Below are 63,896 nucleotides of genomic sequence, written 5' to 3' on the forward strand. Positions count from 1 at the left end.
AAACCCGTATCATCTCCTCCTTAAAGTCCTGATACTGGTTAGTACACTCAGCCCTTGCCTCCCAGATTGCCGTGCCCCACTCACGAGCCCGTCCAGTAAGGAGAGATATGACGTAGGCGACACGAGCAGTGCTCCTGGAGTAAGTGTTGGGCTGGAGAGAAAACACAATATCACACTGGGTGAGGAACGAGCGGCATTCAGTGGGCTCCCCAGAGTAACACGGCGGGTTATTGATTCTGGGCTCCGGAGATTCGAAAGCCCTGGAAGTGGCCGGTGGATCGAGGCGGAGATGGTGAACCTGTTCTGTGAGGTTGGAGACTTGGGTGGCCAGGGTCTCAACAGCATGTCGAGCAGCAGACAATTCCTGCTCGTGTCTGCCTAGCATCGCTCCCTGGATCTCGACGGCTGAGTGGAGAGGATCCGAAGTCGCTGGGTCCATTCTTGGTCGGATTCCTCTGTCAGGTGCGTGAATGAGGACCCAAAAGCGAATTAACAAAACAGAGTTTCTTTAATGACGAAACACATGTAGGCTCAGATGGACAGGCAGATTCCGACAGGACAGGACAAGGTTGCAGCAAACACGACGATAGTCTGGTTCAGGCATGAGTAACACAAACAAGAATCCGACAAAGACAGGAGCAGAAACAGAGAGAGATATAGAGACCTAATCAGAGGGAAAAAGGGAACAGGTGGGAAAAGGGGTGAACGAGGTAGTTAGAGAAGACAAGGAACAGCTGGGGGAAAGAGGGGAAGAACAGGTAACCTAATACGACCAGCAGAGGGAGACAGGGTGAAGAGAAAGAACAGAAACAAGACACAACATGACAATACATGACACTATTGTCCTGCTAACAACCCATAATGGACTATTATAATACATGGTGAGTCTATTGTCCTGCTAACAACCCATAATGGCCTATTATAATACATGGTGAGTCTATTGTCCTGCTAACAACCTATAATGGACTTTTATAATACATGGTGAGTCTATTGTCCTGCTAACAACCCATAATGGACTTTTATAATATATGGTGAGTCTATTGTCCTGCTAACAACCCATAATGGACTTTTATTATACATGGTGAGTCTATTGTCCTGCTAACAACCCATAATGGACTATTATAATACATGGTGAGCCTATTGTCCTGCTAACAACCCATAATGGACTTTTATAATACATGGTGAGTCTATTGTCCTGCTAACAACCCATAATGGACTTTTATAATATATGGTGAGTCTATTGTCCTGCTAACAACCCATAATGGACTTTTATTATACATGGTGAGTCTATTGTCCTGCTAACAACCCATAATGGCCTATTATAATACATGGTGAGTCTATTGTCCTGCTAACAACCCATAATGGACTTTTATAATACATGGTGAGTCTATTGTCCTGCTAACAACCCATAATGGACTTTTATAATATATGGTGAGCCTATTGTCCTGCTAACAACCCATAATGGACTTTTATAATACATGGTGAGTCTATTGTCCTGCTAACAACCCATAATGGACTTTTATAATACATGGTGAGTCTATTGTCCTGCTAACAACCCATAATGGACTTTTATAATATATGGTGAGTCTATTGTCCTGCTAACAACCCATAATGGAATTTTATAATACATGGTGAGTCTATTGTCCTGCTAACAACCCATAATGGACTATTATAATACATGGTGAGTCTATTGTCCTGCTAATAGGCCATAATGGACTATTATAATACATGGTGAGCCTATTGTCCTGCTAACAACCCATAATGGACTTTTATTATACATGGTGAGTCTATTGTCCTGCTAACAACCCATAATGGACTTTTATAATATATGGTGAGTCTATTGTCCTGCTAACAACCCATAATGGACTTTTATAATACATGGTGAGTCTATTGTCCTGCTAACAACCCATAATGGACTTTTATAATACATGGTGAGTCTATTGTCCTGCTAACAACCCATAATGGACTTTTATAATATATGGTGAGTCTATTGTCCTGCTAACAACCCATAATGGACTATTATAATATATGGTGAGTCTATTGTCCTGCTAACAACCCATAATGGACTATTATAATACATGGTGAGCCTATTGTCCTGCTAACAACCCATAATGGACTATTATAAAACATGGTGTCCAGGTCAGGATAACCAAAACATTTCTTTATTAAAGAATATAGAAAGAATGTTGGTACTTGTTTTTTTTAAATCCAAAGCTATGAATGAATGAGTCACTCAGCTTTATGTAGGTGCCGAGGCTATATGACTGAGTCACTCAGCTTTATGTAGGTGCCGAGGCTATATGACTGAGTCACTCAGCTTTATGTAGGTGCCGAGGCTATATGACTGAGTCACTTAGCTTTATGTAGGTGCCGAGGCTATATGACTGAGTCACTCAGCTTTATGTAGGTGCCGAGGCTATATGACTGAGTCACTCAGCTTTATGTAGGTGCCGAGGCTATATGACTTAGTCACTCAGCTTTATGTAGGTGCAGAGGCTATATGACTGAGTCACTCAGCTTTATGTAGGTGCTGAGGCCATATGACTGTGCCATCAACTTGATTGTTTAGCAGACATCACTTGCTTATATTGAGTCAACACACATATCTTAAGAATATCATGGAATATAATTGAACATTATCGTTTTTCTTAGAATAACAACCTTAGTGTAACAACAGTTTAAGTAAGTAATACTGACGAGTGGAAACAACAAAACAAGTGTATTTTTCAGGGTGTGAGCGTGCAGGTCAGAGGAATAGCAATTCTTACACTATTGTTCTAAATTCAATCACCTTCTTCATCCTCATCATTCAGTTAATTGAAATTCAATTTTGAAGCCGGGCACAATTATCCGTTTCTACTAACTCCCCCTTGCGCTGGTCTGGAGCAATGAAGTAGTGACGCAGGGTATCGTACTAAACCACAAATTACCTCTAAGTACCACAGCATAATCTCAAAACTTTTAGTTGAGCAACCACTGTAGGTAACACTATTCTATACAGGTAACACTATTCTATACAGGTAATACTATTCCATACGGGTAATACTATTCTATACAGATAATACTATTCTATACAGGTAACACTATTCTATACAGATAATACTATTCTATACAGGTAATACTATTCTATACAGATAATACTATTCTATACAGGTAACACTATTCTATGCAGATAATACTATTCTACACAGATAATACTATTATATACAGATAATACTATTCTATAGAGGTAACACTATTCTATACAGATAATACTATTCTATACAGATAATACTATTCTATACAGATAATACTATTCTGTACAGGTAATACTTTTCTATAGAGGTAACACTATTCTATACAGATAATACTATTCTATACAGATAATACTATTCTATACAAATAATACTATTCTATACAGGTAATACTATTCTATACAGGTAACACTATTCTATACAGATAATACTATTCTATACAGATAATACTATTCTGTACAGGTAACACTATTCTATATAGGTAACACTATTCTATGCAGATAATACTATTCTATACAGATAATACTATTCTATACAGATAATACTATTCTATACAGGTAGTACTATTCTGTACAGGTAATACTTTTCTATAGAGGTAGTACTATTCTCTACAGGTAATGTCACGCTCTGATCTGTTTCACCTGTTCCTGTGATTGTCACCACCCTCTCCAGGTGTCGCTTATTTTGCCCAGTGTATTTATCCCTGTGTTTCCTGTCTCTCTGTGTCAGTTCGTCTTGTTTGTTTAGTCAACCAGCGTGTTTTTCCCGTACTCCTTTTCTATTCTCTTTTTATAGTCCTCCCGGTTCTGACCCCTGACTGACTCTGGACTTCTTTCCTGCCTGATCATCTTGCCTGCCCTGACCTTGATTCTGTCTGCCCTTGGGTACCTATTGGACTCTGAGCTGGTTTTGACCTTTTTGCCTGTCCACGACCATTCTCTTGCCTACCCCTTTGGATTAATAAACATTGTAAGACTCCAACCATCTGCCCCATGTGTCTGCATCTGGGTCTCACCTTGTGCTTTGATAGGTAATACTATTCTATACAGATAATACTATTCTATACAGCTAATACTATTCTATACAGGTAATACTATTCTATACAGATAATACTATTCTATACAGCTAATACTATTCTATACAGCTAATACTATTCTATACAGGCAATACTATTCTATACAGCTAATACTATTCTATACAGGTAATACTATTCTATACAGATAATACTATTATATACAGATAATACTATTCTATACAGCTAATACTATTCTATACAGGTAATACAATTCTATACAGATAATACTATTCTATACAGCTAATACTATTCTATACAGGTAATACTATTCTATACAGCTAATACTATTCTATACAGCTACTACTATTCTATACAGGCAATACTATTCTATACAGCTAATACTATTCTATACAGCTAATACTATTCTATACAGGTAACACTATTCTATACAGATAATACTATTCTATACAGGCAATACTATTCTATACAGCTAATACTATTCTATACAGATAATACTATTCTATACAGCTAATACTATTCTATACAGCTAATACTATTCTATACAGGCAATACTTTTCTATACAGATAATACTATTCTGTACAGGTAATACTATTGTGTACTAGAGACTGAAAGGCTCTACTTCTTTTTGAGGACCACTGAAATGACAGCTAGCACTTTGGGGACACTAAATCTGTACATGGACTGGTCAGTATCATTTAAAGAGAACTTGATGAACAAATACATTTTGGTTGGGAAAAATTAGTAATTGTCTTCACATCTTGGGAGTTGTCTATAAATTCAGGGAGTGTGAGGTATTTTCAGAATCCAGACATGCAAAAACGTAAGGTAAGGTAATGCTATGGTAGGCCAGGTGTATTAATAAACTCTATCAGTCAGTGTGGTGACTGTCCTTTATGGGTGTAGGGACCAGGGAGTGTGTCCGTGTTAGGTGATCTGAACTGCTGCTTGCTCCTAGCTCATTAGTTGCCAGGCCTTTGACCTTTAGCTGGGTACACCCAGCCCTCACACACACACACACACACACACACACACACACACACACACACACACACACACACACACACACACACACACACACACACACACACACACACACACACACTTTCTCTCTCTCTCCACTTCTTTTACTTCATTAATCAGCACTTAGAAAGCTCTCTCAGCTAGCCCAAGGTGATACCCACAAACACATGTATGCAGGTATGCAGTGCTATGATTCAGTATTGTTTCTCAGGACCTGCAGCAGACTGGTGTCATTTCACTACACTGTGTCTGTCCTCGCATTACACACTTTAATAAGTTGAAGCTGCTCAGAACTTTACATCAAGACAAAGCAGTGTTTGTGATGCTTGTCTGAGACAAACAGCTGCTGCCAACAATACTTCAACATTCAGCTGGATGCAGGTCATGCCCAACATGAACACACACACACACACACACACACACACACAGCTGTCAGAACGCCCTACTCGCGTCGATTTATCATCAAGATAAATGTGTGCTTTCCTGCTCCCACGTCAACCCCTCAGCCACTCAAGACAGAGCGATGGAAATGATAGCATGATGTTGTCTGTGGGTGAGTAATAACAGAAGAAGTGAACACAGCCAAGGATGAGAGACACAGGGCCTCTCTGTCCTCAGATCTATCCTCTCATCTCCCTGCAGAGTTGACGAGAGGAGAGACTGGAGGGTAAGCAGCCTAACAGACCCCACTGGTGGTGAAGTACTGTACCTCTATGACACAGCACTACTGTCTGTGATGACAGAGATAGAACAGGAGTTTTACTGAGTTTTATGTGTCAGCCTGTTGGTTTAGCTGTGGGCACAGAGCTGTCAGGACAGAGTACATAACGACACCTGATAGTCTTCTGATGAACTGCTTTCAGCTAGGAGGATTTATTCACATGAAGAACACTGTGGTGTTCACACACATGGCATGTATGGATGTAAGTAGGGTGACAGTCTATGAATCAGTCTTCTAAAGGACCTCAGCCTCCTCTACTGTTAGTCCTTCAGCCCTGACAAACCATAGTGCTCTGTGGAAGACAATGATCCATCTCTATTATGCTTACAGAACGTTAAAACAAAGTTCACCTTTTCTCTGGCTGTGTACAGCTGGAGCATAGTGGCCAGGCCCAGAGCGGGATAATAAAACATTTAAGTAAAAGGTCAGACGTCAGTTATTAGACTGCCCCGTTCTGTCTGCTAATAGTACGGCCTGCAGAGAGAGACATTGATCAGCATGCTGTGTGTGTGTGTGTGTGTGTGTGTGTTGCTAGTGCAGCCTGCAAAGGGAGGCATTGATCAGCCCCTGTCCCCTCTGACAGCCAGAAATACACACTGTTGTTTGTTCTCCTAATTGAGCAGGCACATACACACACACACACGCACACACACACACACACACACACACACACACACACACACACACACACACACACACACACACACACACACACACACACACACACACACACACACACACACACACACACACACACACACACACACACGGAAACAGAAACATGCACACACACACGCACATACACACCAACACACACCTCTGGAGAGCGCTGCCGGATGTAATCTCATGGCACAGTGTGTTTATCTGACCTCAGCCCCAGTCAATCAATGGCAGGACTCCAGCAGGGGGCTCTGTCTGTGTGTGTGAGTGAGTGTGTGTGTGTGTGTGTGTGATACTGCAGACGAACACAGGCACGTAGTTAGAGTATTACCTCTTAAGGAAGATAAGCTCATTTAGATTCTAACCCAATCAGAGATGGAGAAGGAGACATCATCACAGACATGCAGTAAGTGCTGTATATACTCAACCGTTAACTCAACTCTTTACAACTCCACAAAATGTTCTGACCTCTTGGTGTAGCAACTTTTATTTTTGCCTTTTGATTTGCAAGGTCATTTGTTGCAATCCCTATCCCACACATATACACACTCCACACACACACCTTCGTTACAATACGTTGTAGTCTTTGTGTTATTTAAAGTCGTGAAAGTCCTTGTATCTATAGGTTGAAGCTGTGTGATGTATTACAGTAGTTTCTCCGTGCCTCTGTTCCATACCACAGGGTCAAAAACAAATGTTTGATCAGCCTCCATGAAGTTCTGATCAAAAACAATAGCTGCTTGTGTTCCCCTCACACTCGCTTATGACAACCCAACACAAACACCCTCAGCCAACTTTGTACTTTCATACTGTCTCGTCACACGTTCTGCTCCTTATACAGGCTGAGTGATCCTAACATCAATCATCTTGTGATTATGCAGTGTATGCGAGCAACTGGCATGTTGATAAATGAAGCAATAGAATGACCCTGTAGTGTGTATAGAGGATCAAATGAGCCACCAGCAGATCAACTAGCCATCCCAAGGAAATAGAAACGATGCTATTGATCTTGAAGACATACTGTGTGATTGTGTTGTTTTCAAGGATACATTATGTATTTTATATGTGTATGTGAAAATAGGATGACTACAGTGCATGACTATTTAGACATGGACAATTCTATTCCAGACTTGATGGCCTCCCTTCACAATATGGTATCAGTATAAATGTGTCCCATGGAAAAGCTCTAGTCAGTACAACCTCTCTCTCTGATCCACAGCGCTCCCTAGATGAACCTGTCCGACTCTACATGAGGAAGAATGGACAAATAGACCAAATAGGTTATCAGGTCTTTTATTCTGGGAAGGAGGGAAGGGCAGGAAGGTCGTAAAAAGGGCTTTACACGTCCAGGCGGCCTGTACGACACACACACACACGCACGCGCACGCGCACGCGCACGCGCACGCGCGCACACACACACACACACACGCACTCGCACACGCACACACACGCACACGCACACGTACACACACACACACACACACGCGACATGGCTCTCAGGCTTATTACGATGGACACCTCTGTCCCCCAGACACTTTAATAACCATTCTTTATGTTATAATAACAAAGCCCATTTTGGCATGGAGAGTTTCCATTACCCCGCCAATGTCCCTCATGTGCTGGGCAGATTAAGAGGCTTGTGCAGCTTAATGGCAGACAGAGGCAGATTGGTCTCTCCTTGTTAAAGTGACTATTTTCCCGGACCGGGCGCCACTCAGGGGGAACTTATCTCAGAGTGGTGTAAAGTGCAGGGCGCAGGGGGGGCAGAGAGAGGCGTCGTGCAGGGAAATGACAGGGAGGATATGAAGAGGAGGGTTTCTTCACAGATCTCACAGTGAGAGGATAAATGACTATTTAGATAGACACTGTTCATTCAGATTATCTGATATTAGTGCTGCTCTCAAAGGCTAGATAAGGTTCTGTCAATATGAATGATTTATTAAATGCTGAGTCTGTTAGTTTTTTTGAAATGCAATATAATATGTCTGGAAAAGCTGAAAACACTCTGTGTATACTATACACATACAGTCAGTCAGGCAGGCAGGCAGGCAGGCAGGCACACACTCTCACACACACACACACACACACACACACACACACACACACACACACACACACACACACACACACACACACACACACACACACACACACACACACGCACACACACACAGTCGATATGTGGAGAAAAAATATCGTAGAGCACTGTTTGCTAAATAATGCAAAACATGAAAAGCTTTTTTTTTCCACACAGCACTCCATCAATAGACATATTGGCAAATGACTCTAATTTATCAGCTTTACCAGTGCTCAGCAATAATTCTCCTGTCTGCCAGTGATTAATAGGAGCTTTTAAGCATCCAGATTTTCCTTTATTACATTCAGACCACATTTCTCTTCCTAGGCCGAGCCCGGGCGTTGGTTTGTCAAATAATCTTTTGACCAGCATACATTGAGCAACGTAACTGAGAAGTCTGATTATTAAAGACCAATTATTTGAAAAATGCCAAATTGCTACTTAGTGAGAGAAGGCTCAAAGCATCATGCTCAATGGTAGTGCTCTATATTCCTGTCATGGAATACTGACAGACTAGAGTGGGACATACACACATAAACTAGGAATTACATTCTTTAAAAAATAACTGGAGAGCATTAAGATGTCTCAATGTTTATGACTGCCACAAAATGCAAGATCGTTTCTTGGATCACTGTCAACAGAACGCAATACAATGTAGGTTTACACCATGGCCACGATAGAGGACAGGCCATGCTCTTCTTTCAGGTGAATTATGTCTCTTGCAGGCCAACGCAGGAGGTAGGGGTCCGTCTGTGTGTGGCAGCTCTGACACTAAGCAACCTGACACTCAGGCAGTCTATTGTATTTTAGGAAACTAATTTCCTTCTTAACAAAAGGTTCTGAAATACATTTGGAAATTTGCTTTTGATGGAGCATTTATCAATCCTGCCGACAAACATGGAGTGGAGAGAAGAGGGAGATGGCTCCTGATACAAACAGAATATCACGGCAACGAAATCAGGACAAATGGAGAGACTGATGTCCAAATTGTATTCACACAACCTGTTAGAGAGACACGTGTGTCGATCATTGACAAGGTTATTCAGTAGTTGTATAAACACACACACACACACACACACACACACACACACACACACACACACACACACACACACACACACACACACACACACACACACACACAACAGGTGAAGGACACAGGACACAGTGCCCTAGATGTGAACCCAGCTCAGCTCAGTGTTGATGAGAAAAGCTGCTCTGGTGAGGAAGCCGTCCCAAATGATCCAGCACACGAGCAGGTGTGAACGAGACAATTAAGAGTTTTAATGAGGAGGAGGTGAGGATGGAGGGAGGAGAGGGGGAAGGGGAGCATGGAGAGAGGAGGGAGGAGACAGGAGCTGCATACCTTAGATGCCTTCCAATATACATCTACACATCTTCTCTAGTGAATCTGACTCTAGCTCAGCTCTGCTCTGTCTCTCACTACACTATGAGAAAAAAGGTGCTATCTAGAGACTAAACAGGATCTTCAGATGTCCCCATAGGAGACATCACTCTTTAACAGTCTGGGTCAGTTGATTGTGAAATCATGTTTCATTCTAAAATGAAACTATGGAGACAGTGACCTAGATATTCTACTCTGCAGCTCCTCTCTCTCTCTCTCTCTCTCTCTCCCTCTCTCGCTCTGTCTCTCTCTCTCTCTCTCTTGCTCTCTCGCGCGCGCTCTCTCGCTCTCTCTCTCTCTTTCTCTCTCTCTCTCTCTCTCTCTCTCTCTCTTTTTCTCTACTCTCTACTCTCACTCTCTCGATCCTCTCAGGTTTTGTGTTGTATTTTCATCTGTGACCGTGTCTCTACTCCCCATTATAGAGTGGTCCCAGTCCCCAGGCCAGAGGGATAATTAGATTTGGAAAAATTGAGAATAAATCTCCCCGCTCCCTAAAAACACACCCAGCACTCCAGATTATGCAAATCGACTCCTCATGGTTCCTTTGAATGGAGGCAGAATGGGAGAGTTAACCGTCACCAGGAGGCCTGTAGCACTAGGAGGGGAGCTAGCTACAGCTACTGAGATAAACATACAGAGAGTTCATCTAGAGGGCAGAATGGATGAGGAACCTATTGAACTACAGATGAAGGATCTTAATTTGATCACCATTTTGCTGATTAAAAATTTGCTGCATTGCAGGAAATGCAAACTTGTAGTGCATTCAAGGTTTAGAAAGGCTTCGAAAGTTTGTAATGTCCACTTTAAAATTGTAGACTTGATTTGGCTTAATGTAAAATGTATCAACACCTACAAAAAATATCCATGAATTAGTATCCACATAATAATTCACATTTACTGTTGCTGCAGGATTATTTTTGTGCTGTAGCAAACTGTCTCAAATTAAGATCTTACATCTGTAACAGTGTGATGTTAATGCTGTGCACTAATTAACTGTGATGTTTTAATTACATGATGTTGTAATTAGGAGGATGTCACGCCCTGACCGTAGATTGCTTTGTATGTTTCTATTTTTAGTTTGGTCAGGGTGTGATGTGGGTGGGTATTCTATGTTGTATGTCTAGGTGTTGTGTTTCTATGTTTAGGCCTGGTATGGTTCCCAATCAGAGGCAGCTGGTTATCGTTGTCTCTGATTGAGAACCATACTTAGGCAGCCTGTTTTCCCACTATGGGTTGTGGGTAGTTGTTTTCTGTCTTCGTGTGTCTGCACCAGACAGAACTGTTTTGTTTGTTCCACTTTGTTGTTTTTTTGTTCTAGTGTTCAGTTTCTTTATTAAATTGACCATGAACACGTACCATGCTGCACCTTGGTCCTCTTCACCTTCTTCCACCTACGAATATCGTTACAGAGGAAGATTATCTCTTGTTACCCCTTACTTTTTGATCTGGACTTTAGATGTTCCCAGATCTGTAAAGACTCCAGAGTACTCAGTATGCGTTTGGAGTTAGGAACTCACTCACCCACACATCCAACTTTCTCACCTGAAAAATACTTCTACGTTACCAAATGATTAAAGATGAATTTGGAATAATTAATTAGTATTCATTAGTTGACATGGTGTATAATACACTTGCTGTATGGTCCAGTCAAGTTATGTTGTGTTTCCAACACAGTTCACAGCAGAGAGAATAGCCCATCCTCAGGGAGAGATAGAACTCTTCCCTCTGTCTCCGTTTTCATTATCTCTGTCTCCGTTTTCATTATCTCTGTCTCCTTGTGTTAGAACCCACACACAGCTTTCATATCTAACAGCTTCAATGCCCTCTTTCTCTCGTCTCTCTCTCTCTCTTTAACACATTCTCTCTCCTCTTGATTCTTTCTCTCCTCTCTCCCTCATTACCTCACAATGTGCAAAGACTGTTAAATTAATTCTCCTCCAAGCGTCACTGTACTTTTCTGTGAACGGTCCCAGTGCTAAATGTTGTTTATCACACTCTAAGTGCTGAGGATAATGTGTGGTCCGGTCTTAAAACTCAACGCAATGATGCCACAGTGGTGGCAAATTGCTGTAGTTAAAACACATGCTGAAATTACCAGTGGCAATTTGTGTGTCGGAAATGCTCCATTCTCTTCAGTTTATTGTTAGCTTGTTGTTAGTGGTGTCACACTTTAGAGAGAGCTAGAGACGGAGGAGGGCGCCCTGATGTACTTATCTCCTCTTAGCTTCCTGTACATAACAAAACAATCATGTCTTTGTCTGTTTATGATGTCTGTGATGCTTCTGACTGAGATACAATGTGATCGTCTACACTTCTGGGAACAGTCCTGATTGTTGTGTGCTGTGCCCCGATGTGTACTCAGCTTATAGAATCACACAAGAGAGTCAAGCACTTGAGGGTGAAACTGCAAAACGCCAGAAAACAATGCAGATCCCACTGGTGTTATGAAATGACCCGTATCAGAATAATAGCAGTTTAACTATGCATGAACTCCAGAGAATACTGGGAGAGAGAAACAATGAATTATCTCACCATGTAATTATTATTCATATGTTTGACAAATAGGAGAGGAGCTTTAGAGATGCATCCAACCGAGAGAGAGAGAGAGAGAGAGAGAGAGAGAGTGAGAGAGAGAGAAAGGTAGAGAAAGGTAGAAAAAGAGAATGGGAGAAAAGAGAGGAGAGACTAACTCGAGCGGGAGGGAGAAACAGAATGACAGAAAATGAGAAAGAGAGTGTGCTGGAGAGAGGAGAAAGAGGAGGGAGAGAGGGACAAGGTTGGACGAGGGAGATTCTCTTGAGAGTGAGTGTTATTAATCTGAGTGTCAGCACCTCTACCCACGCTCCTCTGGGGCGGAAATCTAGGGTTATGAAAGCTGCTCTCCCAGATGAAATACCACACCTGTCTACACACAGAGATGAGAGGAATAAAAGTAACAGGAAAAGAAGTGAAGAGAGGGAAAGAAAGAGAGCGATGTGGGTAGGATGGAGATAGAGGCAGAAAAAGTGAGAGTCTGAATGTTAGACTCAGGCCCTTGCAGTGACGATGGCAAAAGACAAAAAATGCATGTCTTGATTCTTAAATTGCCTGTCATCAATTTACTTGTGAAATAGAGTAACCTGGAGCTGAGTCCTGGCAGTCTGGAGGGAAGACCGGCTGTATGAAGGTATATTAGAACTCCCATAAGTGGAGCTTCACCACCATGTCTCATCATTACAGGTTCCACTGCTGTATCCTCTATGAGACAATCTCACTGTCGTTTAGTCAATCAATTAAGGGGAAAGTACATGAGTGTAATAAGCTCTGAGCAGGGTATTATACCTACACTGGAGGTATCAGGTATGAGGATTTACTCATTTGTAATGCCTGGGTTAGAGAAAGATTATTGAAATATGTTTAACATATACCTGTTAGCAACTGCATGGTTGCCAATACTTTTGGATGCATTGCGAAGGCCAATTCAAACAGTTCCACTTGACGCAGACAAATCTGCACGTGTGTGCATGTGCGTGTGCACGTGTTTGTCTGTACGTGCCTAATTAACCAAATGCAGAGTCAGCAAATGTGTCCAGTGGACCAGTGATGTCTTAGAATGGCTCATAGAAAAACAGCAGCCAGCTAGCCAGCAGTGAGATGCTATTTATGCAAATGACAAATCAAATCAAATGTTATTGTTTGAGTACAAATAATAAGCAGACGTGGGTGTAGCGAAATGTTTACTTTTCTAGCTCCAAAACTGCAGTAATAGCTAACAATACAAAACAACACACGCAGATCCCAAAGAGTAAAAGAAAGGGATTAAGAAATATCGAAATGTTACACAGAGCAATGTCAGAGTCTGGAAAATAAATATATTGAAAACTGTTTTCTGCCCCTCCCAAAAGATAGAATTTGTAGATAATTGGCCCTCTTTCTGGGACTCACCCACAAACAGGACCAAGGCTGGCCTGCTGAGGAGTGACGGACTCCATCCTAGCTGGAGGGGTGCTCTCATCTTATCTACTAACATAGACAGGGCTCTAACTCCTCTAGCTCCACAATGAAATAGGGTGCAGGCCAGGCAGCAGGCTGTTAGCCAGCCTGCCAGCTTAGTGGAGTCTGCCACTAGCACAGTCAGTGTAGTCAGCTCAGCTATCCCCATTGAGACCATGTCTGTGCCTCGTCCTAGGTTGGGCAAAACTAAACATGGAGGTGTTCGCCTTAGCAATCTTAGCAATCACTGATCATAATATTGATGTGATTGGCCTGACTGAAACATGGCTTAAGCCTGATGAATTTACTGTGTTAAATGAGGCCTCACCTCCTGGTTACACTAGTGACCATATCCCCCGTGCATCCCACAAAGGCGGAGGTGTTGCTAACAATTCCGATAGCAAATTTCAATTTTTTGAGCTTCTCGTCATGAAATCTATGCAGCCTACCCAATCACTTTTTATAGCTACTGTTTACAGGCCCCCTATCGGACCTTGTAGTCATAGCAGATAATATTCTAATTTTTGGTGACTTTAACATTCACATGGAAAATTCCACAGACCCACTCCAAAAGGTTTTCGGAGCCATCATCGACTCAATGAGTTTTGTCCAACATGTCTCTGGACCTACTCACTGTCACAGTCATACTCTGGACCTAGTTATGTCCCATGGAATAAATGTTGTGGATCTTAATGTTTTTCCTCATAATCCTGGACTATCGGACCACCATTTTATTATGTTTGCAATTGCAACAAGTCATCTGCTCAGACCCCAAACAAGGGGCATCAAAAGTCGTGCTATAAATTCACAGACAACACAAAGATTCCTTGATGCCCTTCCAGACTCCCTCTGTCTACCCAAGGACGTCAGAGGACAAGAATCAGTTAACCACCTAACTGAGGAACTCAATTTAACCTTGAGCAATACCCTAGAAGCAGCTGCACCCCTAAAAACTAAAAACTTTTCTCATAAGAAACTAGCTCCCTGGTATACAGAAAATACCCGAGCTCTGAAGCAAGCTTCCAGAAAATTGGAATGGAAATGGCACCACACCAAACTGGAAGTATTCCGACTAGCTTGGAAAGACAGTCCCGTGCAGTATCGAAGAGCCCTCACTGCTGCTCCACCAAACTGGGAGTCTTCCGACTAGCTTGGAAAGACAGTACCGTGCAGTATCGAAGAGCCCTCACTGCTGCTCGATCATCCTATTTTACTGTCGCAATGCTAACTAAAAAGCAGCATTCCTCAAGTGAGGATGGCTTTCACTTCAGCAGTAATAAATTCATGAACTTCTTTGAGGAAAAGATCATGACAATTAGAAAGCAAATTACGGCCTTCTCTTTAAATCTGCGTATTCCTTCAAAGCCCAGTTGTCCTGAGTCTGCACAACTCTGCCAGGACAAAGGATCAAGAGAGACACTCAAGTGTTTTAGTACTATATCTCTTGACACAATGATTAAAATAATCATGGCCTCTAAACCATCAAGCTGCATACTGGACCCTATTCCAACTAAACTACTGAAAGAGCTGCTTCCTGTGCTTGGCCCTCCTATGTTGAACAAAATAAACAGCTCTCTATCCACCGGATGTGTGCCAAACTCACTAAAAGTGGCAGTAATAAAGCCTCTCTTGAAAAAGCCAAACCTTGACCCAGAAAATATAAAAACTATCGGCCTATATCGAATCTTCCAATCCTCTCAAAAATGTTAGAAAAAGCTGTTGCGCAGCAACTCACTGCCTTCCTGAAGACAAACAATGTATACGGAATGCTTCAGTCTGGTTTTAGACCCCATCATAGCACTGAGACTGCACTTGTGAAGGTGGTAAATGACCTTTTAATGGCATCAGACCGAGGCTCTGCATCTGTCCTCGTGCCCCTAGACCTTAGTGCTGCTTTTGATACCATCGATCACCACATTCTTTTGGAGAGATTGGAAACACATATTGGTCTACACGGGCAAGTTCTGGCCTGGTTTAGATCTTATCGGTTGGAAAGATATCAGTTTGTCTCTATGAATGGTTTGTCCTCTGACAAATCAACTGTACATTTCGGTGTTCCTCAAGGTTCCATTTTAGGACCACTATTGTTTTCACTATATATTTTACCTCTTGGGGATGTCATTCGAAAACATAATGTTCACTTTCACTGCTATGCGGATGACACACAGCTGTACATTTCAATGAAACATGGTGAAGCCCCAAAATTGCCCTCGCTAGAAGCATGTGTTTCAGACATAAGGAAGTGGATGGCTGCAAACGTTCTACTTTTAAATTCGGACAAAACAGAGATGCTTGTTCTAGGTCCCAAGAAACAAAGAGATCTTTTGTTGAATCTGACAATTAATCTTAATGGTTGTACAGTCGTCTCAAATAAAACTGTGAAGGACCTCGGCGTTACTCTGGACCCTGATCTCTCTTTTGACGAACATATCAAGACTGTTTCAAGGACAGATTTTTTCAATCTACGTAACATTGCAAAAATCAGAAACTTTCTGTCCAAAAATGATGCAGAAAAATTAATCCATGCTTTTGTTACTTCTAGGTTAGACTACTGCAATGCTCTACTTTCCGGCTACCCGGATAAAGCACTAAATAAACTTCCGTTAGTGCTAAATACGGCTGCTAGAATCCTGACTAGAACCAAAACATTTGATCATATTACTCCAGTGCTAGCCTCCCTACACTGGCTTCCTGTCAAGGCAAGGGCTGATTTCAAGGTTTGACTGCTAACCTACAAAGCATTACATGGGCTTGCTCCTACCTATCTCTCTGATTTGGTCCTGCCGTACATACCTACACGTACGCTACGGTCACAAGACGCAGGCCTCCTAATTGTCCCTAGAATTTCTAAGCAAACAGCTGGAGGCAGGGCTTTCTCCTATATTGCTCCATTTTTATGGAATGGTCTGCCTACCCATGTGAGAGATTTTTTTTTTTTTTTTTTTTTTTACCTTTATTTAACCAGGCAAGTCAGTTAAGAACAAATTCTTATTTTCAATGACGGCCTAGGAACAGTGGGTTAACTGCCTGTTCAGGGGCAGAACGACAGATTTGTACCTTGTCAGCTCGGGGGTTTGAACTCGCAACCTTCCGGTTACTAGTCCAACGCTCTAACCACTAGGCTACCCTGCCGATGCAGACTCGGTCTCAACCTTTAAGTCTTTACTGAAGACTAATCTCTTCAGTGGGTCATATGATTGAGTGTAGTCTGGCCCAGGCGTGTGAAGGTGAACGGAAAGGCTCTGGAGCAACGAACCGCCCTTGCTGTCTCTGCCTGGCCGGTTCCCCTCTCTCCCCTCTCTCCACTGGGATTCTCTGACTCTAACCCCCTTGCAAATTCCAAGATGGCGTAGCAGCAGGACGTGTTGTTGTGTCGTGTCCCTTGTATATATTGTTTGTTTTCGGGTTTTTTTCTTCGCATATCTTTTAAAACATTTTGCTGAACCTCAACTTCTTCTAAATACTCTCCTGCAACCCGCCTCACCCAACGTAGCTATTTTTCCTAAAGTATTTATATTTACTTCGGATCTGGAACCCCTCAACTGAAGCTAGCCAACTAACTACCAGCTATTCAGTCAGCAAAACATTGCTAGCGGTCTTCAGCTAACCGGTCATCAGCTAACCTTTAGCTCGGAAAGCTCTCGCCAGTTCGAACAACGCGACTCTAACCAGAGCAAAACGGACCTATTTTTTATTTTTTTATTTATCATCCCCGGATTCCCACCGCAAATGGAACATTTTGTGCTCCTGGACTACAATATCCGGACCCACGACCGGTCCATCGATGTCACCGCATGAAGAGGAATAAACAGACTCACCCCATCGCGACGTCCCCCAAAGGCTAACTCTCTAGCCCTTGCTATCTCCTTGCTTGCAAATTCGGCCTGCTAACTGCTAGCTTGTTTAGCCCGGTCCGCTAACTGCTACCGTGTTTAGCACCTACTAACTGTTAGCTTGTTAGCACAGGCCTGCTAACCGTCTGAATCGCCGCGTCCCAAACACTCACTGAACCCATATTTACTTTCTATCCCTTTTCGATTTTTTATTTGTTTGGTGCTGGGACTCTACTCAGCAAACTGGATGCAGTTTATCACAGTGCCATCCGTTTTGTCACTAAAGCACCTTATACCACCCACCACTGCGACTTGTATGCTCTAGTCGGCTGGCCCTCGCTACATATTCGTCGCCAGACCCACTGGCTCCAGGTCATCTACAAGTCCATGCTAGGTAAAGCTCCGCCTTATCTCAGTTCACTGGTTACGATGGCAACACCCATCCGTAGCACGCGCTCCAGCAGGTGTATCTCACTGATCATCCCTAAAGCCAACACCTCATTTGGCCGCCTTTCGTTCCAGTTCTCTGCTGCCTGTGACTGGAATGAATTGCAAAAATCGCTGAAGTTGGAGACTTTTATCTCCCTCACCAACTTCAAACATCTGCTATCTGAGCAGCTAACCGATCGCTGCAGCTGTACATAGTCTATTGGTAAATAGCCCACCCATTTTTCACCTACCTCATCCCCATACTGTTTTTATTTATTTATTTTTCTGCTCTTTTGCACACCAATATCTCTACCTGTACATAACCATCTGATCATTTATCACTCCAGTGTTAATCTGCATAATTGTAATTATTCGCCTACCTTCTCATGCCTTTTGCACACAATGTATATAGACTCCCCTTTTTTCTACTGTGTTATTGACTTGTTAATTGTTTACTCCATGTGTAACTCTGTGTTGTCTGTTCACACTGCTATGCCTTATCTTGGCCAGGTCGCAGTTGCAAATGAGAACTTGTTCTCAACTAGCCTACCTGGTTAAATTAAGGTGAAATAAAAAAAAATAAAAAAAAACAGGGGCTGAGTCACTGGCTTACTGGGGCTCTTTCATGCCGTCCCTAGGAGGGGTGCGTCACTTGAGTGGGTTGAGTCACTGATGTGACCTTCCTGTCTGGGTTGGCGCCCCCCCCTTGGGTTGTGCTGTGGCGGAGATCTTTGTGGGCTACACTGTCTCAGGATGGTAAGTTGGTGGTTGAAGATATCCCTCTAGTTGTTTGGGGACTGTGCTTTGGCAAAGTGGGTGGGGTTATATCCTTCCTGTTTGGCCCTGTCTGGGGGTATCATCGGATGGGGCCACAGTGTCTCCTGACTCCTCCTGTTTCAGCCTCCAGTATTTATGCTGCAGTAGTTTATGTGTCGGGGGGCTAGGGTCAGTTTGTTATATTTGGAGTACTTCTCCTGTCTTATCTGGTGTACAGTGTGAATTTAAGTATGCTCTCTCTAATTCTCTCTTTCTCTCTTTCTTTCTCTCTCTCGGAGGACCTGAGCCCTAGGACCATGCCTCAGGACTACCTGGCATGATGACTCCTTGCTGTCCCCAGTCCACCTGGCCATGCTGCTGCTCCAGTTTCAACTGTTCTGCCTGCGGCTATGGAATCCTGACCTGTTCACCGGACGTACTACCTGTCCCAGACCTGCTGTTTTCAACTCTCTAGAGACAGCAGGAGCAGTAGAGATACTCTTAATGATCGGCTATGAAAAGCCAACTGACATTTGCTCCTGAGTTGCTGACTTGCTGCACCCTCGACAACTACTGTGATTATTATGATTTATTTATGAACATTTGAACATCTTGGCCATGTTCTGTTATAATCTCCACCCGGCACAGCCAGAAGAGGACTGGCCACCCCTCATAGCCTGGTTCCTCTCTAGGTTTCTTCCTAGGTTTTGGCCTTTCTAGGGGGTTCTTCCTTGCCACCGTGCTTCTACACCTGCATTGCTTGCTGTTTGGGGTTTTAGGCTGGGTTTCTGTACAGCACTTTGAGATATCAGCTGATGTACAAAGGGCTATATAAATACATTGATTTGATTTTGATTTGATTTGATATATACAGTACCAGTCAAAAGTTTGGACACACCTTCACATTCCAGGGTTTTTCTTTATTTGTACTATTTTCTACATTGTAGAATAATAGTGAAGACATCAAAACTATGAAATAACACATATGGAATCATGTAGTAAGTAAAGTGTTAAACAAATCAAAATATATTTTATATTTGAGATTCTTCAACTTAGCCACCCTTTGACTTGATGACTACTTTGCACACTCTTGGCATTATGGACAGTACAGTATGTGAATAGAAAAGGTGTGTACAGCAGTAGTAATAAACTGAAAAACAATTTCAAAAGATTTTACTAAGTTTACTAAGATTTTACACAGATCTTCATTGTAAAGGGTTTAAACAATGTTCCCCATGCTTGTGAATAAACAATTAATGAACATGCACCTGTGGAATGGTTGTTCAGACACTAACAGCTTACCAATGGTAGGCAATTAAGGTCACAGTTATGAAAACTTAGGACACCAGAGAGGCCTTTCTACAGACTCTGAAAAACACAAAAATAAAGATTCCCAGGGTCCCTGCTCATCTGAACGTGCCTAGGCATGCTGTAAGGACGCATGAGGACTGCAGATGTGGCCAGGGCAATAAATTGTCCGTACTCCGTACTGTGAGACACCTACAGGGAGACAGGACGGATAGCTGACCGTCCTCGCAGTGGCAGACCACGTGTAACAACACCTGCACAGGATCGGTACATCCGAACATCACACCTGCGGGACAGGTACAGGATGGCAACAACGACTGCCCGAGTTACACCAGGAACGCACATTCCCTCCATCAGTGCTCAGACTGTCTACAATAGGCTGAGAGAGGCTGGACTGAGGGCTTGTAGGCCTGTTGTAAGGCAGGTCTTCACCAGACATCACCTGCAACAATGTCGCCTATGGGCACAATCCCACTGTCGCTGGACCAGACAGGACTGGCAAAAAGTGCTCTTCACTGACGAGTCGCGGTTTTGTCTCACCAGGGGTGATGGTCGGATTCACGTTTATCGTCAAAAGAATGAGTGTTACACCGAGGCCTGTACTCTGGAGCGGGATCGATTTGAAGATGGTGGGTTCGTCATTGTCTGGGGCGGTGTGTCACAGCATCATCTGAGCATCATCTGAGCTTGTTGTCATTGCAGGCAATCTCAACTCAGTGCGTTACAGGGAAGACGACAGAGGCGGGTTTTGGTAGATAAATGAGCATTACATTCTCTGGTGGACATTCCTGCAGTCAGCTTGCCAATTGCAAACTCCCTCAAAAAGACATCTGTGGCATTGTGTTGTGTGACAAAACTGCACATATTAGTGTCCTTTTATTGTCACCAGCACAATGTGCACCTGTGTAATGATCATGCTGTTTAATCAGCTTCTTGAAATGCCACACCTGTCAGGTGGATGGATTATCTTGACAAAGGAGAAATGCTCACTAACAGGGATGTAAACAAATTTGTGCACAAAATTTGAGAGAAATTTAACATGGGACCAACACTTCACATATTGCGTTTATATTTTGTTCAGTGTAAATAGGATAGGCTTTGACTAGAATTCAGTATACGCATATGAAATGAGTTAAACAGTATGTAAATAGTGTTAATGACTATGTACATTGGGCAGCAGTCTCTACGGTGCAGGGTAGAGTACCAGGTGGTAGCCGATAGTGACAGTGACTAAAGATAAGGGCAGGGTACAGGGCACAGGCCGGCTAGTGGTGACTATTTAACAATATGATGGCCTGGAGATAGAAGCAATTTTTCAGTCTCTCGTTCCCAGCTTTGATGCACCTGTACTGTCTCCGCCTTGAAGATGGTAGCGGACTGAACATGCCGTGGCCTGGGTGGCTGAGGTCCTTGAAGATTGTAGCGGACTGAATATGCCGTGGCTTGGGTGGCTGAGGTCCTTGAAGATTGTAGCGGACTGAATATGCCGTGGCCTGGGTGGCTGAGGTCCTTGATGATTGTAGCGGACTGAATATGCCGTGGCCTGGGTGGCTGAGGTCCTTGAAGATTGTAGTGGACTGAATATGCCATGGCTTGGGTGGCTGAGGTCCTTGATGATTGCTTGGCCTTCCTGTGACACCGGATGCTGTAGATGTCCTGGCGGTTTAGGTAGTGTGCCCCCGGTGATGCTTTGGGCTGACCGCACCACCCTCTGGAGAGCCGTGCGGTTGCGGACGGTGCAGTTGCCGTACCAGGTGGTGATTCAGCCCAACAGGATGCTCTTAATGGTGCATCTGTAGAAATTTGTGAGGGTCTTACGGGCCAAGACAAATTTCTTTAGCCTCCTGAGGTTGAAGAAGCGCTATGGCGCCTTCTTCACCACACTGTCTGTTTGGATGGATCATTTCAGGTTGTCAGTGATGTGCACACCGAGGAACTTGAAGCTTTTCCCCCTCTTCACTGCAGTTCAGTCGATGTGGATTTGGGTCAATTACCACATCCTTCGTGTCATTGACGTTGAGGGAGAGGTTATTTGCCTGGCACCACTCAGCAAGAGGCCTCACCTCCTCTCCACCTCTGACTGTTGTGTCGTCTGCAAAGAGTCACTGCCGCTAGTTGCCAAAAAGATAACAACGCTCTCTGTACAGTACAGAATTATCTATTAGGGCCAGAGAGAGTGAGAAAGAGAGGGGGGGGGGGGGGGGTAGCGAGTTAGAGAGACAGCCAGAGAGAGGATGAGACAGTTTATAATACTTTAAAGGTCTGTGTTATTTAAATTAGTTAATGAAGAGAGAGAGAGAGAGAGAGAGAGAGAGAGAGAGAGAGAGAGAGAGAGAGAGAGAGAGGAAAAGTGATGGGCCCAGTATTTTGTAAAACTGCTATTGACTCTGTCTCGCTCTCCCTCTCCTGTTTGGATAAGTAGCAGAGAGTAGGACAGAGTGGTCCAATCACAGTGACTCTTTACATGTCAGAGATAGCGCTGTGTGACTTCACAGAGAGAGATGCTCCACTTAACTGTCTGACATTGTTCTTCTTGCTCCTCAATGCCAACGCCCATTTTTACTATACACCCACTTAAGTATATGCCAAGGATATGTGTGTGTGTGCATGTGTGTGTGTGTGTCAGAATGAAGAGCAGATTTATTAGGGTTTAAGTTGTTTTGCCATAGCAGTCAGATGGAGACAGTATTCTCTTATTGTGTACACAGACTCAGTGAGGCAGAAACTGTTCATCAGAGAGCTGTAGCGACGGCGATGAAACAAGCTGAACAGAACTCCCCCTAACACAGAGGTCATACAGTACAGAAACTCAACCAAACTGACTCCTACAGAAGAGAAGTAAATAACACAGTCATCTGTGTCCGTACACATCCCACTGTCCCACTGCACAAGGCCACTACTTGGAAATGCATTGTCAAACAATGTAGAAAATTGTACAGAAACACAAATACAAAATCTACATTTCATGTTTTTTGGAGGTTGCTCACCAGTTCCCTTGGTGCATGGAGAAAGTAGCTCCCAGTTCCCTTGATGCAGGGAGAAAGTAGCTCCCAGTTCCCTTGGTGCATGGAGAAAGTAGCTCCCAGTTCCCTTGATGCAGGGAGAAAGTAGCTCCCAGTTCCCTTGGTGCAGGGAGAAAGTAGCTCCCAGTTCCCTTGGTGCATGGAGAAAGTAGCTCCCAGTTCCCTTGGTGCATGGAGAAAGTAGCTCCCAGTTCCCTTGATGCAGGGAGAAAGTAGCTCCCAGTTCCCTTGGTGCATGGAGAAAGTAGCTCCCAGTTCCCTTGATGCAGGGAGAAAGTAGCTCCCAGTCCCCTTGGTGCAGGGAGAAAGTAGCTCCCAATTCCCTTGGTGCATGGAGAAAGTAGCTCCCAGTTCCCTTGATGCGGGGAGAAAGTAGCTCCCAGTTCCCTTGGTGCATGGAGAAAGTAGCTCCCAGTTCCCTTGATGCAGGGAGAAAGTAGCTCCCAGTTCCCTTGGTGCAGGGAGAAAGTAGCTCCCAGTTCCCTTGGTGCATGGAGAAAGTAGCTCCCAGTTCCCTTGGTGCATGGAGAAAGTAGCTCCCAGTTCCCTTGGTGCAGGGAGAAAGTAGCTCCCAGTTCCCTTGGTGCATGGAGAAAGTAGCTCCCAGTTCCCTTGATGCAGGGAGAAAGTAGCTCCCAGTTCCCTTGGTGCAGGGCGAAAGTAGCTCCCAGTTCCCTTGGTGCATGGAGAAAGTAGCTCCCAGTTCCCTTGATGCAGGGAGAAAGTAGCTCCCAGTTCCCTTGGTGCATGGAGAAAGTAGCTCCCAGTTCCCTTGATGCAGGGAGAAAGTACCTCCCAGTTCCCTTGGTGCAGGGAGAAAGTAGCTCCCAGTTCCCTTGGTGCATGGAGAAAGTAGCTCCCAGTTCCCTTGGTGCATGGAGAAAGTAGCTCCCAGTTCCCTTGCTGCAGGGAGAAAGTAGCTCCCAGTTCCCTTGGTGCAGGGAGAAAGTAGCTCCCAGTTCCCTTGGTGCATGGAGAAAGTAGCTCCCAGTTCCCTTGGTGCATGGAGAAAGTAGCTCCCAGGACATTGGATCATTAGGGGATAAATTGTCAGGACAGATATATATTATCTTTAGAAGGAGACATTTATTAATGTGTGGTCTCCTCCCTGGCACTAAATGGTCATGTCACTGCCTGGCCTTGTGCTGGAGCCTGAATGATGCATGGACAGATCTGAGGCGGAGGTACAGAGGTGCGGAGATACGGAGAGAGAAAAACACTTTCCAACTAACTGCCTCCCGAGGTGCGAGGAGATCTGAAAGGCCGCCGCTCACAGCTGCGTGAATTGGACTGGAAACAAGTCTCCATATTCAGCCATTTATGATGTAGAGGAGCGGAGGGGAGGAAAATAGGGGGGAGGAAGAGAAGAGGACGAGGGGATGAAAAGAGGGGGAAGAGGGGAGGGGAGGAAAAGAGGACGAGAAGAGAGGAGGGGAGGAGAAGATGAGGGGGAGAGAGGAGGGGAGGAAAATAGGGGGAGAGAGGAGGGGAGGGAAAGAGGGGGGAGGAGTAGAAGAGGAGGAGGGGAGTGAGGAAAGGAGAAAAAGAGGGGGTATGAGGAGAGGAGAAGAGGAGGACGGGAAAGAGGAGGGGAGGAGGAGGGGAGGAAAAGAGGGGGGAGCAGGAGAGGAGAAGAGGAGGGGAGAGAGGAGGGGAGGAGAAGAGAAAAGGGGGAGAGAGGAGTTGAGGAAAAGAGAAGAGAAGAGGAGGGGAGGAGAAGAGGAGGGGGCGAGGAGAGACCTTGGGAGGCGAATGAAGGGCATCATCCAAGACAAACTCTGAGAGACAGAAACACTTCCATCTTCAGGCTGATACCTCTCTCCATCTCTCTCTGTGTCTATCTCTCTCTCTCTGGCATGTATTTGGCAGGCTCTCTGTATAAGGATGATGATGCTGGCAGGTAGCGACTGGGCTGAGAATAATCTCAGGGAAGGCAGCATTAACCTGTCTATTAGCATAAGCCATTACATGAATACCTGTAACATTACATAATCTATAGGAAATATATCAGCCTCCATACACCCAGACTACAAAATAATATAGGTCAAAACACAGGATTATGTAAGTGCTATGGGAAATAGGGCAGCCTCAGTTACAATCAACTGCTTCCAATGGCAAAAACTGACAGAAAATACCTCTACAGATAAAGCTCTATACAGTATACTTGACATATAAACTCAGTCAGTTATAGGAATAGGAAAATAAATAGTCTGTGACATTAAGTATTTAGCATTTTATTCAGATCCCTATTAGCTATTGCTGAAGCAGTGTCTACTCTTCCTTGGGGTTCTGGAACAGGTGATTGTAGGGAAGTGACGCGTATTAAACCTGCTATGGGAAATATAGTGTTATGATTGATCTCATCACACTCGAGCTCAGAGAAAACCCAATTGAAGAGAATGTTACTCCAGACTGCTATTCTTCAGTAATAATAGAAGAGAGCATTGATCTGTTAAGTACAGAAAAGTCTAGAAGAAAAATAAACACACAGCTATTTAGGCAAGGTGCTGGCTAGCGGAGTAGAAAACTTGAAAATAAAAGAGAGCTGCACACTCTAGGAGCTCAGATGCAAAAATGTAATTACCAACATTTCGACAGCCAAGCTGTCTTCATCAGGGTATAATCACAAACACTGTGGGATGACTCGTTTATATAGTGTCAAAAGACACAGGTGTCTGTAATCATGGCCAAGAGTGGCCTAATATCATTGGTTAATTATCAAATATTAAAATGGCATACAAAGAACAGCATACAAACAACAAATAGATAGCATATGATCATAAATTAATTTTAGACTACACAAGCTTACAAACAAGTACAATGGCAAAGTCACAATAATCACATGAATGGCTTCAGATCAAAGTCTACGTACAGAAAAGTCCCTGCATGCTCAGCAGTTAAAGATATACAGAGGACTTGTCTCCAGTTCACACAGGACACCTCACCGGGCCACAACAAAGAAGAGTTTCACAGTCCAGCAGCCCCATCTGCAGGCTAAGCACAACACAACGAATAATGAAATCATCATAACCTTCTGCTGGACTTTACAACACATTCAAGAGAAAAACAGACAGAACAAACCCCCGAAATATCTTGGAAAACCTGCTCAATAAAATGTTAGACACACATGATGCAATCTCAGATGCATAAAACTTTTTGTGATCCCCAAAAATAAAACCTGCCAAAATTGATCACCAACAGATGTTGTATTCCTAGCAGTGACACATCATCCCCTTTACAGCCTAGATTAGCTAGCCTATAAGTATTTCTGAGTTGTCGGAACAATGTGCCTGCCTGTCTGCTAGGGGAATCCATACTACTGCTACTGGAGGAACAGGAACAGGACAAGGGCACAGGAGTCGATCTGTGCTTTTCATCTGCAGCCTGCAGTCAGCTCTTCCATCCAACCAGTCTTCTCTTCCATCTCGATTAGGGGCCTGACAGCACCGTTTAGACCAGGGGGATGAAGGACTGCCGGGCATCACACACTACAGCCACACCCGCCTGTCACACACACACAGCCCTCCCCCTATCCCATCCCCAGTGCCTGTCACAGCCAGAGTCATTCCCATAATATAGATCTGAGGGACAATGGCACTTACTTCCACAATGACAATTACTGCAGCCTGGCCCTGGAAACCCACTTACAGAGGCAATGTCACATCTCTCACTTTTAATAGCTGATTCAGTGATGTAGTGTGGTGAGGCTGTAATGTTTATGTGTGGATGTGGCTGGACGGAGATTTCATGTGCTGCACGCAAAGGCTTGTAAATTAGTGTTTTATATGGATATGCGAAGGTACATTAACACGCACACACACGCACGTACACACACATGGATACAGTGACCACTGTGGGCAACATTCAGAAGGTTCTGACTCTCTGTGTATGTATTCCTAGTGGTACGGTGTGTGTTTACATTAGCATAACAGAAAATAGACCTGTTTGTTTACAGAAATGTACCTTTTCAGTTGTTTGTTTATTCATTCCCTTTAAATTGAGGAGAGCAAACACAGATGGAGCAGGGGCTGCATTTTGTGTGTTTACTGTGTGTGTGTGTGTGTGTGTGTGTGTGTGTGTGTGTGTGTGTGTGTGTGTGTGTGTGTGTGTGTGTGTGTGTGTGTGTGTGTGTGTTTACTCTGTAAATGTGTTTGCTCTCACCTTTCTCTCCTCAGGTGAACACAAATCACCCAGCCAGAGGGTTTACCTCACACAATATGAGTCTTTCCAGGTTAGTCTCTAAGAGCTTTCCACTTCTGGGTTGTGCAACATTTGCCCATTACTCTTTTCAAAATTCTTCAAGCTCTGTCAAATTGTTTGTTGATCATTACTAGACAACCATTTTCAGGTCTTGCCATAGATTTTTAAGTACATTTAAAAAACTGTAACTCGGTCGCTCGGAACATTCACTGTCTTCTTGGTAAGCAAGTCCAGTGTAGATTTGGCCTTGTGTTTTAGGTTATTGTCCTGCTGAAAGGTGAATTCACCTCCCAGTGTCTGGTGGAAAGCAGAATGAACCAGGTTTTCTTCTAGGACTTTGTCTGTTTCTTCTTATCCTGAAAAAGTTCTTAACGATTACAAGTATACCCATAACATGATGACGCCACCACTATGCTTGAAGATATGAAAAGTGGTACTCATTAATCTGTTGTATTGGATTCAGGACAATAAGTTCATTGCTTTGCCACATTCTTTGCAGTATCACTTCAGTGCCTTGTTGCAAACAGGACGCACGTTTGGAATACTTTTATTCTGTACAGGCTTCCTTCTTTTCACTCTGTCAATTAGGTTAATATTGTGGAGTAACTACAATGTTGTTGATCCGTCCTCAGTTTTCTCCAATAAAACCAATAAACTCTGTAACTGTTTGAAAGTCATAATTGGCCTCATGGTGAAATCCCTGAGCGGTTTCCTTCCTCTCCGGCCAACTAAGTTAGGAAGGACACCTGCCACTTTGTAGTGACTGGGTGTATTGATACATCATCCAAAGTGTAAATAATAACTTCACCATGCTCAAAGGGATATTCAATGTCTGTTTTTTTTATTTTTACCTATCTACCAGTAGATGCCCTTCTTTGAGGGGCTTTGGAAAACCTCTCTGGTCTTTGTGGTTGAATCTCTATTTGAAATTCACTGCTCGACTGATGCACCTTACATACTGTATGTGTGTAACTTATTGACTAACTTATTTTGTTTGTACCTCTAAGGCAATAGAGGTTTCAAAACCTTGTCTCTTCCCTATATTGCTCTGTCGGTCTCCTTTTAAGAAGGACTATACTGGTCTGAAAGAGAATTGATCTGCTTGTTACAAGAAACATAGAGATACATTCTATTACATGTGTGTATGGGGTACAGAGATGAGGTAGTCATTCAACAATCATGTTAAACACTATTATTGCACACAGAGTGAGTCCATGCAACTTATTATGTGACTTGTTAAGCACATTTTACTCATTAACTTATTTAGGCTTGCCATAACAAAGGAGATGAATACTTATTGACTCGAGACATTTTATCTTTTCCTTTCTTATTCATTTGTAAAAATGTTGAAAAACATAATTTCACTTTGACATTATGGGGTATTGTGTGTAGGCCAGTGGCAAATCATGTAAATGTTATCCATTTAAAATTCAGGCTGTAACAATATTTGGAAAAAGTCAAGGGGTTTGAAAACTTTCTGAAGGCACTTTTTTTGTACACTGAGTGTACAAAGCATTAGGAACACCTGCTCTTTCCATGAGATAGACCCACCAGGTGAATCCAGGTGAAAGCTATGATCGTTTATTGATGTCACTTGTTAAATCCACTTCAATAAGTGTAGATGAAGGGGAGGAGACAGGTTAAAGGATTTTAAGCCTTGAGACATGTATGTTTGCCGTTCAGAGGGGGAATGGGCAAGACAACATATTTTAGTGCCTTTGAACGGGGTATGGAAGAAGGTGACAGGTTTGAGTATGTCAAGATCTGCAACGCTGCTGGGTTTTTCACACTCAACAGTTTCCCGTGTGTATCAAGAATGGTCCACCACCCAAAGGACATCCAGCAAACTTAACACAACTGTGGGAAGCATTGGAGTCAACATGGGCCAGCATCCCTGTGGAACGCTTTCAACACCTTGTAGAGTCCATGCCCCGACGAATTGAGGTTGTTCTGAGGGCAAGTGGGTGTGTGGCTCAATATGTTCCTAATGTTTTGTACACTCAGTGTATATGTAAGGTGTATGGGTCAGTGCCACTGTAAGCTACCTGGTTCTGCAGGTGAAGAGTCAGGTGGACTCTGAGGGAGTAGGTCAACTCGGGCCAGAGCTGTATAAAGCTTCCTGTAGGCTACTATACTGTAGAGATGCAACAATCTACACTGGGGACCAATTTAGACTTAGGATGCCAGGTGTGTGCACTCACTGGGCAATCAGCCACGTTAAAGGGAAATGTCAAACATCTTCAGCTTTATATTCATCATCTCCACCACCACCCCAACATCAACATATGTGAAAATTGTGCTCTTGTGTCATTGGAAACACTTATTTTCCTCTATCTTTTATACTACCACATGTTCCCATATGTCGATGTTGGGGTGGTGCTGGAGATGATGAACATGAAATTGAACTTTTTTTGAAATTTCCCTTTAACTGTTCAGCAAAGTGCCAGGGAGAACCGCTAACCAGCAAGACTGCAGCCTCTGATGATTGCAGCTTTGCACCTCTGATCTGAACTATCTCATTAGAGCAGGAAATAACTTTGCCTCTACAGTTACAGTGAAGATATTCAGCAATACTTCCCTGTAGGAGCCTTAAAGGGAGAACTCGCTGATGTAGTCCATAGGCAGTAGATGCCAATGGTACCTCAGGGGCATTATGGCCACAAGCTGTGTCTATGACATTCAGGTGAACTAGTCATTAAGAATAACCTCCTTAATCTGTCACTAGAGGGCGATGTGCTCCAGGTTAACTGTAAACCAAGTGCTCTGGTTAACAGTGCTCTAGCACAGGCAATTTAGCTTATAACAATCTACGAAACACAACAATAAAATTACGGAGAGTCATTATTGCCAGTTTGGACCTGCAGTGAGTGAGCTGGCTGGTCTATCCTGATTTGGTTTAGACTGGACTGGAGACTGGGGTGACTGGGTCCAGCATAGAATTCACTACATAGGCCTGACAGTCTGGGACACTGTTTAACAGATGACTCCCTTCTCTGGAGAAACAGACATGGTACACGTTCACTTCCGGTACTTCCTTATTTTGTTTGATAAAAATCTGCAGTTGATGCCATTTCCTAAAGATGTTTATCACTTTCATTTTCCACCAGATGATTAGACAGTACTGGGAGCTCACTTCCTCATCCATGCTGTGTGTGTATAAAACAGTGTTTAGTGTACTTTACCTGCTCTCCTCCCAGTGGAAGAGTGGAGACCCACTTACCTGAGCTTGAGTTTGGGGTTTATAGGGGGGCAGTGTTTGGGCCTGGGCAGGCGGTTGAAGTGGAGAAAGTTGGGGTTGGCTCTGGGTCTAGGCCGTGATGGGCTCGCCTTGCGAGGAGGTATTCTGTTGACAGTGGGTTGAATGGCATTCCTCTTCAGATAAATTCTCTAGATCTCTTTTCTGATATGATCTAATTTTTTCTTCCTGTTTCACTTCTTTCCTCTCCTTCTCCTTCAGTCTCTCCTCCTACTTGAACACAGACATGCAAAATATTGGAGTTACACAGACAGGGAACACACCATAACTCTGACTTAAATACCAGACAGGGGAAAATCTCCCCAGCCTGACAAATAGACTCTCTATAATGGATTGATGCGAGTATTCCCAGGGTTACGATGTTTGTTTGTATAAGAGTTGGGAGAATCTTGGTGGAGTTGACGTGTCTTTGGCCTTTATGCCTTTGGTCCTGGGTTCAGGAGAGGTAGTCAATTATGTGCTGTTAGGCAGTGTTGGACTGTGTCCAAAAACAACTGCTAGCCCCTATACCCTTGTGCACTTGTTGAGACCTGGATGGATTTTGATAGACGTAAGCAAGCCTATTCAAGTACAAAGGGTACCAAATAACTACCATGTTGTTTACACCAATCAAGTATTTTCAGAAAGGAAGTGTTGTTTCTGAGCAGGGCCGGAGTGGGAGTCTGTTCTCTGCAGTGGATACGTTAGCATTACCCTCTTCATTGGCTCATTTCACCGGACCAGTTCTCTCACTTCACTATTGAGCTCTCTGATTTCCTCAAATAAGCTGTCTGTAAGTTCTTCATCCTTGCACTGACCCTGGCCTCTATTCTCTCCCTCCCCTCTCTCCTCCTCCCCCCTCCACGCTTCACCCCTGCAGAACTAAACACAAAATATTTTCTCTGGGTATATTGACTCCCACACAGGGCTAAAGAGACCACATTCTCTACAAGACAACGTTCTTAAAGAGACAATTTTCAAGGCCCTGAAAACAGATACTATTGATGTGACTTTGACTCAGTCTGTTCTCTGTTGTTGACATTCTCCACAGTGAGTGGTATCAGATCAGACATTCTGAGAGCACGCAGCAGCTTATCTCACTGTGTAGAACACCAGCAGTGACCATGATGGTGCTTGTGAACAAACCAAGCATATAGAATTGCACTTCCATTCATTTGAGACCATTATGTGTGTTCCATGAACCTCTTTTTGCTCCTCAACTTTGTCTTTCTCCTTCCTTTTACTTTCTTTCTCTCTCTCCTCCCCTCTTACCTCTTTCTCAAGGCGTGCTATCTCTTCTATCTCTTATGTGCTGTATCCGTCTGCACACGCTCATTAAGAGCCTTATAATGATTGGAGATGTAGTCCAGTAGCCATTCTACTCCCTTTCTGATGGACCTATTCAATGTCTTCCCTGAGCCAAGTACAGCTGAGCACAACTTCTACAAGAACAACACAAGGGCATGTTCCAGGGACACAAATTCTTCACAGTAGCATATTCATTACGCCAATTCTGTTGCAAAACGTTTCTTAAACGGAAGCAAACAGAACGAAGCAGTGAGGGACCTACAGTCTTAGTAAAGAAGGTGCTATCTTTAACCTAAAATAGTTATTTGTCTGTCTGCATATGATAACCTTTTGAAGAACCCTTTTTGGTTCTAGGAAGAACTCTTTTGGGCTCCATGTAGAATTATTTCCACAGAGGGTTCTACATGGAATCCAAAAGAGTTCTACCTGTACCAAAAAGGTTTCTCCTATGGGAACAGTCGAATAACCCTTTTGGAACCCTTTTTTTCCAAGAGTGTACCTGAATTTGTCCAATAGAAACTCTTATTTGGACTAACGATTACACCCCGTGCCTTTAGGCATAAGCAAGATATGCTATGTTATGAGACACTTACTATGAAGAAGCTACATTGGTGTCTGTTGACCGGTGTCTCCAGAGAGAGACGGTGTATCAGCTCCACCTCAGAGCCATGGACAGGTTCGGCTCATTGGCAAGCCTAGGACAGAGAGACGGGACAGACACACCTGTCACAACCCAAAACGGTGTATTTTGTTGTCATAACACCTACACATTAGGAATGAATCATACACCTGTTTTTTATCTGCTGGTTACTATAACTCAGTTCTATATCGTCTTACTGTTGGTTGAGATTTACTTCTCCACCCTGTGCTTTTATGAAACACATACAATAGGCCTTCGTTTGGTCAAAAATGTCAGCCAGGCTCAGTAGAACCACTGGAGCCTGAGAAACACAATAGGGCCAGACCAGTGACTTAGCTAGCAGGCTGCACCGTAGGCTCCATACATAATGTCATGTATAGAGCTAAAACAACTCTTCTACATCATTGCTGTTCTACACAATACAGCTCTATTTGTTCTATGACGCTGTTTGAGCAGCCCCTGGGACAGACTAGTCCACATCTGTTCTCCCTTCTCCCCCTGGCCACAGAGAGTTCTCAATGAGAGAGAAGGGGTGTGGCCAGACTGGCGGAAGCACATTTCCTGGGAAGTGTTGTTTCTCTGTTATAGCAGTTTACTGACTAACTGTTAACATATAGGAAAACTAACAGAACACACACACGTGACCTACAGCTAATAAGTATTTGGAGTGGAGGGCTCAATAGATTCCCTGAGGATACCGTTCAGAAGGATGGGATATACATTTGGATAACTTCATGAATACTTTTTGTGAAGTACGAATAATCCATTCTCCATGGCTTGGCTAAATTGACAGTTACATTCCTGGTCAAACGTAAATGGCAGGCTCTAAGCCTCACGGATTACTTACTACAACAAGGTAAATAGCAGAACTCACACCTGCCTGGCTCAGGATACTTGTTGTAAGTGTTAGAATATGTTTTCTTAAGTGTGTGTTATTGTTTTCTCATATGAAATTCAAGGTTCTTAAGACCAAAAATGGATTGAATTAAAAATAAAAAAAGGTCAGAGTTGCCTTTACAATAATATCCTGTATAAAAGAGGAAAGCATTTGTTCTCTTCCGCCCCAGCAGAACACTTGCATTATTGTGACAAATGTCAACAGGCAGTTCTCTCATAAACTCTGTGACAGGTGAACAGATGGAAAGTTGGAAAGCAGTCAGAGAACAGAAGAAACCGTCAAAACATTCAGACACAGACAAGCTGGACTGAGTGTGTTTTCAGGCTAAATCTCGCATTGCTCTAGAATCGGTTGAGTAATGTCTGAATCATAGAGTTACAATGACCAGAACGGACAAAGCCCCGGCTTAGTCCATGGGAGGTAAACTCAATGACTGTGGTCCATCAACCATGAAAGTTGACATGGATGGGAATGTGTTCTAGTATTTCTAATTCTATGGTTTGGTTTCAATATGATCTCCAGCCTAGAGAAGGTCAGAGGTCTGTAGTGTTAGAACATGCAGGAGGTCTCACACTTCAATACTGCACACACACACACACTAGTGGTGCGCAGGTCAGCTGTTTGTTCCCTCGCACCCATCCGCAACCGGCCGACTATATGTGATAAAGTGAACATCTGAGGTCCGCACCCGTCCCGAACCCGCTAATATAGAAAATAATACAAGTGAAAGGTTTTCTGTGCAGAATGTCCAAATGGCACCTGTTTGACCGGTTGTAAGGACATAGAAAGCTGTGAAAACGACTCAACATGTTTCTGATAGATTTCAGTTCAGCTTGGATGAATATTTTATGTGGTTGAAATCCTATCAGCTTTTATGATGCTGGTATAGACAGCACCTCCACAAATGGTATCTAACTGCACAGTGCATTCTCTCAAGATGCTGAAAGAAGGAAAGCATATTTCTCCACTCCTGTTCCCCAAGTCAAAATGTAGCCTACATTTGGTGTATCAAGAAATGCTTAATTCTGCAGGAGTTAATATTAAGGCTATGTGAGAGGTTATAGACCTACAGTCAGTGTCCAGATTTCAGTTCCCATTCAACCCATCTGAACAGTAGGCTACAGTTCCCTTGACATACCATAGGTCTATTTGAAGCCCCACTCGTGTGACTGTGGATTTTGCATAGCTCCTCACAATCATCACACTGCTATCATCCTCTCTCACTACTTCACCAGATATTTCCCAAACATTGCCTTTCTGGCCCTCCCTTCTCTTTATTTTCAACTCCATTTCGCAGCTTTTTCTCTTATTGTATTAAATTCCCACATTGTCCTTTTTGCCTCTGTGGATCGAAGTTATGTTTTCTGTCTGTTCCCAAAACCATTTGGTGATTGGCATGTCGGCTATTTGGCGTGGGTTGGCCTACAGTTAGCGCATAAGCCTACGTTTTAGGGCCTAATGCCATATAGCTTAAAATAACGAATGAAAAACCTCAATGTAGCCTAAATTGTACAAGAAAGATTTTTTAAAGTATTGTTTTAATTTTGTTCAACCCACCCGCCCTTCATCCACACAATATATAACCACTGGGACTGTGGGTTATGAGTCAACCCCTACAACACTAATACACACACACACACACACACACACACACACACACACACACACACACACAAACAACAGGTTATTTGTGGGCTTTCCTGTTTGTAATCCATCTGGTAATTGGATAGTGTGTCATTTACAACGCTCTATTTAATTCAAAATACACATTCTGTTCACTCCACCCTTCCTAACAGTTAAAGTCCTCCAAACGATCCAGACACTGCAGGGGAAATACTGTATATATATACTGAATATACTTCAGAATAAACTGATGAAACCTTGAAACTGTTGTAATACTTATTATGTTTTGCTGTCGAGCTAAACCAGATTTGTCTGCTGAACGCCACAGATACCACAGTGTGGATTACAGTCAGACTAACCGAATCTTAAGGGCAACGTTGACAAGCTCTCTGTGGGTGTGTGTGTTTGTACATGTATGTGTGTGTTTGTGTGTGTCTATTAGAAGTTAACTTCTCTGAGAGCAATCATCATATCATTATGTCAGGCAGAGGTACTGGTGAAGGGAAGTGCCTCACTGCAAAAACACAAACAAGATAACTTCTCATGGGAAGCAACGCTGAAGTAGATTCACTGGTGATGGACATAAACATTGTGCTAATGTATCTCTCCCTGCCATTCCCAGCCACAAACACTACTTGTAGCTCAGTGGACCAAAGTGCTTAGGGAATTTCTTAGGAATGTTGACCTTGTCTACGGATATATTATTGAAGAGCTTGTGATGCCAGATTCATTATAGAAGGTCTTGTGGTGCTATAAAGAAACAAAGTGAAGAGAGACTAATTTCCAGTTCAAAGTGAACACACCAAAGTACAGTATCAGTCAAATGTTTGTACACACCTACTCATTCAAAGGTTTTTCTTTATTTTTACTATTTTAACATTGTAGAATAATAGGGAAGACATCAAAACTATGAAATAACACATATGGAATTGTGTAGTAACCCAAAAAGTGCTAATGAAATCAAAATATATATTTTAGATACTTCAAAGTAGCCACCCTTTGCCTTGATGACAGCTTTGCACACTTTTGGCATTCTCTCAACCAGCTTCACCTGGAATGCTTTTCCAACAGTCTTGAAGGAGTTCCCACATATGCTGAGCACTTGTTGGCTGCTTTTCGTTCACTCTGCGGTCCAACTCATCACAAACCAGGTCATCTAATGCAGCACTCCATCACTCTCCTTCTTGGTCAAATAGCCCTTACACAGTCTGGAAGTGTGTTGGGTCATTATCCTGTTGATAAACAAATGATAGTCCCACTAAGCACAAACCAGATGGGATGGTGTATCGCTGAAGAATGCTGTGTTAGCCATGCTGGTTATGTGTGCCTTGAATTCTAAATTAATCACAGATAGTGTCAAGAGTAAAGCACCCCCACACCATCACACCTCCTCCTCCATTTTTCATGGTGGGAACTACACATGCAGAGATGATCCGTTCATCTACTCTGTGTCTCACAAAGACACGGTGGTTGGAGCCAAAATAGTAAAAATAAATAAATACCCATTAATTAGTAGGTGTGGCCAAGCTTTTGACTGGTACTGTACATATTTACCTCATAAGACCTCGAGTTCCTCATTGTAATCATGATGAATAAACTCAAATGTTGACTGAAACACCTTTGCTTAATACAGTGTTTACTCTTTAGGTAGACTTTATGTCATGTATTGTCATGTTGTGTCTTGTTTCTGTCCTTTCCCTTCACCCTGTCTCCCTCTGCTGGTCGTTATTAGGTTACCTTTTCTCCCCCTCTTTCCCCCAGCTGTTCCTTGTCTCCTCCTAACTACCTCGTCACCCCTTTTCCCACCTGTTCCCTTTTTCCCTCTGATTAGTCCTCTATATCTCTCTCTGTTTTTGTTTCTGTCTTTGTCGGATTCTTGTTTGTGTTATTCATGCCTGAACCAGACTATCGTCATGTTTGCTGCAACCTTGTCCTGTCCTGTCGGAATCTGCCGGTCCATCTGAGCCTACGTTTGTTTTGTTATTAAAGAAGCTCTGTTTACGTTAATTCGCTTTTGGGTCCTCATTCACGCATCTAACACTTTAGGTATACCAACAATAGTTGGAGACACCATATACATTGTCAACCAAGACCATATGTTCCTTATTACAGTGAAACAACATCAGACCCTGTCCTCCTGAGTGAGGTCCACCAAAAGGCTCTGTCCTTTGGAGATAACTTCACTACGGGATAACTTCACTAAGGGGCCTCAACTCACAGGCTTTTGTCATCCTTCTGCTTGATCTCCACCGAGAAGTCTCTGACCATGAAGGACCGCCTGGAGGAGCTGCGTCAGAGGGCCCAGGGTTTTCGGGAGGTGAGCAGAGAGACAGATGATACCCCATTCCCTGAGGAAGATGCTAACCCAGATGCCCCATTGGGGGTTAAGGTCGCCACCCCGCAGCAGGCTGTGGTGTTCGAGCAAGAACCAGTCCTGCACAACTTCCTGTCCGAGGCTCAGCATATCCGTGGTGACATCACTGAGCTGGAAACGGAGGTTAGTAAGCTCACATATTCCTCCTATGAGTGGCCGTAACTATATAGACATGTCGACCCGCAAAGCATGCACCTCGGTTGGACTGCAACTGTATGTCCAATTGTCCATGAGAATAATGTTGTGAATTAGGGAGGTGGAAGGATGCTCTCTATGCTCTCTATTCTTGTTATTCATTTAAAGTTTGACTGAATCCTCTTCTCCTTCTCCCCAGGTGAAGAAGTTCAGCCAGCAACAAAGGACCCTGGTGGCAACCATGCGTCGTTTCAGTGTGATGAAGAAGGACAGTGATGTGACGACTGACATCAAGCTGCAGGCAGAGAGCATCCACAGACAGCTGGACGACCTCTCCAAGAAGGCACAGAGTTTAGAAGACATGCAGGGACTGGCTACAGCCACTACACGCATTCAACCCTCCCAACACGCAGCGCTACTTAGACAATTCCAACAGGTCACTCTCCATTAGTTATTATAACCTTTTATTTCAATGGTGTTTTCTGATGTTTTTCTGACAACACTTGATGAACCTCAGCAAAAATATATATTGTTAGTCTTAGTTTTTAATATATGCTAGCTAAGCAAACAGTGAAAATAAATGTCTGTTTCAGGTCTAAAGTACTTGTTCATATTTTACCACTCCTAGGTGATGTGTCTGTACAACAACTCCATCCTCAGTAAACAGGAGCATTGTAAAAACTTCATCATCCGCCAGCTGGAGGTGTTTGGTCGTGACGTCACCGAGGAGGGAGTCGATGAAATGGTTGCCACAGGGAAGTGGGAGGTGTTTAACCAGAACCTCCTCAACGACGAACGCATCACACGCGTTCAGCTGTCCGAGATCGAGCAGAGACACAAGGTAAGCGTAAGTTTTGATGAGTAAGAAAATGCAAGAATATGTCATTGAAGGTAAAGTTAAGAATCTCAGTAGGCCATGTATGTCTGTGACCGACAAACACTAATGTCTCGTGTAATTTACACCAGTTTCACTGTCCGTTCAGACAAATCCTTGACTACTGTTTTGTCTTTATCCTTCGTGCAACTGCTATAGGAGCTACTGAATCTGGAGAGCAACATGAAGGAGCTGAGAGAACTGTTCATGGATATCTTTATGTTGGTGGAGGAGCAAGGAGGCTACATAGACAACATCCAGACCAGCGTAGAGAAGACACAGGACTACGTCACCATCACTAACGAGAAATTTAAAATGGCCACCCGGTACAAGAAGAAGAACCCTCTAAGGAGACTGTGCTGCTGTTGCTGCCCCTGGAGGTGCTGCACATAGAGAAGGGACAAGTCCCCTGAACACTGGAGATAGCCCTGGAGGTTTTTCAGATTGGGAAAGGAAGAGCTCTGGTGTGGAGTGTCTACAGGTATGGGAGGGAAATCTGTAGGGTGGCATGGCAGAACAGTGTTCAGAGAAGATTTAAGCCCATTACAGTGGTCAGAAATCATCCAGGAACAAGAGGATTGTAAGAGGCTGTGCAGTTGAAGCAGGGTGGGAGTCAGTGTCTCCACTCATGAGAGACAACTTTAACACAAGACATAATGCAGTTTGAAAATCAGCAAGACTGCTTACACACGTTTTCAAAACTGTCTCCTTTTTTCAAAACTCTACACACAATTCCCAAAACTGCACACACAAAATGCAAAATGCCTCACATCTTCTTCAAACTGTAACACTGCATTCAAAATGCCATAAACACATGTCAGAATGAAGCATTTGCATCAAATGGCAAACATTGCTTTCATAATGGTACATTTTTGGATATTCCATGTAAACACTGTTGTTCTAAATCTAAAGCTCTTTGGTCTTTCATAGGCTTATATCTACATTTCAATACAATGTTCTACAGTGAAAGTAATCAGATGAGAGGGGTAACAAGTACACTGTAAACACCAATGCAATGTTCTACAGTGAAAGTAATCTGCTGAGAGGGGTAACAAGTACACTGTAAACACCAATGCAATGTAGCATAAACATATGTAAACCAAAAGTATATTCTTTAGAATACAGTAAAGAACACAATTGTGTGTGTGGGGTCCCGGGGGGGGCAGTCCAGGAATTGTTGGGGGGGGGGGCAGTCACCAGTGCTAAGCTACGCTTCATCTCTTCTCCGGCCTGGGTCTGGCCACAATACTTTGTCCACATTACAAGATAAGTGTTCTCTTGCCAAACATCGAGGGAAGTATCTCCTAGCATGGCGTATCCAATCTTGGACAGAGGCAACCTCTATGTCCCCACATGCGTCCTCCATTGCCTGGAGAAGCGGCATGCGGGCATAGGGTTGGCATTCATACACTTTCCAGCGCCAGGCTGAGAAGAATTCCTCTATGGGATTTAGAAAAGGTGAATATGGGGGTAGGTACAAAACTACAAATTGTGGATGGGTGGCAAACCAGTTTTGGACCAGAACAGCCCGGTGAAAACTAACATTGTCCCATAAAACCACAAATCTAGCAGGCTCCTGATCTGGATCAGGGACAAGCATTGTGTAAATTGCATCCAGAAAAGTGAGCATATGGCCGGTGTTGTACGGACCCAGTGTGGCATTGTGATGGAGGACCCCGTTTTGAGTGATGGCAGCACACAGTTATATTACCCCCACTCTGTCCAGGGACATTGGTCATTGCCCTCTGTCCTATTACATTTCTTCCGCGGCGCCTGGTTTTGGTGAGGTAGAAGCCAACCTCATCCGCATAAATAAATTAATGGCGAATTACATGGGCATCCAGCTCCAATACTCTCTGTAACAGACAAAAGGATATACAGATGAGTAAATATGGTATGTCTGAAGTACAGGAAGTAGTGTTGCATACATACCTCTACAAAGTCATGTCACATATTCTTGACTGTCAGAGTTTCTCTCAAATGGCACCTTGTAAAGTTGTTTCATCGTCACTCGGTGCCGTTGGAGGATGCGTTGTATGGTCAACAGGCTTACAGCATTGATGTTGTTAAATATGGTGTCATTATTCAAGATATGCTCTCTTATCTCTCGAATCCTAATTGCTTTTGTTGGCCAAAACCATATTTATAATTGCAGTCTCTTGTACATCTGTAAACAAGTGTCCTCATCCTCCATGATGTCTTTGCCTTTCCACTCTGTACAGAATTCAAACACAGTGTGTGTTCAGCATAGGAACTGTAAACAATGTACAAAAAAAATGTAGTACAGCATGATAACCAACCTCATTCATTCAATACAGTGCAGTAAATGGATGGCTTAGAGTTACAAATGTTTATGCAATACTATGCAGTCATACGTATTTTACAGTACATTACTGTAATGCTAAAATAGTCATTAGATAGTTGCATACCTGTTCTCATTTCTGAAGGTTCGAATTATGGACGCCACTGTAAATCAACTCAAGTTGGGCTGGACTCTCAGTCCAGCCTCTCTCATGGTCAAACCGTGGTTGATCACATGATCAACAAGTGTTGCCCTAATCTCATCAGAGATGGCTCTCCTTCCTTCTCTTCTTTGCCCTCGTTCTCTTCTTCCTCTTCCTCTCCCTCCTACTCCTCTTGCTCTCTGCCATTGTTGGCATTAGGTAGAGAATTGTGTGTAGTGTTTTGAAAAAAGTGTTTTATGCAATTGACAACTGAGTCAAAGGCTGAGAAATAGCTTATGGTTTTGGATATTTGGTGTGTAGTTTTGCACTTTGAGTGAGAGGTTTCAAAAATCGTGTGACATGAAAAGATTTTGTGTTGGAAAAAACTGTAACTGCACAAAAGTATTGACAATGTGGAAACAGATTGAATTTTACTTTCATTAATCATTGCAAGTATTTATTTTAAGTGCTAGTTTTTGTATTTACTCAAACTTTGTGTGTATGTACAATACATATGAATGTATTAATCTGAGAGTTTCACTTCAAATCAGGCAGGCTCAATGGGAAATGTGTTTTATTTCAAGATTTCACTGTGAATTAAGCAATTTCATGTTGGGTATGCTTTTGTACTTCCTAATGTCAACTTTTATTTTGTTAAGGCCAGTTACCATTTCAGAAGATGACTTTCAGACATTGGCTGTTATTTAATATTCCAGAACATTTCAAACCAATCAACATCACAATTAAACCCTCTCTGACTGTGAACAGCGTAGGTGAAACAATGACACATTTTACTGTGTCACTGTGCTTTGTCATAGCAGCAGCGGTGTGGGAGTGTACTTCATTACAGACCCATATGTGTCACGGCACAATCAGTGGAAATGCCAAGTCACAGGATTATGGCCCAGTATTGTCTGTGTGTGTGTGTGTGTGTGTTAACAGTGGACCCAGGTGTCTGATGTCAGAGTCAAGACAGAGGACAGGGTGTGTCTGGACCTGATTGGTAACAGGTTGAACTGATATCATAGGACAGGATAAGTGTCTATGGACACGCCACAGGGCACAGCGATGATACTATGCCGTATACACAGGTAGGTCAGCTCTAACACAGCTGAACAGGAACTAGGATATAGCTAGGTAGCCAGACTGGGATTTGTATTTGTATTTATTATGGATCCTCATTAGCTGCTGACAAGGCAGCAGCTACTCTTCCTGGAGTTCAGCAAAAAATAAGGCAATTGAGATATGGCCTGGGGTAGCTGTTCCATATTCAACAATATACTCACTCAGACAGACTCCAAAGGTATCAACAAATTATAAGCTTCCTGACTGTTCAAATTCCAAAGAGAGGTTACCCACAGGTCTACATATGCCTGCTTATCCACTTTCCATCACAATCCCCTAATAACCATCTGGGGTACATTCAACTGTTTCAGTGTAGCAACCTGCCACTGAGTGGTCACTGAAAGAAGTGCAGTGGAAAGTTATATGTTGTGTTTCAAATAGTACTGTAAAAAATAAGCTTATCCCTGCCTGAAATACTCACAGAAGGACAGCTTTGCTAGCGATGTGGGGGTGCTATAGGACCTCAGTGATGGCACTACCCCCCCGCACCCCTCCAAACACAGCTCAGTCACAGACACACCATCTACAGGGGCCTGGTCACAGGTTTCCTGGGGGAAAGATAAGACAAACATTCAGTAATACTCTTTAAGATCACAACAGTGCATTAAAGATTCATGACTCATATAACTGTTACATGTCAAACTTGTTTTGAAGTTACTGTCTGTCTGTGTGTATCAGTGATCAGTCAGTCTGTGAAGCTGTAAGAGGTTCTCTTATAACGGTCTGAGGAACATCAAAGTGTGTCTGAGTACAACCAGCTGTGGTCAGTCCAGAGATCTGTCATTATTTTACTGTGTGGTTTTAGAAGCCCATCAACGTCAGACCGGGGGTAACAGGACCTGCAGCGTGTTGTGTGTTACAGCCTGTGCTAAATCACACAGGTCACACTGGTAGCAGGACAGGACGTACTAGCCCAGATCCCAAGAGCTGTGGTAGACTGAGGCAGACAACACATCAGTCTCTATTCACAGCTTTCAAAGGGATAGATCCCCCCAATATCAAAGACTGAACTTTTCATACCTATCAGACTTTAGTTATTGGGTGAAGTACCTCAACTGTAAGTATATGCCTATGGGAGAGTAAACTTGATGTTACTGTATGAGAGAGAAGTTCACCTACCTGTAGACCTCTGATTATAGTAGTCTTCCCTGCATTGTCCAGACTCAACACGACCACAGTCACCTTTCTGCTGAACACAGATCAATAACACTTTGAAAGAGAAGTTTATGGTGCACAGCTAGACAGCACAGGTAGACCTACGTGTCACCTCTCCTCACCTTACAGGTTCTCTGCACCAATTAGAACAGAGCATCCTGACTAAATATTTCACAACTAGGTATTGTAGTTAACCTGGGGGAAGTTGCAGTTAATGAGACAGATAGACTGTAATGGGGGTCATAATAAAAATATGAGGAGTCCATTGCTGTGGTGTTCCAGAGAGATGCTGAATGAGGTTGCTATTGTCTCTTCTCTCTGTCCTTTCTTTTCCCCGTATTTGTATCACCTCTAATCACAGTCCTCTTTCCCTGTCTCAGCTGTGTTAGGGTACAGAGGGAGAATTCAACAACAGGTGGCGCTGCTGTCAAATAATTGTGAAAAGTGGAGTGATGCAAGAAATGGCAACTACGGTAGTCAAAGAAGCATTTCTCTCTTGTTAATGTTTTGTGTTTTGTGTTTGAATGACGATCTACCTACTGAAATCACATCAGATGAATAGCTTTCAGTCAGGACAACTTTGATCACAAGCCGGTTCCATGTTGCTGCTTCGTAACAACTCTACTTGATTATTTAGTGTTGTGTGGCATGTGGATCATGTTGATTCATATACAACATTGTAGTAAACCCAGCCTGAAGAGTTGTCATGGCTTGGCTGAGAAACAACTCACCATGAACACAAGACATATTAACACCGACATCTGTTAATAAAACATGTCTCTGTGGAGGCCTTCTTCAGTGACCTGGTCGGGGTTTGGGGTGGTTTGAGGGTACAGGGAGCCCCCCTACAGGTTAATCCTGTCTTTAATGAGAGAGAAAGGCACACACACACCACTGGGCCTCTGCCTTCATCAGATCTGATAGACAACACTGACAGCAGCAGAATATGAGATTCACTCAGCCCTCCCACTGTGATGGTAGAGTCTATTGACTGTACTGTGTGACAGAAATGTAAAACATTTCAACTAAAGCCCGGCCATCACACCTTCATCACTAATTCATTGACTGTATTATTTAGCATAATGACATCAATACCAGACGCATATATTTCCATCAGCTATACCTCAGAGTCAGCGATACAGCAATTCGTCATACACCAAATTCACTTACCTTCTGCATGATATTTTGGTACTTTGTAAAATAGTTTACAAGCAATTGAAAGTCATTAAAATGATTGTATTGTCCTTGTATTTGAATCCAGGAACAATATCAGATCATCTGATCCAGTCCTCCTGATATACTGTACTCTACACTATCATCTATTTCAACACAAAGTGATTACTGGGCACTCTGGCTGTATAATGCTATTTCCTCTGCTAACTCTACAGGGCCAATCTGTAGTCATATGAATGGGGCAATGCTTTCAGCACACATTCTGTTAACACAATCAAAATGGAAACGTTGTAAATTGTGTTTACTATGTAGGTCAAGACTCTCGCTGTCGAAAAAGGTAATCCTCTCTCATATCGTTGTGTGTGTTATGTGTGTGTGTGTCCTTTCATGTATCTCTCTTTCTGTCCATCCACCTGTCCGTCTACACGTCTGCTCATCCGTCTGTGCTTTCTGTAATGTAAAATATTCCAAATGGTTCTATATAATCAGTCTGGAATGCTGAGAAATGTTATTTTACAGCCTCATTTTAGATGAAATAGATTGTGGATAGAATGGAGACTGAAATTAAAAGGCAGAAATGTACCTCTGTTAGGGCCAAATTATAGCAGTAAAACATTTTAATATTACATTCCCGTCAATCTATTTTCACATCATTTTCAAATATTATCAGTAGTTCAAATGGCTAGCGATCAAAGCTGTCATGTGATAATGGAGTAGAGTACTTCACCCTCTTCCTAAAGTCACCTCTGATCCAATAAACCTCCTGAAACTCTGCCATTCTCTCATTAGACTGAGAATGTTCTCTGAGAGGTTGGATACCTGGCCAATGTGTGTGTGTGTGTGTGTGTGTGTGTGTGTGTGTGTGTGTGTGTGTGTATCATCACTGAGGCGTGAACAATCGGAGTACCTGGACGGGATCAAAAGTTTTCCCAGCCACAGGAACCAAGCAAACACACACACACACACACACACACACACAAACACACACACATGCCCTGTGGTGTGATTGTCCCCGTGTGAATGTGTGATTTACAGTACTATATGACAGCCTCTCTGTGAACCGATGCAGGTTGGAGGAGTTCTACATCTGAATCTGCACAATTATTTATTTCCTATTTCTGCTTATTAGGGGAGCAACTCTCAGGGCTGGACAAGAGGAGAGGATATACGGTGTGACTACAGGATGTCTGTGTCTGAGACAGACATGGAGAAAAAGAGAGACAGGGTGAGAGTGAGAGAGCGATATGACTCACTAGTTTCATATTTGTGATTATTTCCCCAGTCTCAGAATGAAGAAGGGTTTCTCAGAGTGCAAATAGAGGGCAATTAGTTGTTTAAATAGTTTACAGTATAGTGAGAAATCCAAAGATGTTTGCAACAATGCTGTGAATGTATAATTTATTATAAATAAAAAATTATATAATTTTTACGTTTTATTGATCAACATTATAAATAAATCTATTCAACATGTATTTTATTTTCTCTGTTTGTGTCTATTTTATGTAAATGTCACACAGTGGTGATTTTTTTTTCTAAAGTCCTAATCAGATTTGAGCAATAGAGCTGGAGGCAGGATGAAGGACAAGGGGGGAAATCATTTTCCCCAATCTTCGAGCAAGTGAAATCTCAAGCGGCCAGACGCCACTTCACAAACAGTATAACGTTACACTGCATTGAACCAGTCTAAGCTATAGTTCTGCTGTACACAGTGCCTTCGGAAAGTATTCAGACCCCTTGACTTTTTCCACATTTTGTTATGTTACAGCCTTATTAAAAAATGTCCTCATCAATCTACACACAATACCCCTTAATGACTTAGAAAAAAGAGGATTTTAGACATTTTTGCACATTTATTAAAAATTAAAAACTGAAATATTATTTTTTTAAATAAATGTAAATTGTATTTGTCACATGCGCCGAAATCAACAAGCCCTTAACCAACAACGCAGTTTTAAGAAAAATACCTAAATAAAGTAAGAGATAAAAATAACCAACAATTAAAGAGCAGCAGTGAAATAACAGTAACGAGGCTATATACAGGGGGTACCGGTACAGAGTCAATGTGTGGGGGCACCAGTGTCGAGGTAATTGAGGTAGTATGTACAGTACATGTAGGTAGAGTTATTAAAGTGACTATGCATAGATAATAACAGAGAGTAGCAGCAGTGTAGAAGGGGGGTGAGGGGCAATGAAAATAGTCTGGGTAGCCATTTGATTAGATGTTCAGGAGTCTTACGGCTTGGGGGTAGAAGCTGTTTAGAAGCCTCTTGGACCTAGACTTGGCGCTCCGGTACCGCTTGCCATGCGGTAGCAGAGAGAACAGTCTATGACTAGGGTTGCTGGAGTCTTTGACAACTGTTTTAAGATGGCCATACCATGGATCATTTAGCAATTTGATTTTAATTTGGTATATACAAAAAAAGCATTTAAAAAACATTGAATTTGGCCTTTAGGCCTATAGCCCATAGAAATGCATTGAATAAGACATTCAGAAATGGCAAAACAGACAGTCAAAAAATAAATGATAAGAATAAGGTTTTGAAGGGCCTTTCCTAAGAATGCTCATAAAGGTCTGATTGGTGGAGTGCTGCAGAGATGGTTGTCCTTCTGGAAGGTTCTCCCATCTCCACAGAGGAACTCTAGAGCTTTGTCAGAATGACCATTGGGTTCCTGTCACCTCCCTGACCAAGGCCCTTCTCCTCCGATTGTTCAGTTTGGCTGGGTGCCAGCTCTAGGAAGAGTCTTGGTGGTTCCAAACTTCTTCCATTTAAGAATGATGGAGGTCCCTGTGTTCTTAGGGAACTTAAATGATGCAGAATTGTTTTAGTACCCTTCCCCAGATTTGTGCCTCGAATCAATCCTGTCAATGAGCTCTACGGACAATTCCTTCAACCTCATGGCTTGGTTTTTGTTCTGACATGCACTGTGAACTGTGGGACGTTATATAGACAGGCGTGTGCCTTTCCAAATCATGTCCAATGAATTGAATTTACCACAGGTGGACTCCAATCAAGTTGTATAAACATCCCAAGGACGATCAATGGAAACAGGATGCACCTGAGCTCAATATAGAGTCTCATAGCAAAGGGTCTGAATACTTATGTAAATAAGTAAATAATGTATTTTTTATACATTTGCAAAAAATTATAAAACCTGCTTTCGCTTAGTCATTTTGGGGTATTGTGAGTAGATTGCTGAGGATTTTTAATTTATTTAATCCATTCTAGAATAAGGCTGTAACGTCAGAAAACGTGGAAAAGGTCAAGTGATCTGAATACTTTCCAAAGGCACTGTATATTCAAATCCTTAAGAGTCTATTGACGGTGCGTTAATCTAAGTAACATAATACAAAAATCTCCATCAGGTGTCACAGGACTTGTTTGAAGGTAACCGGTATGGATTTTTTTTTTTAATGAATGGAAGTGTGAAGGTAGTTTTGTGTCAACAAAGAAAAAGGGGTTAAATATGTGTCCAAAGACTCAAATATTTCCTGAGCTTTCTTAGATCCCCTAGATCTTAGACACTTGAAAACCTTATTTCTTATCATTTATTTTTTGACTGTCTGTTTTGCCATTTATGAATGTGTTATTCAATGCATTTCTATGGGCTATAGTAGAAAAGGCCAAATTGAAAAAAACTTTTTTTTATACCAAAGGGGCTCCTAAAATTCAAATCAAATAACTAAATGATCAATGGTACGGCCATTTTAAAATGTTAGCTTAGTGGAACCCCCCTACCCCTCATAGACTTTTAGAAGTTAAATACGTACTATACCTGCCCAGAGCATCCAGTTTCACTAGTAGCTAGCTAATTTGTCATACTATAGCTTTTGTTTTGGCCGCGTTGGCTACAGTGTACTAGTTGGCTAGCTAACTGCTAGCACGTGTAACAGAGAGTGTCCACTGATCCACGTTGAACACGGTAGGAGTGATGAAGCCGTTCCTTTTCAATGGAGGGAAGTGAAGTAGACTGGGGGGGGGGGCGTTGGCTGATGCGAGCATGGATGAGGCAGCATAAACAGCGCGGACCTAAATTGGGGAGAGCTGATCTCTATGCAAATACTCTGCAATATCGTGGTGTGCTTGATCTATTAAAGTTCACTATGGCTACTGGATTGGTTGTTGACACCTAGCACTATCCAGTTTGCGAGCTAGCTTGCTAGTACCCACACAAGAGTGAGGCTAGTGTGGCTATCTATATAGTTAAAGATGCATTCCGGGATCTTAAGCACATATTATACGCATTGGATGACACAATTGTGCACAATCCGTTTAGGCTTCTGAGAACTACTTCCAAAACTATGGCTTGAAGTATACAATAGTTCTGGAGCATCACTTTAACACAAGCTGAGGACAGGTGACATCACTTTCACCAACCGGTGGAGACATTGGGTGCTTTCCTCTGCCCAGGCGTTGCTAATGCATGCTAGATCTTACAACACCTGGATATCTGTTTTATGTATCAGCTAACCACATCTTAAGTTATAGCAATCTGTTGCCCGACAGCATAGTAGATGATGTAACATGCAACCGTTGGTTGATGCATGCAACGTCTGAGCAGGGGAATGCGACCATTCATTGAACTTCATGCCTCTGGACTGGTTGTGAGTAAACATTTTCATTCATCACTATTAGAATGTATTATTCAATTAACTGATGTGTTAGTTCTCTTTATGGAGGGGTAACATATTAAGTGTTGTGGGGAAGACCAAACTCAACCAGTCTACATTTCTATTAAAGCCAAGTTATCTTTTTAATCACTATAGGCCTGCCTAGTACTGACTCTAGGGCATGGGTTCTTTGTCTCATCTAATATCTATGAAGATGGTCCTCTTTGTGCCAGTCAGTGTGTTGAGTGTTTAGTGGAGTAGAGAGAGATGTGCCTGGACTGAATTCTGAAAATGACTCCTGACACATCTCTGCCAACACCACATGCCCCTCACTCAGCCTCAGAATGGATATGGAAAAGACTAATCAGGAATTAATCCAGTTTCATCCATGTGGCAAAGATATTCTATTTACAACACATTTTATGGCCTTTTATCCAGTTAATGAGATTTCAAATAAATGTGAAGTGAACTGCATTTAGATTGCTATTCAGCCTGGGACTGAGCCTGATACATTCCTCCTCATGACAGAATATATATTACGGGCAAAGAGGCTTCATTGAATTGTAAGGTTCTTTGGGGAAGCAATAATAGACAGGTCCTGGTGAGGAGGCAGAGACAGACATTCCATTTCTAGGAAAATTAGTGAGAGAGTGAGAGCAGAGAGGAAATATAGCATGAGTGTGAGAGGTTCTGAAAGGAGGAGAGTAACAGAGACATGGGTCCTGTACATACTCTCACCAGTGGTGGAAAAAGTAGGGTACAGTAATTCACATAAAGACCACAAGATGTCCCCAAATAGTTTTCTCAACACTTCCCCTGTCACTGCTGTCACTGCTCTTGCTCAACAAAAAATGTCCTGGAGATATTTCAACAAAACAATTTTGTGATAAATGTATCACCATTATTTTAAATTTTGAAAAAGTTGTAGATATATTTCAATGAAGTTAGATCTATAATTGTTTTTTAAATATACAAGTAGGAAAGCCTTAAAATAAATAATCCACTTGTTTAGAGAGAAAAATATGGATTTAAAAATAAAGTAGCAATATACTGGATGAGTGTGTTCATCCACCTACTAGGGGGTAACTGGCCCCTGCAGGCTAGTTACCTCTTTATGGTTATGAATGTGTTTCTACCTGTTATTTAGATATTGACTAGCCCAGTTAGCACTAGTTTAAGCTAACTTTCTAGCTAGCAACTTCACTAGCAGTATATGCAAGCCAGCTAGCTAGTTAGCATAAGCTGGTAGGAGTACTAGCTAGAAACCTTTCTACCAGGTCGCCTGAGGTAAAATACATTAAAAAGATAATGTAACTTAGTTGCAGTTGTAAATGTTTCCACTAGTAACTGATAGCTTTACAGTTAATTTTACTTTATTGCCTTTTAGCTATTTTACACAGCATTTTATGCCATATTGCTGGATCGCTACGTTTTTAAGTGATAGCATCTCCTCCTGTTTCCAGTCACAGGTGTGAGCAGTGCAGGAGGTGGTTTTATGAGTTGTGCTTCAATTCTTCTGTGGATAGCTTTGTTTGTGAGCTATGTACAAATTACAATGGTGCAATAGAAGAGCATAAAAAGTTGCCACATCAATGCTACACTGAGTTAATTAGTTAAGTTATTGTTATTAAATGCTATATTCCAATGTTACTAGTTATATTCCATTCCAATATTGTATTCCAATTATTTTTTTTATTTGTATTAATTAAAAACAACTATTTCAAACCTTTTGCTCCTGAATGTCATTTTAAAGACTGCTGGGATTTAAAATCTTGTATTTTTAAAATCATATTTAGTGCAATTGTACATACTGTAATGGATTGTCTGGAAAAGGAACAACAATGAATGAACAAAGAAAATGTATGTGCTGGTGAATTAAAAATAGGGACTTTACATCAAATCTCCTCATAGTGCAGATATTAATGGTGACCTATGCTATACCCCCCCACTATATTTTATTAACATCATTTTAATTAGACAACTAGACTTAGCTTTTAAGTATTACTTACTAAAGAATTTGCAAATAAAACAGATTAAATTGATTTTGAACACAATTGTGTATAACCATATGCTATAATCTTAACTGGCACCCTAACATTTCATGAAATAACAAAAAAAAGTGTCAACTCACCCAGTAAAATACTGCTTGAGTACAATTCTAAAAGTATTTAGTTTAAAATGTACTTTAAGTATCAAAAGTAAATGTAATTGCTAAAATATACTTAAGTATCAGAAGTGAATGTAAAAAACTAAATCATTTCAAATTGCTTATATTAAGAAAAAAATGGATGGCAAAATGTTCTAGTTTAAAAAAAAGGGATGGATAGCCAGGGGCACGCTCCAACACTCAGACATCATTTACAAACATTTGTGTTTAGTGAGTCCGCCAGATCAGAGGCAGCAGGGATGACCAAGGATTTTCTCTTGATAAGTGCATGAATTGGACCATTTTCCTGTCCTGCTAACCCTTCAAAATGTAGTCATTTTGGTTGTCAGGGAGTGAAAAGTACATTCATTTCTTTAGAAATGTAATGAAGTAAAAGTAAAAGTTGTCCAAAATATAAATAGTAAAGTAAATTAAAGATACCCCAAAAAACTTCTTAAGTACTACTTTGAATTATTTTTACTTAAGTACTTTACACCACTGACTCTCATAAACAGTGAGACCCGTTGTCTCTGCTGTGGTGTCGAATAGAAAACACACACACACACACACACAAACCGGTCTCTGCCAGTATGAAATATAGTGAAATGTGAGGTGAGATAACGCTTCCTGCACGGGGAGGACTAAAGGAATACCAATATGTTTTAAAAGAGGCCTGGGTAAGGCCAAAATGTCACAAATGTTCAAAATTCAATTCATTATTTCTCAATTATGCTTTTTAGATATAAATGTCAGATATATGAAAACAATCCTTCCTCCAAAGGACCCTTCTATGGTTTAAATTTTGTGAAAATCAAAAAAATCCTGATCTTGTTTTGTTCAACCCTAACCCTAACCCTAACCCTAACCCTAACCCTTGCTAACATTAATTTATTAATATTGAAAAATATGAACATGAATATAGAAAATATAACATTTTTGATTTGGCTTTTTTTTATATACAATACCAGTCAAAAGTTTGCACACACCTACTCATTCAAGGGTGTTTATTTATTTAACTAGGGTTATCTTTGGTCTCTTTGTTGCCTCTCTGATTAATGCCCTCCTTGCCTGGTCCGTGGGTTCTGGTGGGCGGTCCTCTCTTGCCACATTCTTTAAATCTTTTAATAACGGATTTAATGATGCTCCGTGGGATGTTCAAAGTTTCTGATATTTTTTTTTATAACCCAACCCTGATCTGTACTTCTTCACAAATGTGTCCCTGACCTGTATGGAGAGCTCATTGGTCTTCATGGTGCCGCTTGCTTGGTGGTGCCGCTTGCTTAGTGGTGTTGCAGACTCTGGGGCCTAGCATATATACTGAGATCATGTGACACTTAGATTGCACACAATTGGACTTTATTTAACTAATTATGTGACTTCTGAAGGTAATTGGTTGCACAGATCTTATTTAGGAGCTACACAGCAAAGGGGGTGAATGCACGCACCACTTTTCCGTTTAAATGTGAAAAAAAAAAATTAAACAAGTTATTTCTTTCATTTCACTTCACCAGTTTGGACTATTTTGTGTATGTCCATTACATGAAATCCAAATAAAAATCTATTTAAATGACAGGTTGTAATGCAACAAAATAGCAAAACACGCCAAGGGGGATGAATACTTATGCAAGGCGCTGTATATATTGTTGAACATAATATACTCTACAGGCATATTAAAGTTCCAGATTGGGATCTCTGCTAGTTTTAAAGTTAAGGCCCATTTTATACAGAGATTTTGGCATAGTAGGCAATGTAACCAATCACAGCCTTCCTTACTTGTATCACAGCACATCCTGTAAATTACCAGCAGAGGGTGACCATTTTGAATCCATTTTCACATTCACTCTGTTGGCAATGATTCCAAATCAGATCATAACTCTAAAAGTAGCAGAGATCCCACTCTGAAACGTTGGTATGTCCATAGAGTATATTATTTTAAACAATATACTGACAAATGAGCCAAATATATTAATGTAAGAATTTTGTTGTTGAATTCAAAATACTACACATATTATGGAGAAAGCAGGAAAGCTTCATATGACACCAATGCTAGTTTGTACTGTAGCACCGACAGATTATACATTATGGAGTCAGCAGCAATCAGCAGTAGAAACAATAATAAAGCGTTTTGGTAAAAAGCTGAGGCATGGGGCTGGAGAAATGTTCAAATTCATAGACAGAGCTACTGTAAGGATGCAAGGACTGACCATCCATGAAATCAACATTATGGTTTAAACCATGTTTTGAAGCTAGTATGTAGTGTTAGTATACATTTCATTTGATTAGAACAAGCTTGTATTTTGGTTTTGATGGCAGCTCATGAGGCATATATAACTTATACTACTCAAAAATCAATTTTGTCTCTATAAATTCAACAATTGATTCAGCAGCTGCTGATTGCCCCCTTATAGGAGGCCTGGGTAAGGCCAAAATGTCACAAATATTCCAACTTCAATTAATAATTTCTCAATTATGCTTTAAGATAGAAATCTCAAATATACATCAACAATCCTTTCTCCAAAGGACCCTTCTATGGATTACATTTAGTGAAAATCCACAAAATCATGATCTTGTTTTGTACTACTTTTGTGAAGAATCCCCCCTAAGGTTCAGATTAGGACGGCATCGAAGACGGGATGGAGGACAGGATGGTGGGAAAGAAGACAGGAGCAGGAGGGATACTGGTGGCTCCAGGGGCCCTGGTACATCAAACAGTGACAGGCTGAGGGGCTGGAGGCCCTGGGATCCTGGCTGTGAGTCTACAGGGGTCTGGGGTATGAGTATATGGGGGTCTAGAGGGGGCTGGCGGCTGACACCAGAAAGACATGCCAAGACCTGGCTATTCTCTTTTCATCCTCTGCAAATTTACAATTCCAAAGAGGGGAAGATTATTAAAGTATGGCATTGATGTCCGTAGATGTTCATTATGTTGGGAGATACTTGGGGGAGACCTGGAATATGTGTTATTCTGTGACCATGTTCTATCATCCATCCTCCATCTTCCTCTCCTCCTGTCCATTCTGTCCCTCACCTCCTTCTCTTCCTCTTCCTGGAGACGACCTCGTGCCCTTCTCTGGCGAAGTGTCCGTTCTCCTCTTTCTTCCTCTCTAGCTGTGAACGGAGGCACAGGGGTGCTGAGTGTGTGTGTGTGTGTGTGTGTGTGTGTGTGTGTGTGTGTGTGTGTGTGTGTGTGTGTGTGTGTGTGTGTGTGTGTGTGTGTGTGTGTGTGTGTGTGTGTGTGTGTGTGTGTGTGTGTGTGTAAGAGAGAGAGAAAGAGAGAGTAGGCACAGGGGTGCTGTTCTACGTGTCTGCCCAAGTTCAGGAGGCTGATGGAAGCTGGCTTCCGTGGCTGAAACTAATACCATCAGATTCCACTGTGGCCTGAGGATGACCGGAGCTGTGACATTTTGATGTCTCCGTGTGTCTGTGTGTGTGTGTGTGTGTTTGCGTGAGCATGTGCGTGCGTGTGTATGTGCGTGTGCCTGCATTCGTGCATGTGCGTGTATGTGTGATATTTTGATGTCACAGCTGCCACAGTTGTACTTCTTAAGTTTCGTATTGGAGTAGCAGCCATAAATACTGTCTGGACACTAGAACATTGGGACAGATGGTTTTCCCATGCAGGGAAATTCTTCACCTAATGGTTTTAGGGTCTTTAGTTGTTCCGTCTGAGGAAGACTACTGGTGACAAACGGGGAAGAGAGCAGAGATGCTGGAAAGCTCACGCTGAGCAGGAGAGAAGAGAAGGATCCGGAATATATCATGGTGATGGGTGGCACATCACTGGCCTAATTCCACTCAGTGTCATAAGCGACTTGCAATGTGGAAAAAGGCATGGCGTCTGTCTGAGCATTGTGTCTGTATGACAGTACTCTTTGTGGTTATGAAAAGCTCTTTAAAATAATATGATTATATTTCCTCTCTCATATCTACAATGTAAAACAAATTCAAATTGTTTGCTAGGTTTATAGAATAGACTACTGCTCCTTTGCTGTTCTAACTCACCAGCTAAATTCTGTTGAGCAGCTGATTAGTAGAATCATGCATGTTACAGCAGGGCTGGAGAAAAAACCTGCACACCCAGTATTTCACCAGGATAAGTTTTGGCCAACCTTCAACAGTAGAACCAGTACCTGTGCAGTTGGGGGGGATGGGGTGTTGGGTGGGTTACGGTGTGAGTTGTCTGGCTGTTGTTAAATGGTTTGCGAGGACACAGTCACACCTGCTCCCCTACTTTCTTCAACACTCACTCCTGGCCTGGGGACACACAGGTGACAGATGGGAATGACCGACAGACAGGTAACAGATCATTGATTGACAGGTAAGTAAAGGGTTTTAACCATTTCCATTACCAGTTCAGAGTACACTGTAATGGAAAACTGTTATAGACATGGTAATTAGGTATTAGGTATTATCAACAGTAAAAAAACAAAAAATACATTGTCAAATTAGGGTACGTTGTGGCAAATTGCTTTATTTCAAATGGTACTGTAAATCCACCACACTGAATTCAGTACTGTCTTTAGAGCGCCAAAAACATGTTGACCACTAGTGGGTGCATGTTATTGTTGTTTATGGTTTATTAACATATTTGGATGTCTGCCTTGTAAGAGGCTATATTCTTGCACCGGTGTGTGAGAATGCTCTACCAATTTAGCTGTTGTGGTTATAATGCCCCATCAATTTAAAATGTAAAGGGGATAGATTGAGGCAGCAGCAAACCTTAAATGGTTGAATATTTTACCATGTAACTTGGTCTGTTTTGCCCTGTAGTCTGCTAGTGTTAAAGCATTTGTTAAGGCCTCTAGTGCAAGTGATATAAAGCAAAAATATTAATTCATATGCTTAAAAGTATAAACACTTTACCTAGCAGCCGACCTGCTTGCACCAATCCCTTTTAGTTACAGTAAAATGCTGTAAAATAGAAACATCTCCCCTCAATGAATTTCATTCATTCTGATTACGGTTGCATTTACTTTTCTACAGTATAATACACTACATTTTACTGGTATTGTATGTCATTACACACCACTTTGCTTTGATACTGTATTTTTACTACAGTAGGTGTACTGTAAAATGAAAGACTTCAAATCAAATAAAATTGTATTTGTCAAATACACATGGTTAGCAGATGTTAATGCGAGTGTAGCGAAATGCTTGTGCTTCTAGTTCCGACAATGCAGAAATAACCAACAAGTAATCTAGCAAACAATTCCAAAACTACTACCTTATAGACACAAGTGTAAGGGGATAAAGAATATGTACATAAAGATATATGAATGAGTGATGGTACAGAGCGGCATAGGCAAGATACAGTAGATGGTATTGAGTGCAGTATATACATATGATGAGTAGATGAGTATGTAAACAAAGTGGCATAGTTAAAGTGGCTAGTGATACATGTATTACATAAAGATGCAGTAGATGATATAGAGTACAGTATATACATATACATATGAGATGAATAATGTAGGGTATGTAAATATTATATTAGGTAGCATTGTTTAAAGTGGCTAGTGATATATTTGACATCATTTCCCATCAATTCCCATTATTAAAGTGGCTGGAGTTGAGTCAGTGTGTTGGCAGCAGCCACTCAATGTTAGTGGTGGCTGTTTAACAGTCTGATGGCCTTGAGATAGAAGCTGTTTTTCAGTCTCTCGGCCCCAGCTTTGATGCACCTGTACTGACCTCGCCTTCTGGATGATAGCGGGGTGAACAGGCAGTGGCTCGGGTGGTTGTTGTCCTTGATGATCTTTATGGCCTTCCTGTGACATCGGGTGGTGTAGGTGTCCTGGAGGGCAGGTATTTTGCCCCCGGTGATGCGTTGTGCAGACCTCACTACCCTCTGGAGAGCCTTACGGTTGTGGGCGGAGCAGTTGCCGTACCAGGCGGTGATACAGCCCGACAGGATGCTCTCGATTGTGCATCTGTAGAAGTTTGTGAGTGCTTTTGGTGACAAGCCAAATTTCTTCAGCCTCCTGAGGTTGAAGAGGCGCTGCTGCGCCTTCTTCACGATGCTGTCTGTGTGGGTGGACCAATTCAGTTTGTCTGTGATGTGTACGCCGAGGAACTTAAAACTTACTACCCTCTCCACTACTGTTCCATCGATGTGGATAGGGGGGTGTTCCCTCTGCTGTTTCCTGAAGTCCACAATCATCTCCTTAGTTTTGTTGACGTTGAGTGTGAGGTTATTTTCCTGACACCACACTCCGAGGGCCCTCACCTCCTCCCTGTAGGCCGTCTCGTCGTTGTTGGTAATCAAGCCTACCACTGTTGTGTCGTCCGCAAACTTGATGATTGAGTTGGAGGCGTGCGTGGCCACGCAGTCGTGGGTGAACAGGGAGTACAGGAGAGGGCTCAGAACGCACCCTTGTGGGGCCCCAGTGTTGAGGATCAGCGGGGTGGAAATGTTGTTGCCTAACCTCACCACCTGGGGGCGTCCCATCAGGAAGTCCAGTACCCAGTTGCACAGGGCGGGGTCGAGACCCAGGGTCTCAAGCTTGATGACGAGCTTGGAGGGCACTATGGTGTTAAATGCCGAGCTGTAGTCGATGAACAGCATTCTCACATAGGTATTCCTCTTGTCCAGATGGGTTAGGGCAGTGTGCAGTGTGGTTGAGATTGCATCGTCTGTGGACCTATTTGGGCGGTAAGCAAATTGGAGTGGGTCTAGGGTGTCAGGTAGGGTGGAGGTGATATGGTCCTTGACTATCTCTCAAAGCACTTCATGATGACGGAAGTGAGTGCTACGGGGCGGTAGCCGTTTAGCTCAGTTACCTTAGCTTTTTTGGGAACAGGAACAATGGTGGCCCTCTTGAAGCATGTGGGAACAACAGACTGGGATAGGGATTGATTTAATATGTCCGTAAACACACCAGCCAGCTGGTCTGCGCATGCTCTGAGGGCGTGGCTGGGGATGCCGTCTGGGCCTGCAGCCTTGCGAGGGTTGACACGTTTAAATGTTTTCCTCACGTCGGCTGCAGTGAAGGAGAGTCCGCATGTTTTAGTTGCGGGCCGTGTCAGTGGCACTGTATTGTCCTCAAAGCGGGCAAAAAAGTTATTTAGTCTGCCTGGGAGCAAGACATCCTGGTCCGTGACGGGGCTGGTTTTCTTTTTGTAATCCGTGATTGACTGTAGACCCTGCCACATACCTCTTGTGTCTGAGCCGTTGAATTGAGATTCTACTTTGTCTCTATACTGACGCTTAGCTTGTTTGATTGCCTTGCGGAGGGAATAGTTACACTGTTTGTATTCGGTCATGTTTCCGGTCACCTTGCCCTGATTAAAGCAGTGGTTCGGGCTTTCAGTTTCACGCGAATGCTGCCATCAATCCATGGTTTCTGGTTTGGGAATGTTTTAATCGTTGCTATGGGAACTTGCCACCGAGCTGCCTGTAAGTTACTGTCAAATTCATGGCAACCCCTTTACAGTGTAGACTATAATGGCATATTCCCCTGAGACTGTTAGAATGGCCAACAATGATGAAGTCTATCATGACACAAGGCGAGACCCAGATGCAGACACAGGAGGCAGATGGTTGGAGTCTTACAATATTTATAATTCCAATAGGGTAAGGCAAGAGAAGGGTCATGGACAGGCAAAAGGGTCAAAACCAGTTCAGTGTCCAAAAGGTACTGAAGGGCAGGCAGAAACAAGGTCAGGGAAGGCAGGATGATCAGGCAGGTGGGAAAGTAGTTAAGGGGTCAGAAAGAACCGGGAAGACTAGCAAAAAGAGAATAGCAAAAGGAGTACGGGAAAAACACTCTGGTTGACTTGACTAACATACAAGACGAACTGGCAAAGAATGACAGGAAACACAGGGATAAATACACTGGTGACAATAAGCGACACCGGGAGGGGGTGGAGACAACAACAGGAACAGGTGAAACAGATCAGAGTGTGACAGTAAATCGGTGATGAGGGCCGGGTCCAAGATGTCTTTTGCAGGAACCCAGCACCTCTCCTCCGGGCCATAAACCTCTCATTCAACCAGGTACTGGAAACCCCTGGCCCGTGGTCGAACCTTCAGAAGGTCATCTCACTGTATACGCTGGCTGGCCACCGATAACTCAGGAGGTAGGGATGGGCCTGGAGACAGAAGACATAGGAGAGTGAGACACAGGCTTAATCCTAGACATGTGGAAGGTAGGGTGAATACAGAGGGTATTGGGAAACACGAGATGGACAACAGTGGACAACAGTGGAACAACAGTGGACAACAGTGGAAAAGGACCAATGAACCTGGGAGACAGCTTGCGGGGCAGATCAAAGTGGAAAGCCATACCCTCTGCCCAATGCGGTAGCGGGGATCTGGGATCCAGCGATGGTCCGCTTGTCGACGATACATGGAGTTGGTCTTGAGAATAGTCGCCCGGGCTCTTCTCCAGGTACGTCGACAGTGGCGGAGAAACATCTGGGCTGAGGGTACGCTAACCTCCTGATCTTGTTCAGGGAAGAGTGGAGGCTGATACCCCATGGAGCACTTGAAAGGGGAGAGTCCCGTGGCAGAACTGGGAAGAGTGTTCCGATCATTCTCCACCCAGACCAGTTGATGGATCCAGGTAGTGGGGTTTGGTTGGTTGGTTGGCTCGTTCCGACTGACAGTTAGTTTGGGGATGGAATCCGGATGACAGGCTGGCCGATGACCCTATAAGGGTGCAGAATGACTTCCAGAACTGAGGACCTCGATCAGAGACCATGTCTACCGGGAGTCCGGAGGACATGCTGCACCATAAGCTGGGCCATCTCCTTGGCTGAAGATAGTTTGGGGAGAGGGATGAAATAGGCGGCCTTGGAGAACCGGTTGACTACGATCAGAATGACATTGTTGCCATTAGGCGGAGGGAGCCCAATGACAAAGTCCAGAGATATATGAGACCAGGGACGATGAGGAAACGGTAGTGGCTGCAGGAGTCCAGAAGGAGCAAGCCGTGTTCTCTTGTTTTGAGCACACACAGTGCATCCGGTGACGAAGGCAGAGACGTCAAGGACCATTGTGGGCCACCAGTAACATTGTCGAAGGAAGACTAGTATACGACGGGACCCTGGATGACAGGTCAGCCTGGAGGAATGAACCCATTCCAGCACCAGGGACCGGACTGGATTAGGTTAGCTGGGCCCCCTTCAGGTCCAGGCTGGGAGCGTTGTGCCTCGTGACCAGGTTCTCAATACCCCAATCCACAGTGACAGCAAGGCATGAGGTAGGGATAATGGTTTCAGAGGTTGAGGGTGTGGCAGAGGAACTGTATAGGTGAGAGAGAGCATCAGGCTTCACATCTTTAGACCCAGGACGGTAGGAAATTGTAAAGTTGAATCTGGTAAACAGGAGGGAAGTGCCTTGAGTTGAGGCGCTTGGCTGACCAGAGCTATTCCACGTTTTTATGGTCGATCCAGACCAGGAATGGCTGTTCTACTCCTTCCAGCCAGTGCCTCCACTCCTCCAACGCCATCATCACCGCCAGGATTTCTCGGTTGCCAACATTGTAGTTCCTATCTGCAGGATTGAGACAATGGGACAGGAAGGCACAGGGATGAAGCTTCTGATCCTGGGCGGATCGCTGAGACAGGGTGGCCCCCACTCCAACATCCGAAGCATCCACTTCCAGAGGGGGGGCCGCCAGGGTGCTGTAATCCCTAATGAAACGGCGGTAGAAGTTTTCAAAACCAAGAAACCGTTGCAATTGCACCCTGGACGATGGTTGAAGCCAATCCACCACTGCTTTCACCTTTCCAGGATCCATCTGAACATTGCCCTCAGCAATGACATATCCCATAAAGGTGATAGAAGAGCGGTGGAACTCACACTTCTCGGCTTTCACAAACAATTGGTTCTTCAGGAGACACTGAAGGACCTGTCTGACATGGAGTACATGTTCTTGGGCAGATCGGGAAAAAAACAGGATGTGATCCAGATAGACAAACACAAACCGGTTTAGCATGTCCCGAAGCATATCATTGACCAAAGCCTGGAATACAGAGGGGGCATTGGTGAGTCCAAATGGCATGACCTGGTACTCATAATGTCCACTGGCTGTGTTGAAGTCTTCCACTCATCCCCCCTCACAAAGCCGAACCAGGTGGTAGGCATTCCGAAGGTCCAACTTGGAATACATGGTAGCCCCCTGGAGAGATTCAAATGTTGAGGAGAGGTAGGGGGTAACCATTTTTTGACAGTGATATCGTTAAGTCCCGGTAGTCAATGCACGTGCACAGGGTCTTGTCCTTCTTCTACACAAAGAAAAACCCTATGTCGGTAGGAGATGCAGAAGGACAGACGGCCCCAGTGGCCAGAGACTCCTCTATGTACTCCTCCATAGCTTTGGTCTCTGGTCCGGACAGAGAATACAACTGACCCGAGGTGGTGTAGTGCCTGGGAGAAGTTCAATGGCACAATCATAAGGGCGGTGCAGGGGAAGGGAAGTAGCACGTGCCTTACTGACTACTTCCAGGAGGTCATGGTACTCAGTGGGAACGGCAGAGACATCCACAGTGGTCTCTATGGTCTCAGTGTGGTTACCAGAAATCCGTAATTGAACGGGCACAGTACTATGGGTGACTTCCCCTATGGAGAGGACGTCCAGTGCCATAGCATCCTTGGGCACAGAGAGAGGCTGAGTGGGAGTACCAAGCTCCGAAGCAATTGTGGCATCCATAAGCCCACAGGCACTCGGAGAGACTTGGATTGGTCTCCACACAGCACAAGTGCAAGAAGGGGTGTGTGGGTGATGGGAATCAGGGAACTCCCAGTCTGACTCACCATAGTGCTGGTACCCACTAGAGACAAGGGTTTCCTAATAGGACAGGTAGCTAGCTATAAAATGTCCTGCCCCTCCACAGTACAGACAACAGTTATTATTCATCCTCCGTGAGCGCTCCCAAACTGATAGCCTAGTTCTTCCCAACTGCATAGGCTCAGGAGCATCCAACTCACCCGTCGTAGATTCACGAGAGAGCTTGGATGACTTCAACTCCTCTCGGAAGAGCTGTCTTCGGAAACTTCCGGATTCCATAGGAGGTGAATGTGCCATATCGGGTGCACAAGTGTCTGTCATGGCCAGTTCGTACTATCATGACACAAGGCGAGACCCAGATGCAGACACAGGAAGCAGATGGTTGGATTATTACAATATTTATAAATCCAATAGGGTAAGGCAAGAGAAGGGTCGTGGACAGGCAAAACGGTCAAAACCAAAGGTACCGAAGGGCAGGCAGAATCAAGGTCAGGGCAGGCAGGCGGGAAAGTACTCTAGAGTCAGGCAGCTAACAAAAAGAGAATAACAAAAGGAGTACAGGAAAACATGCTGGTTGACTAAACAAACAAGACGAACTGGCACAGAGAGACAGGAAACACAGGGATAAATACACTGGGCAAAATAAGCGACACCTGGAGGGGGTGGAGACAATCACAGGAACAGGTGGAACAGATCAGGGCTTGACAAAGTCGGGATAGAGGATTGTGTCCGTTTCTTTTTTAATTATTTTTTTATGAGGACTGTGTCTGCTTCCATGCTACTTTGGTCTGCTTTGTGTGGTTTGTTTGGTGTTGTTCCATCCTCATGCAGGTGTTGCATCAGACATTCATGCCAAGAGAGAGATAGAGAAAGGAGGCAAAGGAAATAGGGGGATAGAGATATAGTACCCATGCACAAGTGACTGATCTCTCCTCTCCTTCAGGGCCTGGGCCCTCTATCCATCCCTTTGGGTGTTTCTGACAGTCAGCTCCTGTGACATCTGTTTGCCAACAACTCCCAGGCAAACACTGATCACTCACTCCTCTACTGTCCAAATATTTCAGACTGTTTCATATCAAACCTGAATCTTTCTAACTCCACAACATAATTAATTCATACAGGCCATAAATGATTCTCCGAGATATGAGCTTCAGTCACGTAAGGCTAGTCTGGAGGCTGGGGCTAGTAGCCTACTGTACCCAGAGAGAGAGAAAGAGATATATAGATGAGGAGAGAGAGACAGAGATCTGGGCAGGGTACTGTATGTTTATTACAGTAACAGTTACATATACATATCTCCTCAGTCACGTAAGGCTAGTCTGGAGGCTGGGGCTAGTAGCCTACTGTACGCAGAGAGAGAAAGAGAGAAAGAGATATATAGATGAGGAGAGAGAGACAGAGATCTGGGCAGGGTGCTGTATGTTTATTACAGTAACAGTTACATATACATATCTCCTCAGTCACGTAAGGCTAGTCTGGAGGCTGGGGCTAGTAGCCTACTGTACCCAGAGAGAGAGAAAGAGATATATAGATGAGGAGAGAGAGACAGAGATCTGGGCAGGGTACTGTATGTTTATTACAGTAACAGTTACATATATCTCCTCATTTCTTGGTAAATTATACTGGAAACAGAATCATTTACAGCCTTATTTGTTTATCATGTGGTGATAAAACCATGCATTGATGGGTGTAGTATAATACAGCTGGTATACTGTACCTGTTTGTAACAGGGATTCTATTTCACATCTTTTCAATCCCAGGGAAGCTGTAAACACCAGTGTGTTATCCATTCAGCAGATGCTTTCCTTATCTGGACAGAGACTGACTATGAACATCCATTGGTTTGTATAGGGTTTTGGGGTCTTTTTATTCATGTTTTTCTGTGCATTTGTGGTAAAGGCTATAGAACCGGAGAATGACTGGAAAGGCCACTGTTCCGTTTTGTTGTTCTTTATAAAACGTCTTTGGTCTC

At 43.1% G+C, this 63,896-nt stretch overlaps 1 protein-coding gene across 1 annotated transcript; it reads left to right on the plus strand.

Annotated features, from left to right (window-relative positions):
• The first annotated feature begins 33,178 nt into the window (after positions 1-33,178).
• Positions 33,179-41,513, plus strand: LOC110520382 (syntaxin-19). The gene is made up of 5 exons (XM_021597662.3): positions 33,179-33,494; positions 37,272-37,656; positions 37,868-38,104; positions 38,297-38,509; positions 38,702-41,513. The coding sequence occupies exons 2-5, from the start codon at positions 37,426-37,428 to the stop codon at positions 38,933-38,935; spliced, it is 915 nt and encodes a 304-aa protein (XP_021453337.2). The 5' UTR covers positions 33,179-33,494; positions 37,272-37,425; the 3' UTR covers positions 38,936-41,513.
• Positions 41,514-63,896: the final 22,383 nt, after the last annotated feature.

This window comes from Oncorhynchus mykiss, chromosome 3, assembly GCF_057628025.1.
Source record: "Oncorhynchus mykiss isolate SJ-2025 chromosome 3, ASM5762802v1, whole genome shotgun sequence".
Classification (NCBI taxonomy): Eukaryota; Metazoa; Chordata; class Actinopteri; order Salmoniformes; family Salmonidae; genus Oncorhynchus; species Oncorhynchus mykiss.

Excerpts from the sequence above, each read along its gene's own strand:
- LOC110520382 (XM_021597662.3), top strand. The coding sequence starts at position 37,426 with ATGAAGGACCGCCTGGAGGAGCTGCGTCAGAGGGCCCAGGGTTTTCGG. Across the intron at positions 38,105-38,296 it reads TACTTAGACAATTCCAACAG|GTGATGTGTCTGTACAACAA; the intron begins GTCACTCTCCAT and ends TACCACTCCTAG. Across the intron at positions 38,510-38,701 it reads AGATCGAGCAGAGACACAAG|GAGCTACTGAATCTGGAGAG; the intron begins GTAAGCGTAAGT and ends CAACTGCTATAG.